We start from the raw sequence: 72,089 nt of genomic DNA, 5'->3' as shown, positions 1-72,089 counted from the left end.
AGCTAACTGAAAAGTGATGTTCTCATCAGGAATACATTATTCCAGAACAGTATGCACTAAGAACATGCTGTCATTTCTTTTAAAAGGAAGAAATTACAGCAAAGAAATTTAGCAAGATAAGAGTTCCTAAATAAATAACAGGCAGAAATTAAACAATGCATTAGCTTGCCATGACATCATAAAAAGTATTCCTTCTACTGATTAGCTTTGGGCTCCACAAGGGCAGGGACCATATCCATCTTATTCACTACTGCACCTCAGTGTGCACCTGGGACATAGCAGGCATTTGACAAACACCTGCACGATGGATGAGAAAATGAAAAGATGAACTTGCCTCTGGATCACCTCTAGGGAAGAAGGAAACATCAAATATTCCAGATAGGTTTGGAAGCTCTGAGCACAGGGCTGACCCATGCTTGGGGAAGCACCCAGACCTCAGCTAGGTGGCAGAGCTACGTAAGTCAATAAAATGCCAGGCAGCTGTGTAGAGCTGCACTGTTCAAGCATGGCACAGGGCAGAAGAAGGGCCCTGGCATCCAAGAGAAACATCAATGCAGTAAAAAGAGTACAGCTGCAGAACCTTAGGAGGCTTTGCAAAGGGAAACATGAGATAAGGCAGCAGCCACCTACATGTCCAATGACTGAAGACTTAACAGAATGATGTACATTCCAGTAGATGCCAGCTGGACAGATGGCATCTGAGGACTCAATACACCACCTCGCAGATGCCTTGGCCCCAGTCTCCTAGCATTCAGAATGCTGCCTGGGGCCAAGGGAAGTATAATGGAGAGTGGAGATGGTATATGGGGAGCAAGCAGATGGGGAGCTCAGAATGGAAAGTGAGTTAAAGAGAGTTGTGTTAAACTGATATGGTGGCACTGGGAGTTATACCTGCCCTACAGGCTTGAAGAGTTAAGATCAGTGCTAATATAGCCATGCTAAAAGGCAGAGGACATCACAGTCGGTAGAAACTAAGGAGAGCTATGGAGCTGGGGAACCATGGGACACTTTAGGAAGAAGGTGAAAGGTGAGCAGGGGTCTTAAACTGGAAGAATTTTGAGTGGTGGGGATGTGAAATCATGAGCTGTAGAGAAACGCATCTCAGAAATGGGAACACAAAAGAAAGACTCGGAGGCAGGGAAAGCTTCATATAAAATGATGACTTGTACAACTAGTCTACAGCTCAGAGGATAATACAGGTGAGAGGCTGATGTCAGTAACATAATGGACAGCCTTAAAGACAGATCAAGGAGTCTGACTGCTTCATGGTAGGTAACAGGGAAACATACACGGTGACTGAAGAATGGATGATATGATCACACTTGTGCCTTAAGGACACAGAACTTGCAAGGATCCCCTGGAGGAAAGAGAGTCCAGGGAGGAGGCAACAGCCAGCATTCAGATGAGGGGCCTGCAGTGCTGGGGGAGCTATTGAATCAAGAAGATCTTAATGGAGATAAGAGTTGGGTCTATTTTGCAGAACTGAAGCAGGGGAGAGGTAGGAAGCCATTAAAGATGGTTACAAAGTCTGTCTGCGGGAACAGAGCACTCAGGAGAGGCCAAGCAGCACTTTAGAGAGGCCAGGGTTTAGGCAGAGAATAGAACACTTAGGTTGGAAATACGGACTTGGATCTCAGAAGGAGAGAGAAATACCAATATGTGGCATTAGTTGTCAGAGCTGGAAGGAACTTTATAGATCCCCTTGTTCAATGCCTAATTTGTGTCCAACTGTAACCCCACGGACTGCAGCACACCAGGCTTCTCTGCCCTTCACTGTCTCCCAGTTTGTTCAAATTCATGTTCATTGAGTCAATGATACCATCCAACCATCTCTTCCTCTGCCACCCCCCTTCTCCTCCTGGCCTCAATCTTTCCCAGCACCCCAGGGTCTCTTCCAGTGGGTTGGCTCTTTGCATCAGGTGGCCAAAGTACTGGAGCTTCAGATCCCCTAGACCACTGTTTCTTAAACCTTAAAAGTATGTGAATTTCACCTCAGTTAAAAAAATAAATGACCCTCAAAGTATATCAGTAATTGAGGATCCTCTTTAAATGTAAATTCTGAGTCAGAAGGTCTGGGGTCAGGCCTGAGATTCTGCATTTCTAACAAGCTCTCAGGGAACACTGATACTGCTGGTCCAGGGACCACACTTTGAATAGCGAAGGATCAGACCAGTATTTACCCAAGTATGATATGTACATGTCTGACGGCACATACAGAGATTTTAGCTGAGTCATAAACATTCTATTTTAAGAGCTACACAGATTTTCACTTACCTTCATGATGTGAAGCTTCCCTTAAATGCATTTCAGGATTAAAAAGTTGACTTGAAGAAAACAGTAATAAATAACAAGAGAGGAGGCATGCATTAAGTGGTAAAAATTGGGCAGGGGGCCTGCAGTTACTGAAGTCTTGAGGAATGCTTGTAGGAAGCATCTGAGGGTGCTTGAACTTGAAGGAAGAGAAAGAAATTCCAGTTTAGAATAAACAGTGGCAATGCAAGAGGGAGAAATGTTGCTTGATGGAGCAAGGTGGCTAACAGTGAAGGTGACTGAGCCCACGAGCCTAGCACTGACCTGGAGCATGTCACATACGCCTCACAACAGCCCAGTGAGGTAACTGTCAGTGTCATCCCTGGTGTCCAGATGAGGACACCATGGCTCAGGGAGGTTGCCCAATGTCAAACAGCTAGTAAGTTCTAGAGCCAGGACTTGAATCCAGGGCTGGAGGACTCCTTTCTCTCCATCACACCACACCCCAATCCAGCAGGCTGGCTGCTTCTACAACCTGTTCCTCCTTCCAATGCTGCTGCTACTCAATTTCTTTTTTAAAAAAATGTCTGGCCATGCTACATGGCATGCAGGATCTTAGTTTCTGGACCAGGGATCAAACCTGTGTTTCCTGCAGTGGGAGTACTAGACATGCAAGAGTCTTAACCACTGGGCCGCCAAGAAGTCCCACTGCTCATTCTCTACTGATGCAGCTCAATGTAACTTTGTTGCATTAATGCCAGCAAGAATGATGTGATTTCCAATTCACTGAATTCTTTTTAGAAATCAGGGATTATCATTTCCATTTGCAAGACGACAGACTGAGGCTAACAAGGGTCACACTGACAGAAGTCAGAACTTAGGTCTCCCTGACTCTAGATTCAAAGCTCTTCCAACAAACCTACCCCAAAACTCCACTTCTGGGTGTAACTGTTGTTAAAAAGAAGGCTTCCTTCCCCTGACTGGAGTGGCTCCCTAGCATTTGCCAAACACATGTCCCCCCACCTTACTCTCTGTCCTGGTGGACACATGACACCATTTAAACCAATTCAAACTTTAACCTATAATCTTGGTGTCAGTTGGTGGCTAATAGCTGCCTTGTAACTTTAATCGGTGCACCAGATCTCCGGCAGGTGCAGACAAGCCACAAAGAAACCCACTTTGGATCTTTGCATGCTGGAACCATCCCTAGATTATAAACCAAACCACATGCAGTGTCAGGCCCTTAGTTCTACCGGGAATGCTACAAAGTTTTTTTTTTTAAACCAACCTTTGTTTTAGATGTTACAGAAAGGAAAGATACTATAAATAGCTCTTATAGAGTGGCTAGTAAATAATTATTCTAACCCAAGATTTATTCATACAGCATCACAACCCAAACCTGGAATACTGTTAGTTTTCGAGGAGAAGGCATTCTAAAAGCAAAGATATAAGTGTGAGACAAATAACATCTACTCTAGATTCTGGCCTTAATTCCCTCTAATTTATGTTAAATATGGTATTTTAAACAATCACTAGTTTTCTCTTCAAAGGACTTCCATCTAGAAGCCAGACTTTCTGACTTTGCTTTCTTATAATTCCTACAACTGCCCGTTCCCACCCTCCTTTCCTTTGCCTGTTGTCTGGTTCTGTGCTGCTTTATGCAAATGCTTTCATCTCTTGCGTTCTGTTCAGGGCACCATGATGCAAGCACAAACTCTTCCCGTCTTCTTCAATCCAGACCCCAGACTGACGCATCTTAGTTGGCAACTGTCTGTCCAGTGCCCACGGGCAAGTACAGGGTGTGTGCACATGGAGTCTGAAGCAGTGAGAGTAACACGGCATCATGATGGGATTGGCAGGGACACAGCAAAACCCAAGCCCTGCCACAAACCAGCCACTGTCCCCACAAGGCTCCTGGGGGGAAAGGGCACACAGAGAACAAAGCAAGGCCAAGCAACACTTTATTATTGGCTGGGGTTGGCCTTAGGCTCTGAGCAGAACTCCAGTAAGAACAGCTGGGCTCTGCCCTCCCAACTAGAGCAAGCTGAGCATGAGGGATCATCCTGAACACTCACTGCCAGATCCAGTTCTTGCCTCTGACAAGAGCCAGCCACCACCATGACACATGAGGCAGAAAGCAAGCAGGGAATTGGGGTGACGGACCCCATGCTCAGGTGGAGTAAGCCCAGGCCACCTCCCCAGATTCCCTCTAGCCAAGGGAGAGGGAGTGAATGCTCTGGAGGGAAGGACCAAGAAAATGAAAGGGCAGAGAGAGAAAAGAACAAGAAGATGGAAAAAGACAGCCAAGCCTTCTCCCAGTGAGCACAAGCCTCAAGCCAAATGACTGTGCACAACTTCAGCTGACTTCCATCTGAAGGAGCCAACAGGGCAGGAGCAGAGCTGTCTCCTAGCCCCCAGGTAGCAGAGTGACAGCACAGGAAGCAAAGTCTCTTGCAGCGACAGTGCCCGGACCCTTAGGGTTCCAGCCACACGAAGCAACAGAGAGGCCCTTCTGAGGTTAGGTGGGCCTTCCCGGGCCTGAAACGCTCCAGACTCTTCCCTCTACTCCTTCCACACATGTCTTCACCTGCTCCTATGGGTGTGGTGCCAGTGGGTATCAACATTTCTCCTCACCTCCACACTGGAGAGCCTGGTGTGAAAACACAGGAGCTGAGACAGACCTTGTCTGACCTTCCTTCTTCCAGAAGATGTTCTTCAAGCAAATCGAGGCCCTTGGTAATGCAGGGTAGGAGGGAGCAAGCCTGGTGGTTGACAGCCCAGAATTTGGAGTCATACCACTCGGGTTCAAATCCCAGCTCTGCTACTTACTAGCTGGTGACCTCAAGTAAGCCATCAGAGTCTTAAGATACCTCACCTAGGAAACAGGGGTGCTATGGGAGCAACATCATAGACAGTGTTTAGATCACCATCCAAAGAAGATGCTGAGTGCAGGGCCAAGCACATAGTGAGCATGGAGTACACACTGTCTACCCTGCTGCTACTACAGTAATACTTGTTATCATCATTATCACTGCATTATTGCTTCTCTCTACTCTGCATGGCTTCCAGAGGGCAAGGAGACCTCTGCCTCCCTCCTTCTTGTTCCCTTGGCTTCTCCACAGTTGATGACCCCTGTCCACCAAGGTGAAGTCCAAGTCGCTCCTCCCATGGAGACAGACTCACTCACGTGGCACTCTGGGGTACATGGTGCTCTTCAAAGACCACACAGCTAATAAGCTGATCTCCCTATGGTTTCTGTGTGAGTGGACATGACCATGAAGTTCCTACCCAGCTACCTAAACTGAATGCCCAGCTCACCTCTTTGCCTCCCCATTCCCACTGAATTCTATGAATTTCTTTGAAGGGAGAAACATAGGTCTGCTAATAAGCCTTCTCCTAGTTCACATACGCACAGTCCTACCTCCTATGAATACTCTGGTAGTCATTATACGGTTTGGAGAAACATTGTAAGCAGAATTGTTAAAAATAGTAACAGAACAGAAATTTCTACCTTAAACAAATCATTCCAACAGATGGGACTTAAAGCATTTATTATCCTTTTCTGGTCTGGGACTTTTCAAATACCGCATTTTCAGCTGGCCAGACTGGGAGCGTTTTGACAGTACCTCTCTGACCAATTACATACTAATTAAAAGCCCTCAGTGTGCGCTGGGGGGAGCAGTTTTGCATATGGACTTTAATTACTGGGCCCTAGTTTTGCCAAGAAAAAACAAAGGGCTTTTCTGGCTGGATGCTGAGGCTTAGAATGAACATATGGCCTGCGTGGGAGGGGAGGGTGAAGAGTGTAATCCTAAACAGGAAGTGGAGGATCCCCACCCCCCCAACACACACACTGCCCCGTAATCTCCTGAAACTATGTACCAGGGTTACACAAAAACCCTGGTCAGCCCATGGAATAAACAGCATGCCGAGTGGGTGGTGAACTGCCACCCTTGACACGTCATTCCATCCTGGAGCTGCTTCTAGACTGGAAGTCCTTCTTGCCACTCTGACCTCTTCCTATTTTTTTGGATCAGAACCTCAGGTCTCTCCCCAGGTTTTACTGAGCCTGGGGTAGACAAGTATTAATTTTTGCTCACCAGAATCCATTCTGTCATATCCTGGTTATGCTGTCCCAAGCTCCCCATATGACATAAGGAACATATGGCCCAGTCCTGACCAATCACCACAATGTAATCCCTCTGATCGCAGCGTTTGACTCAAGGATGGGCATCTGACCCAAACCAGTACAATCGGTATGACTTACAGGATGTGCGTGGGAGCTCTTTCTTGGGTAGCCATACTCCATAGCCAAACTGGAGGTGGATATGTGATGAGTGTGAAGCTGTGGCAGTCACCTTGTGGCCACAGGGAAGAGGAGCTCTGAAAACGGAAACAAACCATAGGAAGCACACTAAGAGAAAGACGAACTCAGAACACTATGATAGCACCTGAGGTTCTGGATACACCCATTCCTGAATGAATCCCCTCACAACTTTTTGGTACTGGGAGCTAATAAATTACTCATGGTTAAGCTAGCTTTGGTTAGGCTTCCTATCAACTTGCAAAAAAAAATAATGACCTATCTGATAGAAATAAGATTGGGAGGCAAGACGTTAAAAGAACCACCACCACCATCCAATCCTATAGGGATCCAGCCCGCAAAAAATATACTTGCTACAGCCTCAGTGAAACTGCATGGATCTTGGTACCCTGATTCCAGAAGAGACCTTGTGGACAAAGCATCTTTTTAAGCCATCTTTTCTGTCTTTCTCTAAACAGGTATGTAGTACCTGATGGTACAGAGAGGAAATACGAGACTCAGGAAGCAAGAGACAAACTCTTCTTCTCATTGCTATCTCAGTACTGTATATGTACCGTTGCTCAGTGAAACTTTGAATGAGCGTTACAGAGCCAGTTCCCAATAACCCCTCCTTAAAACATGCAGCTCATGAGTCTTCTTTCTGTATGGCCAATATCTCTTGCAACAAATGCTTTAGTGGATTACTTTTAGTTCCTACAATCATCTCTTTCCCCATCCTTTTCTCTTTCTTTACATGACATTAGCCTGGCATTTCTTTCTATCCCCCATTTTGCCCGTTTAGTTGCTTAAAACCTTTACTTCTTAATTGAAAGTAATGACATTACCTATAGGTGAGGTGAATAGGCACTTAATAATCCATCCTCTATGCACTTATCTATACTTTTAACTCCCACCTCAAATCATGAGTTATCTAATAATCCTCACCCATCGTTTACCTCTACTCACAAGCACAGGATTGCTTTAGAGTTGCAAGTGCTCTTCACAATAGCCAAGGCATGGAAATAATCTAAATGGCCATTGACAGATGAATGGATAAAAAATTGTACATATAGACGATGGAATATTATCCAGTCATTAAAAAAAATAATATAATCATGCCATTTGCAGCAACATGGATGGACCCAGAAGTTATCATACTAAGTGAAGTCAGAGAGAGAAAGACAAATACCATATGATATCACTTGTACATGGAAACTAAAATATGACACACACGAACCTATCTACAAAACAGACTTACAGAGAGCAGACTTGTGCTGTCAAGAGGGAGAGGCGGAGAGGGAGAGGGACTGAGAGTCTGGGATCAGCAGATGCAAACTACCATATACAGAGAAAATGGATAAACAACAAGGTCCTACTGTACTGCACAGGGAATTATATTTAATATCCCAAAGAAGCCATAAAGGAAAAGAAAAAGAATGTGTGTGTGTGTGTGTGTGTGTGTGTGTGTGTAATTGAATCACCTTGCTGTAGAGCAGAAATGAACACAACACTATACATCAACTATACTTCAACAAGATAAATAAATTTACAAAACAGTTGCAAATTTCTACCCTCTGCCCCCAAAAAACACACATGTACAAACTAAAATCAACTTCTCACCACTGAGTTATCAACATCTGTCAAGAGGTATTTCTTCCTAGGATCTTATCTCAAAGCCATCTGAAATATTTTTATTCAGGATGATAAATGATAATAGCAGAAGATAAATCTAAGCATCTATTCATTGTCAGCTCCTTATACAACATGATCAGTCACTTAAACTTCCTGAGACTAACTTCCCCCTGTTTCTATAACAGATTAATGAATCTGCCAGTGTGTAATGTTAGCCAAGTTCTGGTAACATACAGATGGAAAGCTTCATGTAAACATTAAGTGAGGTTACTACTCTCTGGAACCTGGTATGCCACTGGCAGCCCATAAGAATTATAATTATTATTTTTATTTTCCTTTCAGAGCATCTTAGGAACTATAGATCTTCAGAGGGGGAAAAAAAAAAGGCTTTGGAATTTCTAATGAGATTCACAAATTCACTTGTTCTTTTTTTTCTATTTGTTCTTTCATCCAAGTAGAACCTTTTACTAGAACTTTCAGCTAACAAGGGAGGAAGTCAATTCAGGATATTAAAAAAACAGGTGATACCTTGAATTTCTGTCGCCTCCCTTTTGCCAAAACCAGCCACTGCTCACACATGTTATTTGATTACCAGTGTCCTCTTTTACTGGAAGCTTTTCTGGGGCAAGAAATACAAATTAAATAAAAATTTAAAGACATTTGGTATGAATACAAATTCTTCCTTTCTTATTATCACTGATTATGTAATTCCATTTAGATCATTTCCCTAGAAATCTTTTTTCTTACTATCCAGCTTCAAAACTTGAATTCATTATAGGAACTGACAATTCACCCTTTCCAACCTGACTTCCTTCCTCTATTAGGGGACAAAGCTGGGCCTCTTCTCACTGCAGCTTTTTTCCTTTCTCTCTAGGCCAGCATCCCGCCCACCCTGGATCCCAAGGGTATGGGATCTGGCTTCGTAAGGCCACCAAGGGGACAGAAGACACATCCTGAAAGGTAGGGGGTGGAGCTGCCAGTAGGGTGACTCACCAATGGGAAACAGAGGTCAGGCAGGGCAGGGAAAGAGCCAGTCTCCCCAGTATCCACTGCCCTGCAACTACGTTGAGGTGCCATTTCTCCCCAAAAACTGCAGGCAGCAGCCTCCATGCTGAGTCACCTGCTGATTCTCCTACTGCATCTCCTCCACTTCTCCTCCCACTCTTGGGAGTCTGATACAGCCTGAGTGCCTCAGCCCCTAACTCAAGACTCTGCTTTCAATAGGGCCAGGCTAAGACGTTTATCGTCTCTAATTCAGCATTTCTCAAGGCGTGATATGCAAACTGGGCTTCCCAGGTGGCTCAGTGGTAAAGAATCCACCTGCCAATGCAGGAGACGCAGGTTCAATCCCTGTATTGGGGATCCCCTCAAGGAAGAAACAGCAACTCACTCTAGTATTACTGTCTGGGAAATTCCATAGACAGAGGAGCCTGGTGGGCTACAGTCCATGGGATCCCAGAGAGTCAGACACAATTGAGCATGCACGCATGAGGTGCAGACCACCTACATGAGAATCCTCTAGGGTACTTGCTGAAAAGGCAGATTCCAAGCCCACTGCAAAAATCCAGACTTAGCAGGTCTGGGACGGCGCTAGAAATCTATAGTATTAAGCCCCACCAGTGACTCAAACACCCTGAAATATGAAAACCAGTGGACCAAGTTTCTCCAGTGTCCCCAGCTCTGCTAACAGGATGTTCTGGTCACCCAAGGCAGATTCCTGGACTTCTTCCCTTTCTCCCATATTCTCACTGAGTCCTGCTGATTTCTGCCAACACTGGCCCCCACATCTGGCCTCTCTTTTGCAATCCCGCTGGCCCCTCATTTGGGGTTCATCTCCTTGTGCCCAAAATTTCATCAAAGACTCCTGAATGTTCTCTCCGAGTACTTTCTTCTGAACTTGGACTGAAACCGGAACTCAGGCTGTATGCTTCCAGAGCACCTGGAGAAATTCAGTATAGAAACAGGCACTCTAATTCTGTCCTGGACACACGGAGTCCCTGGGGGCATGGGCCTTCACTCAGGCGGAAGCAGGCCTCCGCTAGACTAGTGCTCCTGCCCACATGCAGGACTTCATTCTTCTGTCAACGCTACACTCAGTCCGCAGATCCTGATAGGTGGGCTGTGAGGACAGGTGACAGCACCAGCCCGTGTATCCCCAGGTAACCCCCTATCTAACAGGGCACACTACACAGAGTGGCTGCCCTACCCAGGCTGCTGACAGCCCGGGTAACAGGGATAAAATTCCCTCCTTTTTCTCCTTTCTCTCCCTTTCACCTCCCATTCCTGTGTTACCCAATTCCCTCTTCTTACTGATAAACACTCAACCACAGCTTGAGCCCTCTCCTCGGCTCCCTTTGGCTTGACTTTGGCTAAAATCCATTTGATTGCACCTGTGCTCTGTTTATTTCCTTCTCCACGTGCCTATTCTTTGTGAGTTAAGAAAGTTGAGTAAAAATGTCCTTCTTTATCACAAGGGCACAAAGTGAAATTGTATTGCTTAACTGTGATATTATAGCTAACACTTGTTAAGCATTTACCAGGTATTTCCTAGTTTAGTCCTCTCGACAGTCCTAATAGGTAGGTACCATTTTTACCCATCTGTACCAATGAGGAAACAGAGGCTTACAGAGATGATGACTTGCCCATGGGAAGTGCTAGAGTTTGTTTGATCTTAACCATCCTGGTAAGATCTTTCTGTACCACCTGATGATGCATGATGGTTTTCCCCACTGCAGGTACCCAGAAGGGATGCCGCACGCTGAACAACCATCCCCAAGTCCAAGTTCAAGACTGATATAAGTTGACCCACCCAGATAGTAGGTTACCAGCTTCATAGTCCTATTACTTGGTCAACGCTTTGGTTTTTGCTGATCTAACTTTCAGTCTCATTTACCACATGTTTCAGCCACATCAAGCAGACATTTCTGAATAATATACAGTCTTTGTGTTTGGCTTGCCTTATAAGAATTCTTGCCACATCAAGCCAGCAGCTCTTTTCCCCCCAATATTCTTCCACAAATGTTATGTACTCCATCCCCTTAAAACCCTGCATTCACCCTCTTTCATCCTAGCATCTGAACCACTACAGAAATGTGTCTCAGAGCCAACTCCAGTGACTCACAGTCCCCATGACAGGATCTCTGTGAGGACTTGACAGTTTCTGCTTTGAAATCGCCTTCTGAAAACTAATTAGCCCTCAGTCTCCCAGTGAACTCCTCTCTCTTCTTTGCAACTCTGTGTGGACTCTCTATTTCCTTCTCTTGCCTCTGTCTTTGTCCTTCTGAGCCTTTACAACCAACCGAGATCTGAGCCAAGCGATGAGGTTAATTACTTGGCTTTCACATGACACTTGCTTCACCAGGCGTGGGGCAAGCCCCTACTTTCAAAAGGCCCAAGGCATCTCAGGATGCTCCTGCTTCCCTTTCTTGGATCCGAAGGAGATAGTGGTTGTCTACCAACCCAAGCTTAATTGAACTTTTAATTCAAGCTTGGCTTTCCAGCTGCCTCCCTCTCCCCAAGCCTGCACATCTGGAATCATTCACAAAGTGGTGGTTGAAATTTCCACTAATTCACATGGAATGCTAGGGAAGGAGGCCACTGGGAGGCCCTCGGCTTTCCCGAGGTCCCAGGCAAGTTGTTCTATCCTGAGAAATGCGTGCTTCCACAAACATCCAAGAGCATGCTCACTGCAGGCAGAGCATGAACGAGGGCACCGCCCAGGAGCAGCCCAGCTCTATATGTGGTGGCCCTGACACAGGTGCAGACATCACAGATCCTGGACTGACTTGCGGCACCCCTAAATCCTTATGCTAAAACCCTAAAGCCGGATGTGACTGTATCTGACGATAAGATCCTTAGGAGGCAATGGAGGTTAAATGAAACCATAGAGTGGGGCCCTAATCCAACAGGACTGCAGCTTTCTAAGAGGAAGAGAGCTCTCAATCTCTCTGTCTCCCCCAGCCATGTGAGAACATAACCAGAAGGCAGCCATCTACAAGCCAGGAAGAGTTCTCTCTGGAAATCAACCACGCTGGAACCTTGGTCTTGGACTTCCTAGCATTCAGAGATGTGAGAAATAAATGTTTTTTGTTGTTTAAGTCACCCAGCCTGTGATATTTAATTAGGCAGCCTGAGCTAATTAACAAAGACAGCAAGTTCTCCTGTACATATGGAGTCACTGTGGTTCACGAGAAAAACCAGGAATCCAGGGCCCTTACCCTCCTCATCTGACCGGAGAGGGTGAAAAATCAGGGATTACAGCAAGGAAACTGGGGGAAACACATGTGAAAACTGACCATTCATTCACCAATAAGCACTTATGGAATGACTACTGTGTGCAATTATAAACACTTTCAAATACAATATATTCATATTTGTTTATAAACACATGAAAGATCTGGCAAGACAGGCATTAAATAGTGTCATCATCCTTGGGGTGGTGGTGGGGGGAAGGGACACAGAGGATGTAGAGGGACTCTTAACAATGTAAAACTGTTTTAATTGTTCATCTTATAAAAGAGAATCACAAGAAGTTGCAAATATCTGCTGAATGAGGAAGAAAGGTAGTATGCAAGGCCTAGTGGGTCCATTTTTCCTGTTGGATAGGCAGTCCTACTCTCCAGGCCTTTTCTCTGGGACCTGGGGGTGTAATGGCTTTGATAGTTCTCAGGGCTTGTCTGTTGTATTGATGGCTGCATCCTTAGAACCCAGCGAGCTGTTTCTGGCACATAAATAAAGGACCCCGCACTAGCTACTTGGATGCATCAGCAGCCAGAGTCCCACAGGAAAGCTCTGTGGAAGTTCTAACCCTAGCCAGGAGATTGAGTTGAAGCCCCAGAAATATCTAGGATGGTGTCTGTGGAATAAGGCCAGGGTGTGGAGCAAATGGAGATTCTGCAAAACAGAAGCTGAGATGGTTCAAGGGACTCTGGGTGGCGCATGCTCCAGGAGAAAAGTCAGAGAGACCAGAGTTCTGGAAGTAGAGTTTAACAGCCCAGCCCTTTCATGGGACACTAATGTTCCTGACAAGCAAGCACTCCCCCTGTGCCATCAGACCACCAAGGCCCACAGGTTCCCATGTGGTCCTGTAGAGACCCTGCCCTCCCAAACATGTTGGAGTCTAGAACAGAAATGGCTTGTTGCGATGCCACAGTGGGACTCAAGCCAGCCTGAAGGAGCAGAACACAGTCTCTGGCTCTGCGCTGCCTGGAGTCAGATCCCAGCTCCATCAACTAAGTGAAGTCAGCTGACTGACTGATTTCTGTGCTCAAGTATCCCCACACGTAAAACGAGAATGTTGTCCAAGTAAGTACCTTTCTCTATGGAAAACACTTAGAATGGTGCCTGGTCTTGGGAGAGAGGCAGGGGGTGAATAAAACTCAGATTGGTCTGAAGGTAGCCAAGTGAAGTCATGTAACTTCACTCATACAGAACCCATCATCCCAACTCTGAAAAATCAGCTGCATTAAAATCTACATTTGATGCATCACTTTGCTTTAGAGGTGTTAACTTGGTTAGACTCGATGACAAGGATAGAAAAGGGCAGAGGCCAGTGTGTGGTGCACACACACCCCCTCCCAACAATTCAGTCACTAAGGTAAGTAATTTTTGTGAAGGCATTTTACAAATATGATCAAAGGCTCCATTCAGTTGACATCAAGGAGGGATGATTATTCCCAAAGGGTCTGGCCTAATCAGGTGATCCTTTAAAAGGGACTGAGCTTTTCGTGGAGAAAAAGACTTCAACAGCAGCTGGATCTACAGCTGCTTTGCTGGGTTTTCCCTTTCCAGCTGCCTGTGGGCCACAGCTTCCACCCTGCCCACGGGGGTCCAGCTGACTTCTCATCTTGCCTTCTTGATGGCTTTCCCTATAAGTTTGGGGCTCACACAGCCAACCAACACAATTACATAAGCCTTGTAATATATCTATTAGAACTGATATCTCCTATTGGTTTATGCTTCTCTGGCTGATATATTCACTTCCCAGAGGGTAAACCTGGGGATGTAATGAGCCACTTCCCATTTTCCATATCAAGCACTGTTAAGAATCAAGAGACTGAATGTGAGCACCAACATGCAGCTGGTTCTTTTCATTCATAGGAGTTCTGTTCCAGACAGTGACCGTGAACACTGAATTAGGAAAGCAAGCCATGGTTCCTAAGGGAAGGAGACGGTTAGGTTCCTGTGAGCCTCTCTTCACATTTCATCAACTGATCAATATGTTCTTTGTTTTATGTGTGCTTCTCTTTAAAACCTTATTTAATATGTACAGTTGACTAACACTGAACTCATGGCCAACAGCACTGCAGCTCATGCCTGAAGGAAGTTCATCTGACATACCTATTTTCTCCATAAGGCATGCTGCAGTCTTGCACTTAGCAACACTAGCTGGCACTTCCACAGTGTCCTGGGGGTCTATTTTACACAGCATAATCACCAAGGAAAAAACACCAAAGATGTGAAAAATGTGGCACAAAACAGAATGTGAAAAGGACATGTCTACCGCACAAGCGCTGAAAAGAAGGCAAAGCGTCATCTTGTTCCACCTCCACTGGGAACATTCACGTCAAGGGACTCTCTGTTCTCCACACTGAGCATGTCCAAAATAACCACAAAAGATCACCAGCATTGATTTGGGGGTGCAAATTCTAGTGAGTAGGTGAAACTGAAACTACCATATCTGTGAATAATAAGAATCAATTGTTTTACTTTCTCTCCTTTCAAACCCTTAAGTTTGTTGTTTTCTCTTCCACTCCAGGCATGAATTTCTCAGGTTTGAATCCACCTTCATCCTCACACAGTCTTGTATTTTGTCCTCATTTTCTGCCCTTGCAAGCCATGCTGAACGTTCTCTTCTTCCTGCCCTAAGAATGGCAGAAAGACCAGACCTGAGGCTGTACCATGATCAAGGCAAGAGGTGGCCGACAAGATCTGGGTGAAGACAGAGACAGTGAAGACAGAGAAAGTCAGGGGAGGTGGACTTTCCCTGGTAAATACTGAGGGGCCTGGGGCTTAGGAAGAAGGAGTTGAAGGTGACTGTGGTTTCTAATTTCATAAATCCAGCATGTACTGAGAAGCTGTGCTTGAGATTCAGAGTGAAATGCTGTAGGTCTCTAAGGGAAGGGAATGAGTTGTTTTGGACCCCATTAAGTTTGAAGTGCCCACAACATCCGGACAGTGCGTGTTATCAATCAGCACTCTCAGCTGCAGAGACAAGAAAGCAACTCTGCCTAATTCAAGCAGATAAGGGAATTACTAAAGGATACCTGGCTAGTCACAGAATTACCAGACAAGCAAGGGAACAGACTGGCGCCTCTACAGCCAGGAGCAGGCATTAAACTCATTCCTGACCTACTCTAGTGAGAAACCCCTTGCTGAAACCACTGGAAAGAGATTATGGTTCACAGCTCTGACTCAGGACTGCTTTCAGGGCACTGCTGAATTCTGAGCATGGCTGCCACTGCCAACTTCAAAAGGCTAGATTCTGGACAGACTCTGTTTCTGATCAGGGTCGAGGCACATACATCTCTCAAGTGGGGCCTAGATCACCTGCCTGTAGTTTAGCTACCAGGCTGGGGACAGGGGATGGTGGTTAGTCTCTGGAGGAGGAAATGGGTCCTGCCTCATAAGGTGGGAAATTCCCTACACGAAGAATGATGCTCAGATGGTGGGCAGCCAATTAGAATAACAAATGCTTGCTGCAAGAGAGTCAGAAAGGATCAAAATGCAAACAGTAATAACAGCTCCCACTTTTAAGCCCTTACTGTATGTCAGGCACTACATAAAATGGTTCACATGCATTTACAGAGTTTTAAACTACTCCAAGTTTTAAGTGGGTATAGAGAAGAGAGTCAGGGAGGGCAGAGAAATTTACTAGGGTAGCCAAACATATCAGGTATGCCCAGGATTGAGGGGTTTCCTAGCGAGGAATTTCAGTGCTATCACGAGGGAGATCTCAGCAAAACCCAAGCAGGACGTCAGTCTAGTCTGGTCAGACAGACATGGTTTCACATTCTGGCTTGTGCGCCCAGGAAGTGATTTAACTTCTTGGAACCTTGGTTTCCACATTTACAAATGGGTATAACAAAAGTATCTACCTCATAGAACTATTGTGAAGGACTGGAGATATGCAGTCTCCAGTGAAGGACTACTTATATGCAGAGTACATCATGCAAAATTCCAGGCTGGATGAAGCACAAGCTGAAATCAAGACTGCCGGGAGAAATATCAATAACCTCAGATACACAGATGACACCACCCTTATGGCAGAAAGCGAAGAACTAAAGAGTCTCTTGATGAAAGTGAAAGAGAGTGAAAAATCTGGCTTAAAATTCAACATTCAAAACACTAAGGTCACGGCATCTGGTCCCTCACTTCAAATAGGTGCGGAATAGATGGGGAAACAATGGAAACAGTGACAGACTTTATTTTGAGGGGGCTCGAAAATCACTGCAGATGGTGACTGCAGCCTTAAAATTAAGATGCTTGCTCCTCGGAAGAAAAGCTATGACCAACCTAGACAGCATACAAAAACCAGAGACATTACTTTGCTAACAAAGATCCATCTAGTCAAGGCTATGGTTTTTCCAGTCGTCATGTATGGATATGAGAGTGGACCATAAAGAAAGCTGAGTGCCGAAAAATTGATGCTTTTGAACTGTGGTGTTGGAGAAGACTCTTGAGAGTCCCTTGGACTGCAAGGAGATCCATCCAGTCCATCCTCAAGGAAATCAGTCCTGAATATTCATTGGAAGGACTGATGTTGAAGCTGAAACTCCAATACTTGGCCACCTGATGTGAAGAACTGACTCACTGGAAAAGACCCTGATGACGGAAAAGACTGAAGGCACGAGGAGAAGGGGAAACAGAGGATGAGATGGTTGGATGGCATCACCGACTTAATGGACATGAGTTTGAGTAAGCTCCGGGAGCTGGTGATATACATGGAAGCCTGGCATGCTGCGGTCCATGGGGTTGCAAAAAAGTCGGAAATGACTGAGTGACTGAACTGACTGAACTGAAAAACTGGAGATGATATGAACAAAATACTTAGTGCATCACCAAGTATATATTAAGGTCACCAAAAACAAAATAGACATTATTCTTAATAACTCCTAGAGAATCTGACTTTGTCTACATCACAAGAACCAACATTCCATTCCAGGACTGAACATCTCCAAGCCGTGTAGTATTTTAAATTCCTAAGCATTCATTGCATCCCCATACAGATGGTGTTTGAAGCTATTGGAGAACAAAGGAAGGCAGGCAGACCAGTGTTAGCACTATCAGCTATCCTAACATTTAATGCAGACAGAAGAGGCAAAGAGGAGGAAAAACAGATTACAGATGGGGGATATGCTTTTGTGAAAGTGGAATAATTATGAAAGTCAGCAGTGGTAAATCTGGTCCAATACTGTTGAGAAATCAGTAGGTTAGAAACACATTACTCTTCCAATCAGGCAAAAAAGGTTAAAAAGAGAAAGTTGAGGGAGGTTGACTTTCAGCCACGATGGGGCAACAGAGATTGACTTATTCTACTTTCAATCACCAGAAAAACACACAAAATTTATCCGACAGTTTTCAGGCACTAAACAACAAAAAGCACAAAATAATGATCCCCTGAGAAAAGGGAAACAGAGAGTTAATCCTAAGGGTGTCCCACTCACTGTCTGGAGAGCATTTCCAGGCTGCAAGGCAGGAAGGGCTAATGAAGCAGGTGGAACAACCCCCAGAGGCCCAAACTAGGGCCAGGAGAAGTTCATGTTACAAATGACAAGAATGGAAAGAACTCCTAATACTAAAAGCATCAGGTATGTCCTCAGAAGGGTACTGCTTCAATACTGAGCCCCAGTGACCTTCAGCAAGATGTTGGTAAACTTCTTAAAGGATCAGATACTAAATATTTTAGGCTATGGGCCATAGAGCCTCTCCTACAACCACCCAGTTCTGCTGCTGGAGCATAAAGTATGTCAACATAAAACATGCTACAGGTAATATGTCAACAAATGGGTGTGGCTGCGTTCCCAAAGAATTTTATTTCCCCAAAGAGGCAACTGGCTTGTGAGCCACAGTTTGCCAACCCCTGGCTGACACCAACAGTTGTTCTGGAGTCACCCTAGCAAAACTGAAAAACACAGCTCAGAAATATCAAATTGATCCGAAGGACCTTAATAGTACCCCAGAACAACAAAGACCAACAATATTTATATGAGTGCAAAAAATTTCAACACTGAAGATTATTCACAATATCTAGAATCCAATAAAAAGAGGACTAGTTATGCAAAAAAGTTAAAATAAAGCCCATAATGAGAATTAAAAAATAAACAGACATATGATAGAAATAGCACACAAAAACATTAAGACAATATTATAACTATACAAGTTCAAGAAAGTTAAACAGAAGCAAGTTAAGGAGAGACATGAAAGATATAAAGATAGCAAAAAGGTTTCAAGTTAAATTTCTATAGATGAAAAATACAATGTAATATGTAAGATACACTGGATGGTATTAACACCAGATTATACATCGCATGGGAGAAAAAAAGATTAATGAATTTAAAGAGATAGCAATAAAAGTCATCCAAGATGAAATACTGACAGGGGAAAAAAAAAAAAACACTGAGAAAAAGAAAACAAAGAGAGTCATCACTGAGCTGTTGAGTACAGGAAGTCGACTATTATACTTGTTAATGGAGTCCAAGAACATAGAGGACACAGTGGGGGGATAAAAATGTATTTGGAAAAAATAATGGCTCAAAATTTTCCAAACTTACTGAAACCTATAAAATGCAGTAAGCTCAACACATCTCAAATATAAGAAACATAAAGATGACCACACCAAGGTATAGCATAATCACACTGCTTATAACTAGTGATGAATTTTTCGGAAAAGTGAAAAGACAAAGGAGTCTAAAGATTGACAGCACACTTCAGAAACAATGCAGTCCAGGAAACAGTAATATCTTTTAAAGACTAAAGAAAACCAAGCGTTAACCTAGAATGCTACACTCAGCAAAACTATTTCTCAAAAACAAAGGTCAAATAAAGATATTTTAAGACAAAGAAAGAATTCATCATGAACAGACTACCACTATGAGAAAAGTTAAAGCAAATTTTTCAGACAGAAGATTAATGACAGGGAATGCAAAATCGGGTTTACACAAAGGAATGGCGGGCACCAGAAGTGAAAAACGTAGGAAAATGTAAAATACTTCTTTCTTACTTTAAAAAGACTCCTTATAGGAGAAACAACTGTTTAAAGGAAATATATTTAGCAACGATGCTTTGATGGGTTCACAGGACATGTAGAAACAAAATGAATGATAACAATAGCACAGTGGGAAGAAGAGGAAAAAAGCGGAAATGAACCATTTAAGATCCTTATACTAAACCTGAAGTGGTAGGATATTCCTTCAAAGACTATGGTTAAAGATATATACTGTAAACGCTATAGGAACCTCTAAAAATAAAAACAGGTATAGTCAACTAAACCAATAAAGGAGATAAAATGGAATCATATCAACTCCCAACTGGCACAAGGGATCTTTTTAAGGTGTCAGAAATATTCTAAAAATAGACTGTGATGATAGTTGCACAACTCTGTAAATTTACTAAAAATCACTCAGCTGTATATCTAATATGGGTAAATTTATGGCATATAAATTGCTAAAGTAAGTTGCTAAAAAATTAAGAACTTACTCAAAAAAAAAAAAAGAAAAATCAAAACAAAAATCAGATGGCACCAATAAAAAACAAATAGCAATATGATAGATTTTAAAACATGGTAAAAAGTAGAGCCATCTAAACAATTCTGTCATCCCTGGTGTCTCAGACGCAATGTGGGAGACCTAGGTTCGATCCCTGGGTTGGGAAGATCCTCTGGAGAAGGTAACAGCTATCCATTCCAGTATTCTCGCCTGGAGAATTCCATGGACAGAAGAGCCTGGCAGGCTAGTCCATGGGGTCACAAAGGGTCGGACACAACTGAGCAACCTTCATGTAAAGCTACAGAAATTATGAGAGTGTGTTATGGGCATAAAGACAGCCACACAAATAAATGAAACAGAATAGAATCCAGACATACATACATGTATTTATACTGATTTTCAACTAAGTTGTCAAACCAATGCAGTGAGGAAAAAAAAACCCTTCACCAAATAGTACTGAAGCCAGTAGATACTCTTACACAAGTAACAAATAAATAAATAAATAAGCAAACATTAAAAAAACCTTGCTTCACAGCACAAAAAAAGTTTAATTCAAAACTAATCAAAGCCTTTAATGTAAAAGCTAGAATTATTAAACCTCTAGAATAAAAGCGTCAGGTAAAATCTAAGTGAACTTGGGTGAGGCAAAAAATTTTTAAATATGGTATGAACTATAAAAGAAAAAGATTATAATTTGTATTTCATCAAAATTAAACATTTTTACTCTTCAAATTACACTGTTAGCAAAAAGCTACATAGTGGTAAAAAAAATATTTGCAAACCACATATCTGATAAAAGACATGTACCGAGAGTATATGACAAACGCTTACAACACAGAAAGGAGAAATAACCTGATAAAAATAAAATGGCATAAGACATATTTCACCAAAGAGCAGATACTGGTGGCCAATCAACACAGTAGCTACCACTACATACTCATTTGAATAAAACTTAAAAGACTGGCAATATCAAATGTTGACAAGGATGTAGGAGCAATTGGATGTCCCACACATTGCTGATGCGGACAGAATGGCATGGCCACTTTACTACACAGTCTGGTAGTTTCTTATAAACTAAACATACACTCAGTATATGACCCCAAAATCCATCTCCTACGTATTTACCCAAGAGAAACCAAAACATATATCTGCAAAAAAGACTTGCATGTCAATTCTCAAAGCAACTTTAGGCCTAACAGCCAAACACTAGAGAGCACTTAAGTGTCCATCAGTAGTAACTACTTAGCCGTTAAAATGAATGAACCACCAAAGCATAAATGAATCAAAGTATCATGGTAAGTGAAAGAAGCCAGACACACAGAGACCATATACTATGTGATTTCATTTACGTGACAGTCTAGAAAAGGCAAAACTACAGTGATAAAAAGCAAGTCAGTAGTTGCGAGGGGCTGGAGGAGAGGTCAGGGATTAACTGCAAACAGGAATGAGAGATCTTTCTGGGGTGACAGAAATGCTTTACATCATGGTTAGGGCAGTGGTTCTGAGTGTACAGGTGTGTGCTAAGTCGCTTCAGTCATGCCTGACCCTTTGTGATTCTATGGACTGTAGCCCACCAGGCTCCTCTGTCGATGGGATTCTCCAGGCAAGAACACTGCAGTGGGTTGCCATGCCCTGCTCTAGGGGATCTTCCCAGCCCCAGGATCAAACCCACATCTCTTATGTCTCCTGCACAGTCAGGCAGGTTCCTTACCACCAGTGTCACCTGGGAAATCCAGGGTAGCAGTTACAAGATTTTATGTACTCATCTAAACTCATTGACTTATACACTTAAAATTGGTTTTATTGTATTAAATTATATCTCAAAGACGAAACAAAATACACTGAAATCAGTATTTAGACTCAAGCATTGTAAAGACCACCCACTAGGGTAAATATTCAATCTTCTATATTAACACCATCCTTTAAAGTATTTATTTTGGTTTCTGTTTTATAGTATAGCATGTGTACACTAGCATATGTATACACAGTTGACCCTTGAACAAGGCAAAGGTTAGGGGTTCCAACTCCTATGTAGTAGAAAATCCTTGTATACTTTATAGTTGGCCCTCCATATCTGTGGGGCTTCCCAGGTGCCACTAGTGGTAAAGAACCTGCCTGGCAATGCTGGAGACCCAAGAGATATGAGTTTGGTTCCTGGGCCAGGAATATCCCCAGACGAGGACACAGCAACTCACTTTAGTATCCTTACCTGGAGAATTCCATGAAGAGAGAAACTTGGTGGACTGTAGTCCATAGGGTCACACAGAGTCAGACACGCCTAACACAGCTCAGCATGCACATATCCGTAGATTCAACCAGCCACAGACCAGGCAGTATGTGGTTTATGTTTATTGAAAAATATCTGCAAATAAGGAGACCTGCACAGTTCAAATCCATGCTGTTCAAAAGCCAACTGTAATTTACAAGTGAATATTCATACACTGAGGCACACATTCCATTTTTTTTTTTTTTCACTGATAGGGACGAACCATTTAAAACATGCAGAGATCTCCCAACTGGTTGTTGTTGCAAGCCTGGAAGGGCAGCTTCAATGGGGTGGAGAGAAGTGGAAACTACATTGTAATAGTTACTGAGAAGTGAGGATAATAAGCAAACTTCTCTTTCAAGACAGAGTGGGAGAAAGGATACATACAGCTCAAAGTAGAGAGGAGAGTTGAAGAAAGGTGACGACTTGTAGGATCGCTCATTTTAACATAGGTTTGAAGGGAAGAGTCAAGAAAGAGAAATCATTAATAAAGCGGGGGAGAAGAAAACATTTATTGTAGATAAAATACCCAGTTTGCAGTAGGAGATGGTTCTGGAGCCTCAGTAAAGAGCCGTGAGAAAGTTGTGGAGGCTGTCTTTCTGTAATAATTTATTAAACAAGGTCTTCAGTGCAAGAAAAAGAGAAGGTAGAAGAGGAGTCTGGAGTAATCAGCATGGGCAATGGTGTCAGAACTGACCAGATGCAGACACACACAAAAATAAGCAGCTGGGAGAAGGTAGCTGAGTGACTCTCATCGAGCTATTTTTATAGTGGTGGTAGCCACCACACACTCACATTTCCAACATAACCTTGAGATGGCTGACAGGAGTCAGCTGCCCAGACTCAGCCACTGAAGGCAATGTCTCTCTATGCCTCCTCCAGCAAACACAGCCCAGGAAGTGGAAGCTGGTAGGGACTTAAGCAGAAGCTGGTAAACTGATATTTTACCTCTGGGCCCCTTTGTAATTCATCCACCACCCACAAGACCTTGGGCCAAGATTCCCACTTTGGCCTCAGATACTAATTTTGGACCAAATGGTCAGTGCTTGGCTGGGCGTGGCGGCTGTGTGGGTGGGGACCACCGGGCAGCGGAGGAAGTGGGACTGGTGAGCCAGGCGGGGGCCCGGCTTCGGCACGGCCTGCCCCGCCCCAGACCATGGGAATGGGCACCCGGGGCCAGTGGCGCCATCTCTGAGCAGCGCCGGGGCTGTCAGTGCATCATTAGTGGTTGCGAGTGCTTGCCCAGCACTTCTCCCAAGGTGGCCTCAGGGCCTGCCCACATGCCATCTGGGTAATTACGTCCTATTTACCTTCCTGCAGATCCGGATGAACAAGCGCTTCACTTCCTGGCTTAACCTCTGTGTGCCGCCCTGAGTGACATGGTGAGTTGAGCCTTAAAAATCGTCCTTCTTTTCAACCTGATCAGCCCTCTCCCCTCACACGCCATGCTGAAGGATCCAGAAGACTTCGATACAGGGTCTCTGACCACCTTGTCTTTGTTTGTCAGTTGCAAACTGATTTCCCAGAGAAATCCAGACAGCCCCTACTGCCAGAGTGGACACTTGATTCAGGAGGGTTCCTCACGGTTCCCTCCCTTCTGACCTCTAGTTAAGTCGGCTTCTTCACTCTGATGAAACAATCCTCCTTCACTTTTCAACTGATGTGGTTCAGCTGGTGTCAGTTCTATCCCCAGTACCAGGCTGGCTTACCAGAACACTGTAATCTCTTGGCCATAGTGATTGGTTCTGAGAGTTTTGTGGAACACTTAGAAGAGAATCATTCCCTGCTGCGGTTACTGAGAGCATAAAATATAGGCCAAAAGTTACTGGCAGCGTTTTTTTCTTTTTTAAGATGACCCTTATGTGCCAAGAACTGCCTTAAGTGTCTTTATGTGTACCATCTCACTGACTTCCCACATCAACCCCATAAACTATAAGTTCTATTATATGAGGCAGCATAGTTTGGGAATCAATAGTACTAATTCTGGAACCAGACTGCCTGGATTTAACTTCTGGTTCCATCGTTTGCTAGTTGTGTAACAGGTAAGTTATTTAAACTTTCTGTGCCTCAGTTTCCTCATCTGTAAAATGGGGCTACTAATGGCACCTACCTTACAGGTTGTTGTGAAAATCAGTGAATTTATTTACACAGAGTACTGGGAAGAACACAAGGCAGAGGAAGAGCAAGTGCTCAAAATTTCAGCCATCCCTGTCACTATCACCATCATCCTTGTGTCCCATTTAAAGACAAGGAGACTAGGCACAGAGATGTTAAGAAATATGTCTACAGTTGTGCAACTAGTCAGTGATGGCCTGGGGATTTGAATCAAGACTGCTTCTGGCTCTAGAGATGGTGTTCTATTGATTTATTTAGACAGGCCAGGCAGCCTGTGGGATCTTAGTTCCCTAAGCAGGGATCAAACCCACGCCCCTGCAGTGGAAGAGTGGAGTCCTAACAACTGGACGGCCAGGGAATTCCTGATGTGTTCTTAACCATGAAACAGTACCTCCTGTGCCCAAGGGCATCACCTTGGTCTGCAGAAAACAGAAAGTAACACACATAAAGCACAGCTGAGCGGAAGAGAAGGCAAAGCAAGAGTCCTGAGGACATTTCCAGGGCCCCTGGAACCAGCTGCCTTAGACTGTATGGCTGCTGTAACAAAAACGCCATAGACTAGGCAGCATATAAACAACAAGTCTGCCACAGCTCTAAGAAGCTGGCACAGCCAAGATCAAGGTGCTGGCAAAATCAGTATCTGGTGAAAGTCACCTCACCGTGTCCTCACACGGGGGAAGGAATGCAAGAGCTCTCCGGAGTCTCTATAAAGGCACGAGTATCATGCATGAGGGCTGCACTAGTCTCATTCACAAGGGCTCCACTCTAAGGACCAAATCATCTCCCAAAGGCCCCCACCTCTTCTTAATACCATCATCGCCTTGGGGCATGGGGTGTTGTAACATACAACTCTTTCAGGGACACAAACATTCAGTCTGGTGCTCGTCAGCACCAGACAAGCCAGGAATCCAGCCTCCTTTGGAGTTTTCAATACACAACAAAATCCCTCTACCTCAGCCCAGTTTGTCCCTTGCAGTTGAAATCCCTTGTAAACTTCACTGAAATAGCAATTCAAAGCTCACCCTCAAGACTGTCTTCATGTTCTGAGCCTGAATGACCCCAAAAGAAGAGAAAACACTGCCTTGATAGAAGCTGCTCTAGGGTTACCACATCAGAGCTGTCTATTTGTTAGGTCATTCATTCATTTCATTCACGCATCCTCTATGGATGGAATGACGTTAGTTGCCAAGACATTCTGAGTGGACTAGGCATAATGGATTTCCGCATCAAAATATCAACGGTGTTCCCACAAGTTTATTAATTAGGTCCAGCTCCAGCCTCAAGTACAGTCTCAGTTCCCCTTCTGTCTGTCAGAACAGAAGTCTCTAGAATCTTTCAATCTATGCCAGATCTTTTCTGAGCTCTGCACATCTACTGCTATAGCTGGACTCTGGCCTGTCTTTAAATGCAAAAGGTAATGAGGAGTTTCTACACAGACTTAATTATTCATCTCCATCGAACAACATAAGCATCATTCAATCTCCATCTCTGGACACAGTCTTTCCAGATCAAAATATTCGCTCAAGGTCCAAAGAGGAAATGCAGATGCCAAACGGGTGACTTAGAAGGTAGGAGTCAAAGCCTTCCAGCCAGCAAGGTTGAGTTGTGTCCTTCTGTGCATCAGAGCTGCACAGAGAACCCTTGAGGGCTGGGATTACTTTTGATTTTTAAATCACAAGCATCATAGAAAATATACAATGAAAAACCCAATGATTCCTTGGAGAGTTCATTGCTCTCCCTGTCTCCTTTGATTCCCCTGCCTCCTCTCCACATCCTTTGAACTCCTAAAAGGACACTTTGAAGGCATGTCATAAAGCAGTTTTTCATTCATGCTTTGCTCTTTGATGATCTTGCTGTTTGTCTGAATTGCAGCGTCCACAGGATGTCGGCCGGGCGAGCTGAAAGCCAGTACTGATGAGGAAGGGCCAAGCGTGGATGAGCCTGAGTGGTGCTCATCAATAAGAAACAGGAAAGGAGGAAAGAGCCAGACAGGAAGGACCCAGGCAGGATTTCTGGTCTCTCTTGCAGGTCTTACCCTTCAGAGCGGCCTCCTATGAGAGAGGCCTAGAGCACTGGAGCCTAGCGACAGCTCCCAGCCTGCAGGTTTTGTACAAGTGTTTCCCTCCTGCTCCGGCCTCAAACGTGAGAGCTCGCTGCTCACCCCAGACTGCACTAAGCCAGCTCCCACTTGATGAGAAGGACGATGGGCTTTGATTTTTCCCAACCTCTTCCAATGTCCCTAGTGCAAGATTCTTTTTATTTCAAGGCTAGCAAGACACCATGAGGTGGGAAAAGAAGAGAGACAGATAGCCAGACAGGTCTGCAGACACCTTCTTTCACCTTGCCTACTGACTCAGCGGTTGAGAACTAAGACTCATACATGACTCTTAAGAATCCTAAAATACTCAAGTAATAACCAGTGGCCCTCAAAGCAGAAGCCCTGGCCTGGGGATGGTAACTATGATGAGGGCAGACAGAGCCTTCTGTGAACCTAAGCGTTCTGAGGTCCAAAGGGAAAAGAAACCACTCCCTTCCAAGATGCAGGGAGTCTGATTCATGGGATGGAAGTGGCTGGGGATGGTGGGGAGGGTGGCAGGTGTGGAGGTAAAACTCTTCATTCAGCTTTAAACAGTCAAAACATTAGAACCCACCACTCCAGAGGCAGATGTGTAGTGTCAGAAGGGAGGGTAAAGACCTCACTCGCTCTCAAGTGTTTAGTGAGTGCCTACCACATCCCAGGACAAGAGTGAGCCAAACAGACCGATCTCTGCTCTTGCGGAGCTAACAATTCACTGAAAGGCCAGATGTTCAACACTGCCACTCATACATACATCATTATAAACTGGGTCACATACCTTACAGTATAGGGTGTTATGAGAGCATTAACACAGAGACACCATTTAGACATGGGGGCCAGCCTCCAGGGAGACCTGGGAAGGCCCAATCTAAAAAGGCGACATTTAAGCTGAAGGGGAGAGGGATGATGTTGCATCACCACAGAACAGCATGATATGCAGAGCAAACAGCATTTTATGCAAAAGGAACAGCATATGAGGAAGTCTGGCTGAAGGGGAGTCAGATTGGAGGAGTCAACAGTCAGCAAAAGACCTGCGATGAGTAAAGATGCAACCACTGCGTACTAAGCCCCACAACACACCAGGTGATACACCCAAGACTAGCCACACAGCAGTGAACATATTTCACAAAAGCCCTGTCCTCCTGCAGTTTACTTCCCAGATGCTACCTCATCAGAAATCAGACTCCAGCAGAGCGACCAGTAATTCAGGCTGCCTGGATGAAGCAATCCATGATGAAGCGATGGGCAGGGCCACTTCTTACATGAGGGTTTTCTCGCCCAAAGACTCAGTGTGGGCCACCAACGCCGAGTGAGCAGCTACTCTCACTCACTTTCCCCTGCATGGATGGACGCCAGGCTGAAATCACCCGTGGGGATGCGGCAGGGGACAGGCCAAGCCAGTCAGACAAGGGGAGCACCCCTCCCTCCCCTGTGCTGGCAGTTCTGGCCCACGGTGGCCAGGGGTATGGAATGATCTCCAGGCCCTCCATCAACCAGTTCTAAGTTCTGAACACAGTTCTGGCACAGAGTGCAGTAAATTTGCAGCATGGGATTTTTGAATCAAACAGAACTGGCTTCTTGTCCCAGCTCTGCCACAGGCCAAGTGGGCCCAGAACTTTACCCTCTCTGAGCCTCTGTCTTAGTCTATAAAAGAGGGTTAAGGGTTACTGGGACCTTGCAGTTGTGAGGACTGCAAGAGTTAGAGCATACAGAGTGCTGAGCACCCTTCATGGCACTAGGCACTAGCTACTGGGGTATGAAGACTGGGAAGTGATAGATCCCACTTCCCTGCCTGGAGACGCCAAACTTAATGTAATTTTTGTAAAGCCCAGAGTCACAGGCAAGCAACGAAGCACGCTACACAGCCCTCTCCCTTTTATTCACGCATTGCCTGGGAAACCAAGGCAGAGTTCAGCATCTCGCCTGGCGTAACCCCAGGACTTCAAAGTCAGGAATGTTCATTTCTGAGAACAGTGAAGCAACCACAGGAAGCGTGCAGCAGAAGCAACAACTGGCCGAATTAGTCCCATGGGAATTACTCGGAAATATCTTCCATTCAAAAAGACTTTGTGAATTTTCCATTGCAAATATTTAATATCGAATTGGGTTCTCTCTTCCGCCTTTGTCAGTGGAGTGCTCAAAATAATTTCAATATTAGCAGAAGCCAAGGAAAATTACAAAGATAAATCTGCAACATTTCCTTCCCCTTCTCTCCCCATCTCTCCCTGCCCATGACACATCCCACAGCCAAACTTCAGTGATCTGAAGTCTTCCACAGTTCAGCAGTTGCTTCTAAGACAAATGACATGGTTTAAACATTGGCCCTGCTACTGATAAATTTTATGATTTTAGGCTAGTAACTTATGCTCTTTAAGCCTCTGTTTCTTCCTCCATAAAATGGAGACAATAAAAGTCTCATTAAGTTACTAAAAATGGAGGGAAAGTTCCAGAGGTGAATGTTACTTGCTATTATTACTACTATCTGTTCTCTTTCCACAATGACCTAGGTCATCCAGAGATGGTCCAGAAACAGCAGCTGGTCCAGCAGGCCAGCAACAAGCACTAACTGACCAAGGAGAAAACATCTTTGGCTGGAATGGGGTGAAGAGGCTGTGCGTTCTCCTTGGAAACTGACAGGCTCTGCAGAAGGAAGATCCGTGTGACGTTGAGAGACTCCACCAGCAGCCAAGTCCCCCTGCACTGATGCAGAGAACGCTGCCTTCCTGTTTCCTATCATTCCCAGTCCCCAGATCAGAGCTGACACCAGATCAAAATCCTAGACCTTGGGTTTATCCAAGGACCTCTATAGGTCCTTTCTTTTCTTCTGTCCCTCATACCTCCCTTCCTACAGTGAGCAATCCAGTCTGACTTCATGGAATTTACAGTCTAGGAAGGAAGATGATAGAACATAAAGTCATCAATAGGAAAAGTCCTCTGAAGGAAATGAACTTCCTTCCACGTAGGAGGTGGAGAGCGACTGAGGACAGGGTCTGAGGCGGGGTGTATGGGAAGGCTGCTCCGATATAGGTCCTGAGGCTGCACCAGTGGCAAAATAAAGAAAAATGAAACTATCTTGCTAATTCTTTATTTTTGAGGCAATTAACAGGTCCAAGGTATAAGTGCTTGAGAATAAGTCAAAAGAGAAGTACTAGACTGAGGGTTGTTCCATATAATCCTCTCTTCCCCCACCAACAAACCATGAAAAGGTTAGTACAAGATGGACCCCAGAACAACTGAATTTACCTCCCACAGATGACCCTGAAGCATTAGCAGAAACACGGGTCTCTAATTTGTGTCAGAACCATTGCTAGACTAATAACAATCGGAACAGCAAGAGTCACTTACTACGTGGGGCATGTGCCAGGCAGCAGTCAGGCACTGCCTTGTGTTCCCTGGTTTACTCCTCCCAACTTGGGGACGATGATACTGTCACCCCACCGGCATCTCACTCGTGGGGAAACCCAAGCACGGGGAGGTAAAGCAACCTAGGAGAACACAGCTATCCAGAGGTGGGGCAGGGATGCTGCCAAGTAGGTACTATCATCAGCTCCATTTTACAGTTGAAGAAACGAAGACAGAGAGCTCAAGCGACCTGTCCAACGTGGTACAGCCCATGGTGGGTAGGAGGAGGACTAAGCTAGGCACATGATGCCAGAGTCCTGGCACAGAATGACCTGAAGTGCATGCAGGGAACAGCAAGTCCTTCCATTTCTCTGCAGGGGCAGGTGAACAAGGAGATACAAAGAGACATCTATTAATACATTCATTCAATGAACACGAAAGATGCACAGGACAGCCAAGCCTGGTACTGCTTTCTGGAGCTTCAGTCTGGTAAGAAAGCCAGAGATGGATGAGTTAATGCACGTTACTGTATACTCATGACCACTGGGACATGCAGCAAGGAAAAGTTTACAATGTGATGGGTATAGATAAGGAGCGGTGACGAGAAATCTGAGGCAGGTCCTTTCAAGGGTTCACTGAGTGAAGGGTGACCTTTCTTGGAAAGAACATGGCCAGTCTGAGGAAATGACGGAAAGTGGAGGACTGGGGTGCACATGGGAGGTGAGGGAGGTGGGGGACAGGAGAGGAGTCTGGGGAGGTTGGCAGCAGAGAAGACTGAGAAAGTGGTGGGAAGCCAGGCCGCAGGGAGCACACAGGCCAGGCCAGGAAGCCTCCGCCCACAGGTCTGGGGGAAGCAGACACTGAGGCAGACACAGCTCTGTGTAGGGAAGCTCATTTGGAAATAGGAATCGGGAGATTTAGGAGGAAGCAGGGCTAGAGGCACTGAAACAACACAATCCAGGGAAAAGGTAGTATATACCTGGAAGAGTACTATTGAGTACTTTTTGACGCTTTGGAGCTGTGGTTTGGAGAAGACCCTTGAGAGTCCCTTGGACTGCAAGCAGATCAAACCAGTCAATCCTAAAGGAAAACAATCCTGAATATTCATTGGAAAGACTGATGCTGAAGTTGAAGCTCTAATGCTTTGGTCACCTGATGCGACGAGCCGACTCATTGGAAAAGACCCTGATGCTGGGAAAAATTCAGGGCAGGAGGAGAAGGGGATGACAGAGGACGAGATGGTTGGACGGCATCACTGACTCAATGGACATTAGTTTCAGCAAACACCGGGAGACAGTGAAGGACACGGAAGCCTGGTGCACTGCAGTCCATGAGGTCACAACGTCAGACACAACTGAGCGACTGAACAACAACAACAACCTGGAGAGGATGGCGGCAGGAGAGGAGGGAAGGGATTCAAGAGAACCAGCAGAAACAGAAGGGACAGGAGCCTGTGATGCCTCGGGGTCACAGGGGAAAGATGAGCCCATGTGGGGACTGGGAGCATGGGGCTCTTTAAAAACCAGCAGGAAGACCCAGGGGCCATGCCAAGTGCAGTGTGAGCAAGCGCACTGAAGGCTTGCTAGAGTGACAGCTACGGAGCTCTGGGCAGGACACCCAGAAATGCTCTAAGAAACAAATGCCACTGGCCCCATTTCATTCACCAGCAAGCTGAGGCTCAGCGAGGCGGGCTGATGGTGTCTCCCTGGGCCAAAGCCATCTCCCCCCACCTCCCCAGGCAGCTTCCCTGCAGCTCTTCTTTGGGTTTAAATCCTTCTCTCATCTATACTCATTTGCTTGTGTTCTGCCAATCAAAGCAACAGAGCCTTCCTGATGACCCACCTTGTGCTAGTCTGGGGACTGCCAGTCTTCAGGGAAAAGGTAACTCACAGGGAAGCTGTGTTTGACACACACACAATTTTCTGAAACTTGGGTCTGTTGTCAACATTTAAAAATCAGGTAATTCTACATACAAATCCAGATCTCAAAAGTCTCTCAGAAACCCAGATTATCTGGTGACACTGGGTCCACATCCTCACAAGCCAACAACTGCCGTGAGTGGAGGCCACTGACCTCGTGAGTAAGCACAGGACTTCTGGTTTACCACAGTCCTCACCCTAAACAACCAACACCCACAAAAGAAATGCAACTATGTGCCCACTGAAGAAGCCTGCTCCTTTAAAATCATCAGTCTTTTTTATCTTCAGGGCAAAAGGGAGCGGTGAAGACTGGGGCTAACCAGAGAATACAGCCTTCAAGTGTAGGAGAGCTCCCCACCTGCCTTGTCTTCAAAGACATTTGAGCCTCTGACCTCTGACTGTTAATATTTTATTCTTATCGGGGGGTCAAGGAGCAAGGCTGCTTGCTACATGCTTGCATCCCTCTCTAGGATCACCCAGGAAGAGTCCCTCCTCCGTCTCGCTGCTACCTCTCTCCACCCACTGCCACACGGATTCCAAGTTTCCATTCAAAAGGCTGTCCAGCAGACATCCCAGGGGAGTGAGCACACAGAAGGGTATCTGCCCAGAACCAGTGTATCTATTCCCACTGGGGAATAAATACAATCCAAGTGAAATAAGGGCTCCTGCTGAGGCTGGCTCAGGTCTTCCATAAAACAGGACATTCACTCAGAGCAGTGTCCTCACGAAGGAGCTGAGAAGGGAAAACACTTCTGATTGCACAGCATCCTCTCCCTCGTGGAGACTTGGCATAGAACAGAAAAATGAAACACACCCCAGTTCCTCTCTAGAAAATATCAACATGGGGACAGGAGATGTAAAAGGGGAGAGGCGGGAGAGAGATCAGGGAAACAAAGAGGGAGGTGCCCGATGGCCTGCTCTGAAGGTAAAAGGTTGACTATTATTTCAGGGGTCCTGAGCTCCTGGGGCTAAGGACAGGACATGCCCGGTATCTCCCAACACTCTCTTAACACTTAGCATTCCTACACTCTCTCATTTCCATCTTACTGCATTCTCTGAAGTCTGGAGAGGATTTGCCAACAACTGACTGGTTCAGGCCCCTGGGAGAAAGAGCCATGCCCTCCAGCTTTGGGAGCCACCCACGAGCACACACTGGGCAAGCTTCCATCTGTGTCTAGCGGTGCCCTGGAGAACCCGGCCACCAAAGGGTTAAGCAGGGGAGTACACTGGGGTGATGTGATGAGCAACCACAGACATGTTCCCGCCCCTCACAGAGTTTACAGCCAAGTAGGGGAGACAAACAGTAATTGAATGTTCACAGACATTCATGCATGCATTATTCAAAACAGAACCATACACTCTGAAGACACGGGATCACCCTGTGCATGCATGTAATAAAGTGATCAGGCATAGTGAGGGTGGTCAGGGGAGGAAGGATTCCCTGGGCAGCAGCTGCTCAAGAGAATGGGACAGGAAAAGCATTCCAGCAGAGGGAACAGCCGGTGCCCAGGAGGCAGCCACATCACTGTGCCTCCTGTCCTGTTTCTCTTAATAAGCTCTGGTTTGGTTCCAGTGTGGTCCACTGGAAGGAGCTGAAGCAAAGCTGAGTGGGCTCTTGGGAAGAAGCTGGAACAAGGACACAGGGGAGAGAGCTCCACAGCCAGCAGGGGCAAGATTCCCCAGAGACGCCAGCCTCCCACCAAGGTACAAGCTGCCTGGGAGGCAATGGGACCACTGGGTCATTTCTAGAGTGCAAGGATGTCAGCTCCCATCAGTGACAAACCAAACACAAGATGAGGACGTAAGATATGACCCCACCGCGCTCTCTGGAAGGCGGAGTCAGAAGTTACTCAAGTCTAATTTCGAATACAAAAATAACTCAGAATTTTTAAAATCATCTTTTGTGGTACCTCTGATTCTTGCAAACAATACCTTCAATGTACAATCATTTTCAATCTGCGGAAGAGACTTCATTTCAACCTAGCAACTACCTTCAGAGGTGCTTCAAATAGCAGCCAGTGATCTTTATAAAACATGCCTCAGCTCATGAGGTGCCCCAGTTTTCAACTTTCCAATGGCTCCCACTGTATCTAAAATGAGGTCGAAAAGCCACTCCTTGATCTGACCCTTACCCACGGCATCAAGCTCACCTCATCCCCCCTGCTCCCCACCCATCATTCTGCAATCAAAATGCCCTTTTGCTCAGTTCCTCAACCAAGCCAAACATGCCCCAGCCTCCGGGCCTTTGCATATGCAATTCCCTCTGCCAGGATTGCAGTCAACACCTGCTCCCTTTCTCTTCCCTTGGCACTTTCTCTTTCCTTGGATCTCAACTTAAATACCACCACCTAAGAGGCAGGCCTTCCTTAGTCACATCATCAGAAGTTAATGCTCTTCCCACTCAGTCTCATCTCAAGCCTATTTTCTTTCTTTTCCAGATGTGTGTCCAACCAGGAATTCTCTCCAGTCCCTCCCAGCACTTTTCCTTTTCCACAATTTGCTTATTTCTCGTTAGGCTCTCCCACTAGACAAGCTCCAAAAGGAAAAAGATCACACTGGCCCTGGCAGTGATGTTCTCCTACCACCAGCACAGTGCCTGGCACATAGGAGCTGTCCAATCAGCGAGAACTGCTGAGTGAATATGTTGTGGGCTCTGCAAAATGCCTGTTGCGAATGCCTCCAAAACGTCCACTTGGCAAAGAAACAAGGCTGGGGAACCACATTCTTGATCAGAGGACACCAGAAAGATTGAATATCATTTGTCCTTGATTAGACCGAATCAGAAACAGAGCTTATAATCATAAAGGACATAGTTGAGACCATAATGGAGCTTCTAACATGGGCTGAACATCAGACAAGAGTATTGCATCAATATAAAAGTTTCTGATAATTTGATAATTCCACCATTCTAAACTAGGAAAAGACAGTTATTTTAGGAGGGAAGTGCCATGAAGTCTGCAACTTACTTTCAAAAGTTCAGCAAAAATAAATATATTTGTGTATGTCTACAGACACTCACACACTGCCTTTATTCTCTTCATGCAATTTTTCTGTAGGCTTTTCAAAGGAAAAGGCGGGGAGGGTCAGGGGGGAATAAACTGATGGACAAATAAGCAAATAAAAAGAGTTTAATTTCTCATTTTGGTTGAAGTGATGTGATTTACCCAAGTTCATAGGTATAGCCTCTGGCAGGGTTGAGATTTTGACTGAAATATCCAAACTCTCAGACTTTTTACATTTCCACTGCAAGTGACTCACCTGGACTTGTGACAGTTTCAAACAGGTAAATTTCAGGGCCCTGAACTGAATTACTGGTTGGATATGCACCAGCTTAAAGAAATCAGAACAATGTTGGGTGACTTTAATCTAGGACTCAGGCTTCCAGACATTTTACCTTATAAAATAAAAGCCTTCTTATTTGCATATATCTAGCCCAGAAACAATCATTCAAACATAAACCCTTTCTGCCTGCCCCCATATGCTATGTGGATCATATCTCTAATAAGAGTGAGTTTCAGAAGTGGTAGAAAGACTAGCAATGAAGTTTTAATTTTCTATTTTTACTATAATTATTAAAACAATCTTTGTTTCTTTTCCACCTATGACCATTAAAGCCTGTGCAACCCTGCATGGTCAAACTCCTATTCACCCTTCAACTCCCAGCCTAGACTCCTCTTCCTCCCGGAAGACGTCCTTGATTTCTCCAGGATAATTTAGGAACCCTCCTTCTGGGTTCCCACAAGCCCTCTCCTTTCTGAATAAAAAATTAAATCTCATCATAATAATTTTTATTGCCTGGTTGCTTGCTGCTCCCCATCACAGAACTGCACCCCTCACGAGGGCAGAAGCTGGGATGTCAGCGGTAAACCTGTGCCAAGCCCACAGAGCACATGTTGTAATCCACTGAGTGAGCTGGCCCAATCCCACTCCTCACCAGATCTTAGATGACCTGCGGAGGGCAGGCTGGGGCTGGCTCTCCCCAAGCAGCTCTAGTGAAGCTTTTCTTCTGCCTGTTGTTTCAGGTGTCCTGTATCACATCCCCTTTGGGACAGGAAGTGTCCTATGTCACTGTTTTCTCCTCTTGTTCTGTTATCAAAGGCTGGACCAGGGAGTTCCTGAGCCAGAATCAGGGGGCTTGGGTCCAGTTACCCACCACCTGCTAGAACAGTGACTTGGCCGCAGTGCCAAATAGGGAACAACACATGCTTTATTAAATAATAATAACATACTGCTCACTCCATCTGGTCATTTCAGCTGAGGGATCAGCTTTCAACTCTTGCCAGGGTGGGATAAGCAGAATCGCCTTCACGGGTGGCAGAAGGGGCAGATATGCATGGATAGAAGTTTTGGGGGCTGTGTGGACTTGACTGTGGGGCTGTTTTTCACTTGTTCATTCCTTCCCAGGAAGATTCCAAACAGAAACTGTACACTACTGGTGTCCATTTCAGTAAATGCAACTCAACATGGTGGAAAAAACAGTCCAATAATGCAGGTTTGATTCCCAGCTCCCTCCCTATCTGGGCACGTTATTTAACCTCTTGGAAACACAGTTTCAGTTGCCATGAGTGATGGCCAACACCTTCCTCATGAGACTGTGAACAGAAATGAAGACAATAAGCAGATAACCCAGCATGTTGTAAATGATACACACTGCCCAGAGTACTATAAAACCGTGACAGGATTCAGGAAAACCAGTCCCTTGAACAGATGACCTGCAGGAATTGGGAGAGTATGAAAGAGCAGGCGTGTTGGGGGCTACAGACTCGCTTAGGAGAGACAGCACACAGATACCTGCTAGAAATTCATCATGTACTCAGTCAGTCGCGGTTATAAAACTTGCGGGGGCCACGTGGGTACACAGAGGAGGCACACATGCTGCGTACCTTTTCTCATTCCTTAGCCCCGCTTGCCTCTCCTAGGCCCAGGATGTTCACAAGCCTAACACATGACATGACGACACTCTTCGCCTAAGGGTCCTACGAGGGTTGAGAAGACTGAATCTTTGTACATTACTGTCTTTTCTATTTTATACACACACATCACCAACTGAGAATTTAACTCAAAACTCTTTGTGTTTCTGTTTAGGGAAGTGTTTGCCCACATGGGGATCTTCTGGTCCTTGAACAGAACTCAGCATTCAGGAGACATCATCACCCTGGGGGGGAAGCAGGAAGCAGAATCAGTGCCCGCGTCCATGAACAGGATCTTTGTCCTATGTCCCAACATCCTTGAAAGCCACCTTCTGTGGGATCTGTCCCCCACGGAGCCTTTCTCCACCAAAGCCTGCCCATATCTCCTGACTTCCGTCTAGTTCACCCCCCACACACCAGCGACCAGAGCCCTACCTTTGTCCTTGTTACCTCTCAACTGGACTAGAGCCACGGCCTCCCGCAGTCTTCCTGGCTATGCATGCTGATACCCCTCCCCTCCCCCCACATCCACCCTCCACTCTGCCATCAGAAAGGTCTGACTATAATGCTCGGAGCACAGAAGCCCCTTCCTGGGATCCCCCAGGGGCCCCATGGCCTGCGGGCTCCATCCCACAGTCCTTAGGAAAGCACACAAGCTTCATTTTGTTCTGCAGCTTCAGCCTCCATGCTGTCCTTTCCTCCTCCATCTTATCAAAATGTTTGCAGCTTTCCCTCCCCCTCCCCCCTGCCCCCCACCCCCACCCCGGGCTTTTGCTATCTCTTTCTACCTCCCGGAAAGCCTCTCCCATCTCTGCCTTACTCTTATCACTCTTGATGACTCACTGGGCACTTCTCTAGGATGTGCTCTTGAAAGCCACAGCTGGGGCCAAAGACCCTTCCTCTGGTCCCACAGGCTCCCATTTAACTAGTTTAAACTGGAATTACAGGTCCATGAGCCCGACTCCCCAACTAGGTATTACCTTCCTCCAGGTAGGGAGTGGGCTGGATTCCCAGTATTCCCCAGCACCTAGCACCTCAGCTTAACACTGCCAATGCCCAACAAATGTTTGCCGAGCTGAAATGAACCTCCAGTCCCCAAAGAGAATCACAATGAGCACTTCAACCAAGAGTCCCCTCCATCTGAGGAAGGGAAGAAACAAAAGGCTCCAGGTTGATGAAGCCCACACTGCCCTGGAAGACCTGGGACCTGGATGCTCAGTGCAACAGGAAGACATCCAAGCACCACCCAAGGAGAGAATAGGCATTACCATGAAACTGCCTCAGGCCAAGGACACCGTATCAGCCCAGCCTACCTTGGGAGTGTCCATCTCAAAATCAGATGTGTACATCTGCGGGCACGTCCTTATGTCAAGGACTGCACAAAGCCACAGGACAAGAAGGGACACCCTCCTGGACAGCCAATCTAATACTCTTCAGCTTTTTTATAACAGGCTTTCCTGGTGGCTCAGTGGTAAAGAATTTACTTGCCAACGCAGAAGATGTGTGTTCAATCCCTGGGTCAGGAAGACATCCTGGAGGAGGGCATGGCAACCCACTCCAGTATTCTTGCCTGGAGAATCCTATGGACAGAGGAGCCTGGCGGGCTACAGTGCATGGGGTCACAAAAGAGTCGGGCACGACTTAGTGACTAAACAACAACATATATGGAGTTCTTGCTATGTCTTAGGCACCTATGTCAGTTCGTTTAATCTTCAAATTGGTCCCACAAAGTGGGTACTATGAGTTGCCCCCATTTTATGATGTAGAAACTGAGGCCCAGGAAGGTTAGATGAGCTGCCTGAGGTTATAAAGACAGCAAGCAGCAGCAGTGGGGTTCAGACATGGGCACAGATCTCAAGTCCACTGCTAACCACTACACTACACTGCTTTTCTTCAAACCACTTTACAGAAACAGAAAGCAACGTCATGGAATGAGTCGCACATCTCATGAGTTCTGTTTTTTTTGTTTTTAAGATAACATACAGGACTTTGGCACCCAGGCCTTGCTCACCCACCCCCCCAAGCTCCTCTCCAACTCCCTCTCTCTGCTTCGGCTTCTTCTCAGTTTCCAGTAGGTGCCAAGTTCATTTCTAACAAGGAACTTTCACACATAGCGACCCTCTGCTGGGACTGTTCCACAGACCTTGCCAGGTCTCCAGCCAGCTGACCCCCGGCTCAGGTTTCACCATCTCAGATGGGCCTTGCCTGACGACCCTGCCCGGGTCTCCGCTGCGTCTCCCTCCCAACACCATGGTCATCCTCTCCACAGCAGGGTTCCCGGTGGCTGGCCACATGGTTGCCTTCTACAGCTGGACACTGTTTTCCCCATTGCCCCACAAAGCTCATGAGGACAGGAACCTTTCTGTTTTGCTCACCTGGCACCCAGCAGTGAAGCAGTCAAACGTTTACTAGATGTACAAACAACTGGGTGAACTGAGTGAACTCATTAATCAAAGGAAGGAAGAGCTGCAGGAGAGGAGGAACTGCCCCCTTAGGCTTTCAACTCTGGGAGATAAGCCTTCATTGAGAGCAACGGTATTTTGGTGGAAAAAACTAAGAGGAGACTTCAAGATTATGAGCCCATGCTTTTGGAGACAGTGACCTACAGAAAACTCCAAGTGGCTCATCTGTTCTGATTCCTGTGAACATGAACTTTGCCCTCTAAAGAGGCAGTCCTTGGACAGGACCATGGAACTGCCCAGGATGACTTGCTTCAGGCAAGACTGGGCAGGCAAGCATCCTCAATGCTGTTTGAAATTTACTCCAACTTCACTGAGCTAGAAGCACCTTGAATCCCTAGAGGAACTTTCCTGGGAATGACCCTCAAATATAAGAGCCAAACCTCCAAGTCTGTACCATCCAAACTTAAGGCAGCAGTTCACCTTGCAAAGGGGTGGGTTCAGGCTGCTGCAGCCCCAGAAGTGGGGGGAAATCAAGCCTCAAACACAGCTAGCCTTTGGGGCACATAAGCATACCCCTGAAGGTTTTCTACCCATGCCCCTGAGAACATGTTTATGAAAGGCAGCAGAGGGGTAGGGGTAAGGAGGGGATCATCATTAAAAAGACAACTAGAACCACAGGAGAGGAAATGTCTCTGTTATTACTCCCAGCAGGTCACTATTGTGGAAGAGAAGTAATACCATTTAAAAAGTGCCAAACAGGAAGGGAGGGCAAGGTGGGGGATAAAGGAGGTCAGAGTGCGACAAAAAAAATAAAAAAATTTTAATGTCCTTCTTAAAGCAGAATTGTTCTGCAGGGAGACACCTTCAGAAATTTCCCTCCCTCCATTCTAATGAGATTTTTTCCCCCCTAGCGTACAAATTTTTTTTTCCAGGAAAGGGCAGGTCTTCTCTGCTTTTCTCTCCCTTTCTTTTTGGCTCCCTTACCAGGCCTCTTACACCTTCTGGCTTCCAAGAGCATCCTGAGGATACTTACTAACAGGAAGCCAGGCAAGAAGGGAACTGACACAGTCATGAGGTGACATAAGCCCACTGACAAGCAGCCAATTCAGCCTATTGAAGATGTAACTGAAAAGCCAGCATTTCACTCAAACTAGGTCACCTCCAAGTGCTGTGGGTGTCAGCTGTTCATCACCGACAGAGAACGGAGAAGCCAAGAGGTTAGTGGTTTCCCTGGGGACACACAGAGGCCAAGAGGATAAGGGAGAGACAGAGACCAAGCAGGGCATTTGTGAAAACAGCTAGAGCAGAAGAATGGGAGGGAGACATGCGCAGGCAAGTGGGTCTCTGAAAGCAAGCTGTGGAGATGTCACCTGTGTGGTATCCAGCTTTCATGTTTCATGCATTCCCTTCTTTTTGCTTGCTAATAAGCACTGTCTTCATTCAACAACAAAAGTTCCCCCAGATGAAGTTGTCAGTACCTTAAGGCAAGGACTGTTGCTCTGTTGGTGCCCTCAATTTCACCAAATAACGAGCCATACCCAAAGCCAACATCTAACAGATGCCTGATGACTAGGTGATTGTCAGAAAAAAAAAATATACAGTGAACTGATGCACATATGGGCTCTAGGGTCAGTCAAACTTGGGTCTGACACCTGGCCCCTTTTCTCATTAGCTGTGTCCCCGTGAGTAACTTTTCCAAGCTCTTGATGCTTCCAGCTCCTCATTCGTAAAATAAGGACCACAGTATTGCCCAACTCCTACAGTTCCTGGAGATACTACATATGAAGCCCTGAGTGATGTGCCTGGCATAAAGTAAACATTCAGTAACTGAGTTATCCATGACTATTATTACTACTGCAAATGATGACAAGCACGCCCTGGCTCTGGGTTTCCCTAAGAGTCTCCTCATATGTCTGCCTTCTGCCCTTAAAACCTAAGAAAACACCCATCTATTGGGCACTCAAGCTTCACTGGGCAGACTGAGGATGAGAGTAGCACCAGGTTTTAAATAATTTCCTTTCTGAATAGGTGAAAGACTGGCAAAATAAACTGGTTTTCAGCAAGGCATTTTACATTATCTCTCATCTTACCCTTGTGGGTAAAAACAGAACGTGGACCAGATGATAAGATAATTAAACAATTGCTAACTGGTTGAACATCTACGTGAGCCATTTCTCCCTCAGACTGTGCTCTCTAGAATATGTTTACAGATCATTATTAGGTGTTATCATTATTAGCAGGACAGGGGAGGAGAATTTATGGTCAAAAATATTTAGAAAACTGTGTTTAACAATTCCTTTTATTAGATTTTTTAAATGTACTCATAAGCATCATGAATCTTCAAGAATGGGTCATGGTCTGTAGCCCGATCCCTATGTATTTGATTATAGGGTTCCATTTTTGAGAATCATCCTGTAGTCTAGAATCCTTCAGAATACCCTCTGAGAACTGTTCATTCAAAGGGTACATGACACCAATCAGCAGGAGTGTCCAGGCAGCAAGCTATGGCTCTGTTCTTGAACCTATCTGGTTCAACATCACTAATCTATTGGCATGCTGATCAGATCTGAAGATGACCCTAAGCTGAATAGGGAAGCTGATAGGAGAGATGGTATCATCTGGGTTATGGGCTAACAAGACATGTCAAAGCAATAAATATCAGGTCTGGCATATGTGGTCCAAAAACAATACAAAGCATTCAGGATGGTGGAAAACGGGGCTCAATGTAGTACACGTGTAAATGACTGGGAACTGTTCTGACTATGTAGAGGGAAAACAAGAAGCTAGGTCCTTGGTGAATGTGTCTGAGCTGCTAGATCAAACTTCACCTGAAAGCAGAGCCAACCCCTGGCCCAGCTCTGTTACATTTATCAACAAACTCTAAATAATGAATTTTCTTTTAAAAAATCTGCAACATAAACATTCCAAATGGACTGCACTGTCAAGTACACTGAGGTTTCCAAAGAAGACATACTTTAAAGAAGAAATGAAGTTTAAGTTTCAGGTCAAACCAAGGGGATATGTCTTACCTTTCTGGCTTGTCAGATGACTCCTGGAGCTTAGCTTGTGCATGATACTGGGGGGCCAACCCTAGAAGGACACAGACAAACTAGGAAAATTTGGTAGGATGAACTGGGTGCCTCAAACCATGTTACACAAAGAATTACAGGAAAAAAAAATTTTTTTTAAGAGAGACACACAGAAAAGAGACACAGAGATTTGGGAGGGTCTAGCCTTCCAAACAGAAGATGTGTGAGAGACACAGCATTCCATGAAGTAGGAAGCCAATGCTCCTTAATCTTCTAGAGGGAATAGACACACTTGAAAACCTACTGAAAGCTATGGAAACTCTCTCTAGGAAAATGTACATGCTAACAAAACTCTGTAAATATTTTCAGGGGATTGCTGCTTCCCCACCCACAACTTCCATTACTACCATAGCAGCCCATCCATGGACTTCCTCCATAGAAGACCAAAACCAAGTTAAATCCTCACCAGGATTTGGCATTTCCTATATGATGTCCCCACACCCACCCCTGCCACAAAATGAGAGAGGAGCCTGTGTGCACGCAAAGTCACCTCAGTCATGCGGAACTCTTTGCAGCCTGTGGACTACAGCCCTCCAGGCTCCTCTGTCCTTGTAACTGTCCAGGTCAGAATACTGGAGTGGGTTTCCATGCCCTCCTCCTGGGGCTCGTCCCAATTCTGGGGTCAATCCCACATCTCTTGCATCTCCTGCACTGGCAGATGGGTTCTTTACCACTAGTGCCACCTGAGAAGCCCCAGCGAATGCTATTATAAGGAGGCAAGCATCAGCTCAGTAAAAGATACACAGTCCCCCTCCTGCACTGTTAGTGGGAACGTAAACTGGTACAGCCACTATAGAAAACAGTACGGAGGTTCCTTAAAAAACAAAAATATTGTGCATTTCTCTAATAATGAGCAATGGTGAGCACCTTCCACGTTCATGTTGATATATGGCAGACACCAACACAATATTGTAAAGCAATTATCCTCTAATAAATAATAAGGAAATCCAAACAGTTCATCCTAAAGGAGATCAGTCCTGGGTGTTCATTGAAAGAACTAATGTTGAAGCTGAAACTCTAATACTTTGGCACCTGATGCGAAGAGCTGACTCATTTGAAAAGACCCTGATGCTGAGAAAGATTGAGGGCAGGAGGAGAAGGGGACGACAGAGGATGAGATGGTTGGATGGCATCACGGACTCAATGGACATGGGTTTGGGTGGACTTCGGGAGTTGGTGATGGACAGGGAGGCCTGGTGTGCTTCGGTTCATGGGGTTGCAAAGAGTCGGACACAACTGAGCGACTGAACTGAACTGAAACAATAAATAAATTTAAATAAGAAATTTAAAGAGTTGTCACATGATCCAGAAATCCCACTCCTGGGCATATGTCCAGGGAAAATTCTAATTCAAAAAGATACATGCTACCCCATGTTCACAGCAGCATTATTTACAATAGCCAAGACATGGAAGCAACCTAAATGCCCATCGACAGAGGAATGTAGAAAGACGATGAACCATTACATGAACTATTACTCAGCCATTAAAAAAATGAAATAATGCCATTACGGATGGCATTGAGATTATCATACTAAGTGAAAGAAGTCAGAAAGAGAAACACAAATACTATATGATATCACTTATGTGTGGAATCTAAACTATGACACAAAAGAACTTATTTACAAAACAGAAATGTAGTCACAGGCATAGAAAACAAATTATGGTTACCAAAGGGAAGAGTGGGGGGACAAGCGAGGGAGGAGGGATAAATTAGGAGTTTGGGACTAACAGATAAACACTACTACATATAAAACAGATAAAACAACAAGGCCCTACTGCATAGCTCAGAGAACTATATTTGATATCCTATAATAAACCATAACGGAAAAGAATACAAAAAAGCATAAGTATATGTATGTATAACTGAATCACTTCGCTATATACCAGAAAATAATACTACATTGTAAATCAACTATATTTCAATAAAAAACAAAAACACACAAGCATGGAAACACACAGTCTAAGTTGAGAATCACTGTTTAGAAAAATTAAGCTTTCTTTAAAAAAAAAAAAAGACACAGACTTCTATCATGTCCTGTCATCTAGAAACAGGAAGGGCTGCCTAGCAGGTGGGGGGAGCTTATCTTCACTGGAGAAATGCAAGCAAAACTGGAAGAGCATTTTCAGGGAGGTAGTAAAGAGATTCAATCATCCTGGACTCAGTGAGCCAAAGCCTTTCAGGTGTTTGCTACTTTAAAGGTGGTTTGAGGACCAGGAGCATCACCTGGGAGCTTGTTAGAAATGCAGAATCTCAGGTGACTTGTATGCATGCTGGTGTTTAAGAAGCACTGCTCTAAGGTATCTCAGATTCTCTAAGAGGAGAGAAATAATACTGCAGTCCCTCAGCAGCCTATGCCTCCAGAGATCTGTCCTTCTAGCTTTAAGTAAGTTTGGGTTTTCAGGCTATGAAGCAGGAACCGTTCTCTAAATCTTTTTCCTGTCCTCAACCCACCATCCTCAATCCATTGCTTGAATTATTTCTTTGTCGTCTCAAAAGCTACAGATGGAAAACTAAGGGGAAGAATGGAATCATATCCACTTTGCCTCTAATCCAGGTCCAGAACCTAAAGAATGAAAAAGCAATTTATAACAGGCATTTCAAGATCATCTCCTTTACTAAAAATAAAGGTAGGATTTATTATGTTCTCATATGGGCCATAAGACCTATACAGGTTTTTTAATCCCTTATCGTACTTAGTCTTCATAATTACCAGGTAATGATTATCATTTTTTTCTTTCATTTTACAGATGATGAGTCTGAAGCTCAGAAAGGGTAAGTGACTCGCTCAGCCACACATAGCCAGAAAGAGGGGGAGACAGATCTTGATGCCAGTGTTCAAGTTCTTAACCACGAAGTCACGTACTTTTCGCCTTTAGAGAAAACCTCTGGTCTTCTGTTCTCTTCAACAAGCAGTAAAAGTAGTCCGAGTCTGTCAAGTTCCCATAAAGCTCACCCAAGTTCTCCAGGGATGCAGCCGGGCCACTGGCTGGGCAGCTTCAAACACAGGTGCACCAGGGTCTCAGATCTCAGCCCTCCATTATATTCTGTTCATTACACAGGAAGACTTAGAGGTCATGCTTTCAAATCCTGGCCCCTTCCTCATTATCTGCTCCAGCATCAGAGTCCTCCCAGTCCTGTACTGACTTGCTTTATCTCCTGGCTGATGTCCCATCGCCATTAGATCCCAGGCATTTGAGCAAAGTACACAGCTATCCAGTTCTGGCTGAACAGAACTGACTCGCCGTTTCTCCTCTGTAATTTTGGGCATAGTCTGAGAGGATTTAGAAGGTGTCATTGACTTGGAATTACAGTTCTTTGTTACAGAATGAATTTCCGGACCACGCTGAGGAGGCCAGCATTCCCCCTGGCTCCCACACAAGCAGCTTTGTTCCCCTTCAAAGTGTCCCTCTAATTGCACTGTGAACATTCACTCTGGACTCTGCTGCGTCTCAAGGAGGAACCTTATCAAAGAGAACTCAGACTTCCTCTAGTTCTTAACATCTGTGGCCTTCATTTGGAAATTCATCATGGGCTGCGTATTCTCCCTTTTGCTTATTAAATTTTTTATTTCCTATAGCTACTATACTCTTTCATGCTTTTGCCTTATATGCCCCAACTGGGTCCCTTAACGCAGGGACCACCTTTTAGTTAACTTTGTTCCCATCGCACCAGTCTGGCACACCACCTTGCCTGTGTTAGATAGTCAATGACAGCAGAATTGATTAAAAACTAACTGACTGAATTTTACATATTACCAAGCATATCTGTTGCTATGTTCAAAGTGAATTCACTCTTCCAGATACAGAACTTATTTGGAAGAGGGGGGTCACAACGGGGAGAAAACTAAGCATATTGAGTGCCTGAAGCAGATGGGGCCGTGTAAAAAACCCTAACATTATAGTTTCAGCCCTAAAAGAGGTAACAATAAAACTTGCTCCCATGAGGTAAGACTAAGCTACTAATCCCCCTGGTACAGCTGGAAACACAAAAGTTTCTTGAAGTTCAAGGATCCCAGCCCACCTGGTTAGACAATACCCAAGCCAAAACCTTCTTCCTCAGCTGCTCTTGTTAGCACATACTCTGATTTTCAAACTGCTTCAAGAGGATTCTAGGAATTTTAAAATAAAGCAGCCTGAGAAATGGGCCACATAGTATTTTTTTTTTCTTTCTAAAAATAAACAAAAATCCCGCTAGAAAAAGCAGGGTATTTCCTCTAGTAATAAGGGGCGGAGGGGGGTTAAGTAAAGTATTTTAAAACTTATATACGAGGTACTGATTCACGTTTTGAAATATCGTCAGGTTTCTCTCCTGTCTTCAAGAATAACTCTTTCTGGTCTATTTTTCACTCAATGAATAGTTCTGGAGAGCCGACTATGCCCTGTAGCAGTCTACTCTATGCACGGACAAAAACAGACGTGGGCTGCTGGCTATTTTACACTGGGTTCCTTCAGTATTGCAATTCTTCTGCTCTAATTATCAGCCTTTACCCTAGAATCTCTAATCGGGTCAGAGAAACCCCCAGCCCCCAAGGCAAGGCAGAATAATACAGTAACCAAAGCACAGGCCTGGAAAAAAGTTCATGTCTGTGTGACTCTACATGACAACCTCACAGGGAAAATAGGGCTGAAAACACTCCTCATCTTGGAGTACCTGACACTTTTATAAACACTCATTTATATCTACAAATATTTTTTAATTTATAATTTATGTGAACAAATGAGAAACTTCTCTCAAGAAATTCCCATAAGAGCCAACACTTTGAGACATTAGTCCTGATACCTTCATGGGGCACACACCCCAGCCTCGCACAGTTGCACAGGCTGAGTGAGAAGACACCCTGCTTCTACTGCCAGCCATCCCAAGGCTCGGGGACGCCACGTAGCTAGACTGTGGAGGATTCTGGGCACTACGCGTCAATGCGTATCAGTTACCTCTCCTTACTGGTCCCCTCACTCCCCAGGGGTGAGAGTGAACTAAGGACCTCTCTGCCAGGCAGCTAAGGATGCCTCCTCAGGCAGCACCTTTAGCCACAGAGATGTTCTGGGCACAAAGAGCCCACTGGAAATCATGGTCCTGCTCAGGAATTCATGGAGCTTTTAGCCCAGGGCTACTGCACTGTTCCTTCCACAGTATTTTCAGGACCAGCCATCACCCTGGGGGCTATGAGGCATGGCAGGCCTGGCTTCCTGGATCACTACAGAATTGCAAAGAGGCTTTCCAAGTCCCTTGCCTATATGTTTTGCATCAGCCCATGCAATTCTCTCACATCTCACACTGCGAAGTGTTTTCTCCAGTTCTTCTTACACTTCCTACTAAGCTAACAGTGATGTATCTGCTAGCACTTAACAAGAAGGCTTAGTTTTGTTGGTGGTTAGAATAGGAATAAGGAGTCCAGAATGCTGGTGGCTAAAAGACAAGGGAAAAGCCTGTGAAAATAGGACAAAGGAAGGACCCAGGACCAGAGTGAGGACCTCAGGTAGAACAAACAGCACTCCTGGCTAGCCCAGGCCCGGGGGGAGGAGAAAAAACAAAAAGAGGAGCCAAAGGGCCAGGGGCCTCCCTCCCTCCCTCCCTCCCTGTCGCACGCGTGCACTCTCTCTCCCCTCTTCGAGTTTTTTGGGTCGACATGCCCTCATGCTTCGAGGATGTATTTTCCTTTTATTTTCTAAATAAAACTGAGCTGTAACTTGGAGCTGTAACACTGGTCTGTCCAAGAGCTGAGACACGGCCTGTCCAAGGGCTTTAACGTCCATCGCTTCAAATTTTTTTTGTGACCAGGGACAGAACTGAGGAAATTACACACTCCCACGACAGCTAAAAAGCCTCTTGATGAGAGTGAAAAAGTTGGCTTAAAGCTCAACATTCAGTAAACTAACATCATGGCATCTGGTCCCATCACTTCATGGGAAATAGATGGGAAACAGTGGAAACAGTGGCAGACTTTATTTTGGGGGGCTCCAAAATCACTGCAGATGATGATTGCAGCCATGAAATTAAAAGACGCTTACTCCTTAGAAGGAAAGTTATGACCAACCTAGATAGCATATTCAAAAGCAGAGACATTACTTTGCCAACAAAGGTCCATCTAGTCAAGGCTATGGTTTTTCCAGTGGTCATGTATGGATGTGAGAGTTGGACTGTGAAGAAAGATGAGCGCCGAAGAATTAGTGCTTTAAAACTGTGGTGGTGGAGAAGACTCTTGAGAGTCCCTTGGACTGCAAGGAGATCCAACCAGTCCATTCTAGAGGAGATCAGTCCTGGGTGTTCATTGGAAGGACTGATGCTGAGGCTGAAACTCCAATACTTTGGTCACCTCACGTGAAGAGTTGACTCACTAGGAAAAACCCTGATCCTGAGAGGGATTGGGAGCAGAAGGAGAAGGGGACGACAGAGGATGAGATGGTTGGATGGCATCACCGACTCGATGGACATGAGTTTGAGTGAACTCCGGGAGTTGGTGATGGACAGGGAGGCCTGGCGTGCTGCGATTCATGGGGTCGCAGAGAGTCGGACACAACTGAGAGACTGAACTGAACTGAACGACAGTTTAAAAAAAAAGGAGGGGTTTGAGGGGAGATAGTAACTAGAAGTCATATCTTCAGCCCCTATAAAAAATTGTCCTTTTCTTCCTTTGATTTCCTGTCATATGGTCTCATTTCTTTCTACTGCTATGTTTTCCTTCATAATAATAACAAGAGCTAACATTTATCAAGCACCTCACTGATTTCAGATCCTTACATCCAAGCCTCACAACCACCCCTGGACATATATACTACCAGGATCCTAATGTTCTAGATGAGGAAACCTAGCTCACAGCCTTTAAGAATTTTGGCCAAGGTCACACAGCTGCTGCTGCTACTGCTGCTAAGTCGCTTCAGTCGTGTCCGACTCTGTGCAACCCCATAAACAGCAGCTCACCAGGCTCCCTCATCCCTGGGATTCTCCAGGCAATAACACTGGAGTGGGTTGCCATTTCCTTCTCCAATGCATGAAAGTGAAAAGTGAAAGTGAAGTCGCTCAGTCATGTCCGACTCCTAGCAACCCCATGGACTGCAGCCTACCAGGCTCTTCCGTCCATGGAATTTTCCAGGCAAGAGTACTAGAGTGGGGTGCCATTGCCTTCTCCAGGTCACATAGCTAGTAGGTGGTAAAGCCAGAGTTCAAAAACAGATATGTGAATGCAAAGCCCATGTGCTTACCCACCTGAAGAAATGAGAACATCCTATTTCTGTTAAGTGATAGCTGAGCTTTCCTAGGAGCAGGAGAACAAAGCAGCAGTCCACACTCAGACACTAACTCAGATACAGCATCCACCTTTCCTGGACTTCACGTCCCCCTTCACTGCCCCAAAAAGTTATCTGAAGGTGCAAATCAGATCATAAGGTAAAAGCGGCTTGCATTTTAGGAAAATGCTACATAAACCTAAAATGTTAAAATTAACCTAAGAATTAATTTTGGGGAGTATCTGAAATAAGTTTACAATAGTAAGTCTTACTGGTCAGGCATCTATTTTAAATCTCTGCAGGGTTTTTTCAAAATTTTTATTTATTCATTTATTTTTGGCTGCACTGGGTCTTTGTTGCTGTGGACTTATCTCTAGTTGCTGCGAGGAGGGGCTACTTTCTAGCTGTGGTGCAGGCTTCTCACTGCAACAACTTCTCTTGTTGCGGAGCACAAGCTCTAGGGCTTCAGTCATTGGGGCCTGTTAGCTCAGTAGTTGCAGCTCCCAAGCTCTACAGCACAGGCGCAATAGTTATGGCACACGGGCATAGTTGCTCAACAGTATGTGCGATCTTCGTGGATCAGGAATGGAACCCATGTCTCCTTCACTGGCAGGCGGATTCTTTACCACTGAGCCACCAGGAAAGCCCTGTGTGGGTGTTTTAACTACTGAAGCAAAACATGCTCATAACAAGATCAAACGATGCTGAAGCATATAAAGTGATTTTTTTTAAGGGAGAAAATGAGAAAGAAAAGAAGTTTTCCCCATTGGGTTCAGCCTAAGTATTTTTCAAGATTTTTCCAAGAACGTACTAATACAGTATACATACAGATTTATATGCATATACTATTTTGTTTCTCAAAAATCAGGATCATATTCTATATTTTTGAAACTTCTTACTCAATACTGTATTTTTTACATATCTCCACATCAGAAATATTTGTACAGAATTACCTCAGTTTTTTAAATCAACACAACAACATTATACGCATCAACTACAATTTAATCAGTTACTTGAAAAACACTTGGATTATTAGTATTTTAGCCATATACATAAGAACCTTTAGTTGACAGTATGTGTCCCAGTGATCCATCATCTGATTAAGGTTGTGATGTTTGGTATCAGTGCTGAAAGAGAGCATATCTTCAGTCGAATAAAAGATCTAACTTATATATAAAACCATCCCAGCTGCCGAGATCACTAGTTTTTCAACAAACATACAACTAAACACCAAATCATTCATTCCTTCACTCATTTATAAGTACTTCTGGTCTACCAAACTCTATTCTAACCCCAAAAGGTTAAACTAAACAAAAGACCAAGCCTCACTTCCTACACTTGAGGAACTGAGGATTCAGGGGGCAGACACAGTCATCAGTGCATTCTGAATCTTGTTTAAGAGCTAGTCTAGATTAAAGTGAAGGAGCATGTCAGTCTGGAGGAGAGGCAGGTGCCTGAGAACAAACAGCTAAGAGGTGCCTGCAGTAGGAGTTTGCTGCAATTAAGAAAACCACAGTAAGAGATAGGGCAATCTGATTTTACAAGATCTTATAAAAGCACTCAGGGTGTTCAGAGAACTTAGATCATTCAATACAGAGAGCTTCTAGAAGGGAAATGCCAGGAAAGAATGATGGAAAGAGAAATTGAAATTGAGGTTGAAGGGCTTTGACTATAAAGTTAAGAAATTTGGATTGGAGGTTGCCAGAGGGTAAATACCTTTCTAGGGGCATTTTGGATATACCACAATTTCTTTATCCATTCATCTGTAAATGGACTTTTGTGTTGTTTCTGGGTTTTGACCACTACAAATAAAGCTGCTATGAATATTCATATATGAGTCAGCTTGCATCCTTTCTTTTCTCTTGGGTAAATAACTAGGAGCAGAATAGCTAGTTAACAAAGGAGGTGTGTGCTTAACTTTTTCAGAAATTTGCCAAACTATTTTCCAAAGTGGCCATACTATTTAACTTTCCCACCAGGAGTGTAGCAGAGTAGAGTATCCATATCCTTGCCAACACTTAGTATGGTCAGTCTTTCAATTTCCAGCAATTCTAACAGGTACTAGTGTTATCTCATAGCATGCATCAATCAACATATAAATTGTTTTAATTTGTATTTTCCGAATTGATGCTTTTGAACTGTGGCGTTGGAGAAGACTCTTGAGAGTCCCTTGGACTGCAAGGAGATCCAACCAGTCCATTGTAAAGGAGATCAGTCCTGGGTGTTCTTTGGAAGGAATGATGCTAAGGCTGAAACTCCAGGACTTTGGCCACCTCATTCGAAGAGTTGACTCATTGGAAAAGACTTTGATGCTGGGAGGGATTGGGGGCAGGAGGAGAAGGGGACGACCGAAGATGAGATGGCTGGATGGCATCACCGACTCGATGGACGTGAGTTTGAGTGAACTCCGGAAGTTGGTGATGGACAGGGAGGCCTGGCGTGCTGCAGTTCATGGGATGGCAGAGTCATACACAACTGAGCGACTGAACTGAACTGAAGTGAATGACTAATGATGCCAAACATCTTTCCATATGTTTGTTATCCATATTCCTTCTTTGATGGAGTGTCTTTTCATACTATTTCCTCATTTTTCTTTAATTGGGTGGTTTTATTATTCAATTTTAAGAGATCTTTATAAACTCCTTATCAGAATTACACTGTGCAAATATTTTCTCCCAGTCTGTGGCTTTTCATTCTTTTCATTCTCGTAACAGTTTCTTTTGAAGAGCAAAAGTTTTCAGCTTTGATATAGTACAATTTATCCATTTTTTGTTTGATGCATCAGGCTTTTAGTGTCATATCTAAGAAATTTTTGCCTAAGCAAAGATCACAAAGATTTTTCTCCTATGTTTTCTTCTACAAGTATTAGAGTTTAGGCTTTAGATTTGGGCTTATGAGCCATCTCCAGAGGGCATTTTAGACACTTGTGGGGGCATTTTTGCCACATTTCCTTGAAGAAAGGAGCTCAACCAGCAACTGGTGGGCAGGGACGCTCGAGGACTTATAATACACAGGGAACACATACCCCATGCACCATAGGACTCTCCTGCCAAACATTCATGTGGGTAAACTGCTTATAGTCACATGGATATCTATTTAGTTCTTGCCTCAAAATACCAAAAACTTTAAGTAGTTGACTCTCCTTAACTTCTCTTAAATCTAAAGCTTTTCCTTAAAAGTAGCAATTTCATGTCTTCTAGTACATTTGTGCCTGTGTATTTATATATCAAATTATATATTTTATTATAAACTAACTTCCTTTCATCTTTCCTTTTAAATTCAATTATGGCATTAATCTTTTATCTTGTGTGTGCAGCTGGTTATGTTATCATACATTAGCAACACAAAGATATTAAAGACACTGAACTAAGAATCAAAATGACTTCTGTAACAATATCACTTAGATATTAAAATATCACAATTATATAATTAAAGGTTTTAGAAACTTCAACATAAACTAACTATACAAACTTTCTAAAAATGCATTTAAAAAAAGGCTACCTCTTCTACACATAGAGCCTAAGGAAAGGAGGAAATGGAAGCAGGGGAGGAGGAGGAATGGGAACCAACAGCATCACAGGATGGGTAGGAGCCTTGCACAGACAATGACAAGACTGTGCTACACACAGAGAGATAAACTTCATTCAGTGTCCTACCCTTGAGGACCAGCCAAAACACAAAGTAACATTTAAAAACATTAAGTTGCCCAGGGAACCCTGCCTATCCTAAGACTCATTCATAGTTACACACCTAAGAAGATGAAAGATGCAGATGGCCTGATAGTTGGCAAAGGAGAGCTGGGTATTGCTCCTGCCACATTTCCAGTATCACCACAAAGGGCAGGGTCCCAAACCACTAACATGGGCCCTGATTCTGGAGTGAAGGTCCTCAGACACAGTGTATAGAGGACTATAAAACTGCTAAAGAGATACAGATATGCGCCAGGAGGTAGGTAGAAAGGAAAGAAACTTGCTCAAGTACAGGATAAAGCAAAAGTGTCCATTCAGCACTTCAACACTGGACTAGAATCCTAGCCAGGGGCATAAAGCCAGAAAAATAAATAAAAAGCATTAAATTGGAAAAGAACAAATAAACTGTAACTTGTAAGCAACCTGACTGTATATGTAGAAAATCCTAAGGAACCTACCAAAGAATTACTAATCAGTTCAGTTCAGTCGCTCAGTCGTGTCCGACTCTTTGCGACCCCATGAATCACAGCACGCCAGGCCTCCCTGTCTATCACCAACTCCTGGAGTTCACTCAGATTCCTGTCCATCGAGTCAGTGATGCCATCCACCCATCTCATCCTGTCGTCCCCTTCTCCTCCTGCCCCCAATCCCTCCCAGCATCAAAGTCTTTTCCAATGAGTCAACTATTCGAATGAGGTGGCCAAAGTACTGAAGTTTCAGCTTTAGCATCATTCCTTCCAAAGAACACCCAGGGCTGATCTCCTTTAGAATGGACTGGTTGGATCTCCTTGCAGTCCAAGGGACCCTCAAGAGTCTTCTCCAACACCACAGTTCAAAAGCATCAATTCTTCAGTGCTCAGCTTTCTTCACAGTCCAACTCTCACATCCATACATGACTACTGGAAAAACCATAGCCAATTAGTACTAATAAGTAAATATAGCAAAATTACAGGATAGAAAATCAAAATAGTTAATATATAGTAATCAACTGTATTTCTATATACCAGGAATAAGCACTGGAATATTTATTTTAAAATAGTGCCATTTACAACAGCACTTTAAAAACTTAAAACGCAGATAAATTTAACATAAGACATGCACAGCCTATACACTGAAAACTACAAACCACTGCCAGGGGGAAAAAAGACCAAACCAAACAGAAAGGTCTCTCTTGTGCATAGATTTGAAGATTCACTATTTTTAAGCTGAATCTATAAATAATTTATCAGTATGAATTAATTCATTTGAATATGTTTTAACATCTTCTATGTACTGGATGGTTAGATAGCATCATCGATTAAATGGACTCAAGTGAATCTGAGCAAACTTTGGGACACAGTAGAGGAGAGAGGAGCCTGGCATGCTGCAGTCCATGGGGTCAGCAACAGTAGGACAAAACTTAGTGTCTGAACAACAAAATGTACTGGACACTGTTCTAATTGCCAAAGACATAGCAGTGTAAAACATAAATAAAAATCCCTGCCTCTGCAGGGCTTACATTTTAATCAGGAAAGACAAAATACACAAAATATGTACTTTAAACACAAAGTTTAAGTGCTAGGGAAGAAAACAATGCAGGAGAAGGGGATAAGGAATGACCCAGGAGAAAGGAATGAAAACTCAGAGGGGGTGGAGTCACTTAAAGATCAGATAAAAGAGTGGCAGTGAGGCTTATCAATACTTGGAGGGATAGTACTCCAGGCAGAGGAAATAACAAAAATTCTGTTAGATGGGAGCAAGCCTAGAATATTCTAAGAACAACAAGAAAGGCAGTGCAGCTGGGGCAGAGTAAGCAAGGGGAGGGTAACAGTAGATGACATCAGAGAACAGCAGATGGCCAGTTCCAGTATGGCTTTGTAGGTCACTGTCATTTTAAAAGACTGGCTTTTATTTCAGGTGACATGTGCAGCCATTGAAGGATTTTGAACAGAGTGACATAACCATGACCCGATTATACTTCAGAAGGATTCTTCTGGCTGCATGTTGAGAATGGCAGGGTCAGGAACAGAAGGAACAGTTAGGGTCTGATCACTATATTCTAGGCAAAAGACACTGCTATCTTAGAGCAAAGCTGGTGATCGAGGTGCAAAGAAGGGAGTGGCCTCTAGATAAACTCTGAATAGAGTACACAGGGTCCACTGAAGCACTGAGTGCAAGCGGATGGGGGTGGGGCAGGGGTCCAGGCTGACTCCAAGGTTTGTGGCTTGAGTACACCTTGGAATAATTACTTCCAGGGTCAGGGAGGACTGCAGGAGAATAAAGCTGTAGAGAGAAGCAGACAAACTGATTTGGGCCTTGTTAATTTTAAGATGACTGATGGTTCGAGTAGGGAGGCTGAATTGTTGGATATATGAGTCTGACACTGAGGAGTCAGGTCATTTGAAGCTAGAGTTGAAGGTCACCAAGAGAGTGAGGGTAGGCAGAAGAGATCCAAGGACAAAACCCTAGGGACCTCAACAGGTAAGGCCTGAAGGAAGAGGAGGATCAAGAAGGGAGTCTGAGGAGGAGCTGCTAGGCAGCAGGAAGAACACCAGCAGAGTGTGGTATCCTGGGAGCCACATGGAAAATTGTTCCAAAGGGAAGGGAGTGATCGATCGTGCCCAACAGTGCTCACAAGTCAATTAAGACAAGGCTGGTGAAATGACCACTGGATTGGACAAGAAGGGCTAGAAGGGCAGGCAGCCAGGCTATTTGGGGTGCTATTTGGCACAGACAAGGGAGGCAAGGCTCTCTCATTGACCCTAGGAGGCTTCTGCCCTCCCCTCCCAGCTTCTCTCTCTCACCACCCTGTCTTTGAATAGCTGTGCCCTTGACCTCAGCTCTCCGGGAAGTCTTCCCTATCAGGCCAGATCCTCCACCGTAGACTCTCATGGTAGCAGGCACCCATCTCACTGCCAGTCTGGGTCCCAGAGGATTTTCCTTTGGTAGGTTGGACAGTGGGAGCAGTGTTTTAGTCTACATGCCTGTACTCCAGGGGTAGGGACCAGGCCTCTTAACTCAGAAACTTACTCCCTGCACCAAGCACAGAACTGGGCACAGAATAAGCACTCAACCAACAAGGAGGAGACTGAGGAAGGGGAGACTTATAGGCATTAGTGTGATCAGGCAGAAGCGGGAAGGTGACGAGGTGAGATGTGTGGCCAACTCACAGTGGGGAAGGGGATCTGGCTTCCAAGGGAGGGCAAGAGAAGGCAGTGTATGAACAGAAAAAGCCTCCCTCCAACATGCAGAGCTAGACCAGGTCAGAAATCAGAAGCCACTGGAAGAGAACTGACTACCAAGACTGGAGGAGACAGTAGAAGGCTCTCTCCCATTTTAGACCCTTGTTTTTGACAGAGAAGCCAGCAGAGGTGGACTTTGTGATCACAGACTGAGAAGCCCATTTGGCCACCATGGCAGGGAGACAAGGCTGCTCCCAACAGCGAGAAAACAGAGGTTTTGTTTGAGGGTGGAAATCCATCATCTACTGCTGCAAATTAAAAACCCCAAAGAGAGTCAGTAGATAAAATGTTCATCCTTGAAGCAAGGGTAATAACCATATCTAGCACCTATCACATGCTATAGGGAGTTATCTCATTCAATCCTCAACTCCCTGACTAACCCATTGGAGATCACGCTCTCCTATCACCTGGTTATTCCCTTCAAAGAATTTTATCACCATCCACAGTTATCTTGTTTGCATGTTTCTTTCCTGCTTACCATCTGCCCTCCATGTGCAACTTAAGCTCTTCTAGGCAAGAAGCTTGTCTGATCTTAAGCTACATCCCTCTGCTATCACAGCACCAGGCACAGAGTACACCACAAACATTCAGCAAGAGAACTGAAGAGCTTCATGGAAATCCTACTACCTACCTGTCCTACAAATGAAGATTCTTGCTCCTCTTTCCTTTTTTTACTACCTAAATGTTTAAAGTATTTATATGTTCACACCGAGGCAGACCTACACAACCTCGCTGCTTTTCTACTAGCAATGAGGCTGGTCTCAGCCCCCGCTTGTCTCTCCAAACAGCAAGAGTTGTCCCTTTCCAAGGTTTAAAGTCCCAGCACCCACCCCTTGACTATCTGAACAAGTCCCTGCTCCCTCTCCCTTACCTGCCTCTGCCTCCCTTGGGTGTGCCCAGCAAATCCACTCAGCTGCCCTTGTTTGTTCTCTTCCACACCCCTGTGTTTGTTTCCTAGGGCTGCCATAACCAAGTACTGTCAACTGTGGGGCTTAAAGCAACAAATGTATTCTTCCAGTTCTGGAGGTTAGAGGTCCAAGTCAAGGTGTCAACATAGCCATGTGCTCCCTAAAAGATCTATGGAAGAAACTTTTCTCTCCACTTTCTCTCTGCTTCAGGCATCTATCAAAAACAAGCCTTGACGCTTTTTGGCTTGCAGCTACATAACTCCAATCTCTGTCCCATCTTCATGTGGCCTTCTCACTTCCTCTTCATCTCTTCTTTTAAGGACACCAGTCACATGGGATTAGGGGCCCAGCCTGCTCCAGTAAGAGCTCATCTTCACCAGTTACATTTGCAATGACTCTACTTCCAGGTGAGGTCACGTTCTGAGGTACTGGGGGTTGAGATCCCCTCATCTTTTGAGAGGACATAATACAACATATAACTCCTCACAGAAAGCGCTGGTCTCCCCTTTAGGTGTCCACAGCCTGTACCTTACTGCAATGATCATGCTGCATTCTAGTTACTTTCTAATGAATTCTCTTCTATTCCAACAAGGATGACAAAGAGATTTTACCACATGTACCAACTCAAACATATAATTAGTGAAAAAATTCTTCAATGGACAAGTGTTGTCACAGATGAAGAAATAAGGCAGGGGCAAACATGGATGGGCTTGAATGGAGATGTGAAGCATGGCGGGGAGGGGGGTACTCCTGGACAATATAGGTTTGTGATAACGCAAATTCTAATAAAGCTGGGATGAGACTTGGGATTCTGCATTTCTAACAGGTTTCCTGGGGCTGTTGATGCTATTGGACTATGGTCCATCCCTGAGGGCAGAGACCAAGTCTTCTTTATGTTCGTATTACACATTGCATGGTCCAAGGCTGGAAGAATGAGTGAATATTAAACTGCTGCAATCTACTTTAAAAACGAGGGCAACTCAACTCCTGCTATTCCTCTCATTTAGTTGCCCTTCAGAAGGACCCTCTGGCAGGCATGCGTCAACTGCTGGCCTGGAATGTTCTCCTGGTAGCCCACCACCTTGTTTAGGGAGGGCAGCTCTTCACACCTGCAGACCAGAGGTCTCAGCTCCACAGATTCAACTTTGCGGAGCCAGGGAAGTACAGTTTCAAGGCCAGACCAAGTTCATCTCCTCTCACTTGCATCAGCTTGGAGAGGCTTCACGTGAAGCAATTCCATCTTTCTGCGTGTCTCAGAGGATGGTGGGGAACAGGACTCAGCATGTAATGAGTTTAGGGTGGTGATGCCCTTTAGCAACCCTAGCTTACCTGGCAGACCAGCTCTCATTGCTATTTCAGATGATGCTCCTCTAAGTTACCATCCTCCACCTTGACCCTGCCAGGCCCTGGTCTGGGATCCCGTCTCCACCAAGAGTGGCCAGAAGCTTCAACAAGCAAGAGCTTGGTCCCCAGTGCTCAGGAGGTCCATGCAGACCACCAGATGCTCTTCTACACCTACAGAAGCGCACGTGCGTGTGCACACACACACACTGCACGGGTCAACTATCTGGGATTTCTGGAGCAGGGTGGGTGGGGGTCTAGAACAACCCTGCTTTGCACTCCCACGGCTCCATGCGCAAAATCCAGCAACAGTTTGGTCAGAGCTCCTTCGGGGTCAACTAGAGGGGGCCCGATTTCGCCAAGAAACATGTGTTCAATTCCACATGCAAGCCTTGCTTTTGCTGAGAGGCCATGACTGTGGCTGGGAAGGCAGGGGAAGCGGGTGGATTCTGTCTGTTTCAGGGGTGACGAAAGTGGAGTGGACTGGCAGGTAAAGCTCAGAATGAAGGTGGAAGAGAGAGCAGCAAAAGAAGGGGTCAGGTGACAATGGCTTCTTACTTAGACACTGTATATTTAACAAAGAACTACTGAACTAGGTTATCAGGTATGATGCATTTTAAGTTATCTATTTTTTAAAAAGAATTCAACATTAATAACAAACATAGGACTTAACCTAATAGGAAAGTCAATTTTCTGGTTCTGACAGTCTGCTACAATTATAGAAGGTATTACAGGGGAAAGCAAGGTGAAGGCTACACAGCAATTCTCTATACTATTTTTGCAATTTCCTCTGAGTCAAACTATTTCAAAACAAGTTTTTTTAAAAATTAACAAACACACAAAGATATTACTGCATCTAAAATGTTATTAAAAAATAAGGTCAAAAATCTAAGAGATTTTATGTAAACCCTCAGCTTTCTCAAAATTTGAAGTTTTGTGTAAATCCTCAGCTTTCTCATCAAATAAGATGTTTAATAATAAAACTATGACTGTCTAGTCATAACAAAAGAGTCCGAAATGCAGTACTTAAGTGCAGTCTCAAAAATGACAGAATGATATCTGTTCATTTCCAAAACAAACCATTCAGTATCACAGTAATCCAAGTCTATGTCCCAACCACTAATGCCAAAGAAGGTTCTATGGTGACCTACCAGACTTTCTACAACTCACACCAAAAAAAGATGTCCTTTTCATCACAGGGGACTGGAATGCAAAAGTAAGAAGTCAAGAGATACCTGGAGTAACAGGCAAGTTTGGCCCTGGAGTACAAAATGAAGCAGGGTAAAGGCTAACAGTTTTGCCAAGAGAACGCACTGGTCATAGCAAACACCCTCTTCCAACAACACAAATGGAGACTCTACATATGGAAATCACCAGGTAGTCAATACCAAAATCAGATTCATTATATTCCTTGCAGCCAAAGATGGAGAAGCTCTATACTGTCAGCAAAAACAAGACCAGGAGCTGAGTATGGCTCAAATCATTAACTCCTTATTTCAAAATTCAGACTTAAATTGAAGAAAGTAGGGAAAAAGGCTAGACCATTCAGGTATGACAGAAATCAAATCCATTACAGTTATATAGTGGAAGTGACAGATTCACACGATTAGATCTGATAGATTGCCTGAAGAACAATGGATGGAGGTTTGTGACACTGTACAGGAGGCAGTAATCAAGACCATCCCCAAGAAAAAGAAATGCATAAAGGCAAAACGGTTGTCTGAAGATGCCTTACAAATAGCTGAGAAAAGAAGAGAATGGAAAGGCAAAGGAAAAAAGGAAAGATATACCCATATTAACGCAGAGTTCCAAAGAATAGCAAGGAGAGATGAGCAAACCTTCCTCAGTGATCATGCAAAGAAACAGAGGAAAACGATAGAATGGGAAAGACTAGAGATCTCTTCAAGAAAATTAGAGATACCAAGGGAACATTTCATGCAAAGATGGGCACAATAAAGGATAGAAACAGCATGAACCCAAGAGAAGCAGAAGATATTAGGAGGTGGCAAGAATACACAGAAGAACTATTTAAAAAAAACTTAATGACCCATATAACCACAAAGGTGTGATCACTCACTGAGAGTCAGACAGCCAAGAATGTGAAGTCAAGTGGACCTTAGAAAGCATCACTATGAACAAAGCTAGTGGAGGTGATGGAATTCCAGCTGAGCTATTTCAAATCCTAAAAGATGCTGCTGTGAAAGTGCTGCATTCAATATGCCAACAAATTTGGAAAACTCAGCAGTGGTCACAGGATTGGAAAAGGTCAGTTTTCATCCCAAACGTAAAGAAAGGCAATGCCAAAGAATGTTCAAACTACTGCACAATTGCACTCATCTCACAGGCTAATAAAGTAATGATCAAACTTCTCCAAGCCAGGCTTCAACAGTATGTGAACCATGAACTTCCAGATGTTCAAGCTGGATTTTAAAAAGGCAGAGGAACCAGAGATCAAATTGCCAACATCCACTGGATCATAGAAAAAGCAAGAGAATGTCAGAAAAATATCTACTTTATTGACTACGCTAAAGTCTTTGACTATATGGATCACAACAAACTGTGGAAAATTCTTAAAGAGATGGGAAGAGCAGACCACCTTCCCTGCCTCCTGAGAAATCTGTATGCAGGTGAAGAAGCAACAGTTAGAACTGGACATAGAACAACAGACTGGTTCCAAATTTGAAAGGAGTACATCAAGGCTGTATACTGTCATCCTGCATATTTAACTTATATGCAGAGAAGGCAATGGCACCCCACTCCAGTACTCTTGCCTGGAAAAATCCCATGGGTGGAGGAGCCTGGTGGGCTGCAGTCCATGGGGTCGCGAAGAGTTGGACATGACTGAGCAACTTCACTTTCACTTTTCACTTTAATGCATTGGAGAAGGAAATGGCAACCCACTCCAGTGTTCTTGCCTGGAGAATCCTAGGGACAGGGGAGCCTGGAGGGCTGCCGTCTATGGGATCGCACAGAGTCGGACACAACTGAAGTGACTTAGCAGTAGCAGCAGCAGAGTACATCAGGCAAAATGCCAAACTAGATGAAGCACAAGCTAGAATCAAGATTTCCAGAAGAAATATCAATAACCTCAGACATGCAGATGACACCACCCTTATGGAAGAAAGTGAAGAGGAACTAAAGACCCTCTTGATGTAAGTGAAAGAGAACAGTAAAAATGCTGGCTTAAAATGCAACATTAAAAAAACCTAAGATCATGGCATCCGGTCCCATCACTTCCTGGCAAATAGATGGGGAAACAATGGAAACAGCGACAGATTTTATTTTCTTGGGCTCTAAAATCACTGTAGATGGTGACTGCAGCCATGAAATTTAAAAATGCCTGCTCCTTGGAAGAAAAGCTAGGACAAACTTAGACAGCATATTAAAAAGCAGAGACATTACTTTGCCAGCAAAGGTCCATATTGTCAAAGCTATGGTTTTCCAGTAGTCATGTATGGATGTGAGAGTTGGACCATAAAGAAAGCCGAGTGCCAAAGAATTGATGCTTTTGAAGTGTGGTGTTGGAGAAGACTCTTGAGAGTCCCTTGGACTGCAAGGAGATCCAACCAGTCCATCCTAAAGGAGATCAGTCCTGAATATTCATTGGAATATTGAAGTATTGAATATTGGAAGTATGGGAATATTGAAGCTCCAATACTTTGGCCACCTGATGTGAAGAACTGACTCATTCGAAAAATCCCTGATGCTGGGTAAGACTGAAGGCAGGAGGAGAACGGCATTACAGAGGATGAGATGGTTGGATGGCATCACCGACTCAATGGACATGAGTTTGAGCAAGCTCCGAGAGTTGGTGACTAACAGGGAAGCCTGGTGTGCTGCGTGTGCTGCAATCCATGGGGTCACAAAGAGTCAGACAGGACTGATTTACGGAACTGTACTGATGACTGTTTAAGAAAAGCTGTACTATCACAACAACATCTAGGTTGATAGCAATACTCTTTCTTGATTCAGGTGTTAACTACAAAATTGTTTGCATTATAAATATTATTAACATTCTGTATTCTTTTTTGCTTTTGCACTTCTCAGTATGTGAGATATAATTTTATAATAAAATGATAAAATTAGTAATAATAATAAAACCACTCATTTGATTGTTGAGTGATTAAATCAGTGCATACATGTAAAGTTCTGGCAAATAATAACATTCATATATTAGCCATCAATTAGATTTTATTTGACATTAATTCATAATCATTAGGAAAGAGTCTGGAAGAATATAGAAACAACAAAACCATCAGTAGCCACTATCCTGAATGATGGTTGTTTTTTTTTTTAATAAAAGTATGGTTGATTTACAGTGTTTCAGGTATATAGCAAAATGATTTAGTTACATATACATCTATTCTTTTTCAGATTTGTTTCCATTATAGGTTGTTACAAGATACTGACTTTATTTCCCAGTGCTTCTTGTTCTGTTGTTTAGCTCTGTTATATGTAATATTGAATGATAAGGTTGCAAAGGACTTTTATTTTTGCTGATATTCTAATTTTTCCACAATCAATACAAGTTAAAAACAAACCTACAGTTCTTAGGATAAAAAAATGCTTAAAAATGTTTTTAACGTGCATACTGTTTCCATTTAACACATGGAAGAAAACTGGGGGAAAGAGTTTATAACAAAAACAAAATAGCAGATCCTACCGGAAGTCTGACTTTTGTTAGTGTCTCATAGTAGTTAGTCGAGTGTGTCCCACAGCCATGGTTCTCAAAAAATATGGAGAGAGCATGGGGTGGAACACACCCATGCAGGTCAAAAAATGTAACGGAGATATATTTTTAACCACACATGTAATCCCGTGTCCAAGTATACCTCATACATGTAGGTACATATTACCAAAGAGAGGCGATATTAAATGTAGGTTAAATCTAGTTACGGAAAGAGCCTTGGCAGGCGGTAACCAAAAGCACAGAGACCATTCTGTAAGTTCCCCACAATATGGCTCCCATGGAGGTCCCAACCCCAGCTCTTCTTGCGGACCTATGGCTGCCTGCCTTCTCCCACTGCCACCACCTCCCTCCCTGACACCAACCATAGGGAACGCTGAAGAACCACGACAAGCCAGGCCAGCATCTAGAGGCGCCGGGCATCCTGCCCCTGCTTCCCTGAGGCTCACCTGCCAGCAGTCTGTTGCAGGGGGGGGGTGGGCGGGTTCCTGCTGCCCTGGACCCAAGGGCCCCCGCCTCCCTCCACAGGCAGGGTCCCAGGCAAGCTGCTGCTGGAGAGCTGCCCCTGATCCACTGGGCTCCATTACGTGAAAATAAAACACCAGCCTGTTCTGGGCCTACCCAGCACATTACTGGGAGGAAGCTATAAAAGCTGCCAACACGGGTTACCTCAAGCATGTTCCTTCTCAAATATGCCGGGAGCGAGGCATGGCCTTTCCTCTCCTCCCTGCCTTCCATCTTTCAGGCAAAGGCTTTCTGTGTCCTGTTTATTGACATCCTCGCCTCTTGGCTGGTCCAGCTGCGCCAGAGCCAGTCGCCCTCCTGGCCATTCAAAGTGCCCCCGTTCCGACCCACTGCCTGTAATGCGCACTTCCAGACCGCACGGCCCACTGGCTGCTCAAAGTCTGGCTCTGAAACCAAATAAAAAGCTTTTCATTTACACTCCAGTTTATGTGCAGCAGCTCAAAAGCCTTATTTTCATGTCTTAGGGAGCTCCCACCTGAATAAATTCGCTCTAAGTGCCACTTTTCCTTTTGTGGATTATAAAGCAGTGAGGAGGGCTGAGGGATGACCCTGCAGGATGCCACAGGCAGGCAGGGATGCAAAGTGACCCCTCGGGGACCGAGACAACTGAGCGATGCCAGGACCCTTGACAGTGCACACCACAGCCCTGGGAAGGGCAGAAACCACAGCTACTCTCAGCTTTGTCATAGGTGAAAGCACAGCCCTGCCAGTCCTGGTTTCAAATCCCAGCTCTGCAGATTTCTTGGTGTGTATCCTTGGGACACAGGCCTGCCTTAGAGCTTATTTCTTTACATAAAAATAGGGACAGCACCTCAGGGAGGGGCTGCTCTAATGACTGAACAAGACGATAAAATACATAAAGTTCTTACCACAGTAACTGGCACATAGAAACCCCCTGAGAGATAGCACCCATTTATCACTCAAATTCCATTTTTAAGTGTGTGAGGGATGTACTTGATGCTAGGTGCCAGGTAAAAGCAAAATCAACAGGGTCCCTGGCTTCAAGGACTCAGAGGGCAAAGGGCAATAATCCTAACCCTTTGGGACCTCTGCTACAACGGCTGTGCACACACAAGACACAGACCAGGGAAGGAGAGCTAAACCTGCCTGGGAAGATCTGGAAATAATGTCTAAAACATTCAACTCATTTAAGGCTGATGTTATCTGGTGGCTTCCAGCCTGGTCTCATTTCCCACCTATCTCTGCCCGCCTCCCCCTCTCCTGGGGGCCTTCCCACTATACCAGCCCCACCCCGGGGCCTCTGCCTGGGATGTGCCCCCCTCCCCCAACATTCCCATGATTGGCACCCTTGCTTCACTAGGGTTTCTGCTCACATGTCACCTTCCTGGTCACTCCAAAAAGACTTCTGTCCCCTTCTGCTGCTGTGTCATTCCGCACTCACCAATACTGCATTCAAATCTATCTGCCTGCTTTTTTATTGTGCATATTCTCCACTAGAATGGGATCTCCGTGGGGATGGGGACTTGGTTCATCGCTGCGAACTCTGAATCTAAAACAGTGCAGAATCAAATTAATGAGCCACAGTTAGAAACTGGGGACTCCTCACCCGTAAAGCACGAGGCTAACAGTGTCATGTACATGGGCATTTAACCCTTACCACATCCTACTGGCCACTTCTGCTGGGCCATCACCAAGAAGAGTGGAGGTGGATTACTCTAGCAGTGCCATTTCCAGCCCCAGTCTTCCCCATCATCCTTCCAAACTTCAGTGGCTGTATTTCTGATAAACAGCTCCCAGGGAAACATCCCAAGAAGTAAGTTAAGCCCAAGGTCTCTCCTGTATCTGAGAGGCTTGCCCTCCAGAGTCTGCCCTTCCTAAAGATCAGAAAGGGCTCCACAAGTCCTACACAACCACAGCAGCCACCATGTATTAGATGCTTCTTGTTGTGGTTTCGTCACTAAGTCGTGTCCAACTCTTTGCAACCCCATGGACTATATAGCCCACCAGGCTTTTCTCTCCATGGGATTCTCCAGGCAAGAATACTAGACGGGGTTGCTATTTCCTTCTCCAGGGGACCTTCCCAGATCAGGGATGGAACCTGCATCTCCTGCACTGATAGGTGGTTTCTTTACCCCTGAGCCACCAGGTAAGTCCGCAGTGGATGCTCATGTACAGACTTGGTCTCACATCTTCCCCACACTCTCCTTCTCAGTCGTGACCCCTCAATCTAGAGGGGAAACTAAGGGTCAGAAAGGTTAACTCACTTTTAACAAACACACAGTTAAGAAGTGTCAGAGCTAGGAATTTGAACCCTGGTCTGATTTCGAAGGCCACGCCATTACCCACTATTCTGCCAGTGCCTCTGAAACAGACAACTAGGAAGGCAACCAACTTGCCTGACATCTCTCATCTGGTTCAGGGATTTGACCCCAGCCTGCCTAACCCCAGGGCACTTCGAGGTTGACATTAACACCCTCACCCAGTGACCAGAGACACAGAAGAGAGAAATGTTATGTTTCAATAAAAAACTGCAGCACACCCTTAGTGAAGTCACTCAGTCGTGTCCGACTCTTTGCGACCCTGTGGACTGTAGCCCATAGGGCTCCTCCATCCATGGGATTCTCCAGGCAACAATACTGGAGTGGGTTGCCACACGGGTTCTCCCCTAGCTTGAGTCAGCCTCCTTGGTCACTGAGGATGCACAGCAGATCACAGAGCATGAGCTCTGGGCCAGACAGACACACTTTCCCCACTTCCACCAGCTGGGCCCTGCCCAGGGGCCACTGAAGGCTGGGTCAGAGGCTCCCTCTGCTTCACAGGAGAGCTGCTCAGGAAGGCAGAAGACAGGGGCTCTGCCAGCACCTAGCAAGTACCCAATCCACTTTAAGTACATGAGCCCCAAACTCTCTGTGCAGGTCAGCATCATCTGTGGACAAGTTATATGATTTATTAAAGTCTCAGTTTACTTTTCTATGGAAGAGATGGTCATTTACCTGTCTTCAGTTATTACTCAAAGAGGTGAAGCATGTCAAATGCTTACAGCAGTACCTCGTGAGAAACACTCAATAAATGTTAGCTCATGATTGCATCCTATTTCGTAACCCAGGAAACAGAAAACTAGGAAGGCAACCAACTTGCCTGACATCTCTCATCTGGTTCAGGGATTTGACCCCAGCCTGCCTAACCCCAGGGCACTTCGAGGTTGACATTAACACACTGACCCAGCGACCAGCGACGCAGAAGAGAGAAATGTTATGTTTCAATAAAAAACTGCAGCACACCCTTAGTGAAGTCACTCAGTCGTGTCCGACTCTTTGCAACCCCGGGGACTGTAGCCCACAGGGCTCCTCCATCCATGGGATTCTCCAGGCAAGAATACTGGAGTGGGTTGCCATTTCCTTCTCCAGGGGATCTTCCCGACCCAGGGATTGAACCCAGGTCTCCCGCATTGCAGGCAGACACTTTAACCTCTGAGCCACCAGGGAAGCCCTCAACACACCCTTACAGGTATCCAGTTCTGGTCCTGCTCTTTGTTATTGACCTACTTTTCACCTCTTGGTAAATTACACTTTTTACTTTGTTACTCTCCTGTAAATTGGATTGGATCCTGCCATCTTAGACATTTCTGTCCTCACCAAATTCTCTGTTCTTCTAGTTTCCCTTTTTTTCCCAGTCTCCTGGCATGGATTCCTTGAGAATTACAACCTGACCACCCAGTTCCTTATTGGAAGTCCAAGCTGGTGGTGGCTGACCTTCCCCTCCAGATCTAAAGAAGTCTCACAAGCTGAAGCCAGACTACAATGTGATAAAAACTTCAAAAGACTTATCACCACAACAGATCATGAACTCTCTCATTTAAATGCCTGATAGTTCACACTATCCAGCAAACATCCTCCACTGCATGAGTCCAACAGATGGTTCAGGTGGTCCTACATGAACAAAAGGTGACTAAACAAGAAATGAACCGTTCAAAAGAAGAATGTCTCCTCTGTCCTTGAACAAGAGGATGAGCGACAAAGACTCTCCCCTTGATCAGACTTTTGCTGGCTTCTCTGAGCCCCAAGCCCTCTTCTCAAAGGGCCTTGATCTTGACCTTCCTAGGCAGGCCTGCATAGCCCAGTCTTCGCAAGAATCCTGCTAAGTCAGTTTAGAGAGAATCTCCCACCTTTGATGTGTCAGTCTTTGGACTGCCTTTAGCAAGAATCCTGTTAGATCAGTTTAGTAAGAATCCCCTGCCCTGGATGCCTCCTCTTAGTAATTTTCCATCCACCAAGGCCTTCATCCTGCTCCTTGGGGCTAAATCCCCACCTGTCCTTGTGTTCAGAGTTCAACCCGATACTGCAGTATCCCTACTGCAATATTCCTGAATAAAACATTCTTTATTATTCTAACAAACATCAAAATAATTTTTTCTTTAACTACCCTAAGGATTAAGTAGGAGGGCATCTCTTCCTGAAAATTCTCCAGTCATGTCCTAGTCAAATCCCATCCCGGATCTCCTGCAAGTAACCTTTCTCTTCTGCTCAGCACGAGCAAACCTCCAACAACCAAGGCACTGCTTCCCTGCCCTGTGGATCTTTGCCTCTCGTAGGCTGGCTGCCAGCCCACCACTTGCCAGCCGTCTATGCACGCAAAGAACACGAAAATAGAGAAATGCATTCCCCATCTGGAAACGCCTCAGAGCTAAACATTATGTAGGATGTGATGGTGTTCGTCTACCCAAAGTGAGGCTAAGAGAAACACCGAGACAGGAGGAGACTGCTGCCGAAGGCCTGTGCGTCAGCAAGAGCTAAATTTAGCAACCAAAGCCTCTAACTTCATTCTTTTAGGAAGAAAGAGCAGCAGAAGAAAAAAATGTATGCACATATTTAAATGAAAAAAACCTCTGAGAGAGGCAGAGAGTCCACATCCTTAGAGACCTGAAGAAATGCATGAGGGACCACTCTCGGGGAGCCTGCCTCAAGCTGGGTGGGGGGTCCTTTGGACCCAGTGAACGCATGATACAAAGGAAGCTGCACACTGAGAAATCCAATCATTACATGCTGACAGCAAGGGCAACAGGTGGATTCTGAAAAGCTACAGATTCTGGAAAAGCCTGTAACACAGGTTTTCAAACAGATTTTGTCTTCTAATAGAGTGGCTAGTAAAAAAACATACATCATCTAGGCCCCAATGCCTCCAGGGAGGGTCTGGAAACCTGCGAGAAGAGATGGAGACATTCCAAGTGATGCAAAGTGGTCATCTGAGCACACATGTGGAGCCTCAGCTCTGTCTCTAGCCAGCTCTGCCGGGTTGAGCCATTTCCCTGTCTCTGGGCTAAGGATAACTGTCTGTGAAATAACGGTAACAGCCTGGCTGCACTGAGACATTATAACATAGTAAGACACACTCTGTTCTGGATTTATGTGTGGGGAAGCTGGTGGACATTACCAGATACTACCCCACTCCCACCAGAATCAAGACTTCTGCCTTGGCCTTGATAAAAGATCCATTATTAAGGTATTTCACCACACTCTTAGAAATGTATCAATTCCCACAAAGGACTAATAATCTCACTGTAAACAAAGTCTTCATAAATCAGTAAGAAAAATATAAGAACCTCAACTGGAAAATGAATGAAGGACATTAGCAATTCACAAAAACATACAAATAACTTAATTCTGGGGCAAAGGGGAGGAATAAGAATCCTTACTGGTAACCAGAAAAAGGACATAATTAAAATTAAAATGAGAGAGCTTTCCCCACATGTCAATTAGCAAGTTCTTAAAACCTCAATGATACCCAGCAAGGGCTGGGACTCAGAGAATTTCAAATCCTAGTGTATCATCAGTAGACAGCAAGGCAGCCTGACTTAACCAGTGGCAACCTGGCCAGATGACAACAAAAATTCTTAAGTGGACATCCCAAGCAACCTAATAATTCTGTTAGGGGAAGCACACTGACTGAAACTGTTACTATGGCCAGGCACCATAGTAACCATTTGCATGAGCTGTTTTACGACAAGAGGTCCTGGTAAGGAACACGGAATAAGCCACCACCAACCGGAAGAGTTCAGGCAAGGTCAAAAGGAGACACCACATGTCTGACCACCTCCCAGAATCCTTCTCTCTGGCATCCGTCTTGGCTGAACAAGGTGTGCGCCACCAGAAAGGACTGAGTCAGAATGATTGGCTAAAGACAACCCGGAAACTAATCCCATCACCATAAAACCTGAGACTGCGAGCCACGTGGCAGAGCTGTTCTTCTGGGTTCCCTTGCCCTACTGCTCTTCACCCAGGTGCCCTTTCCCAATAAAATCTCTTGCTTTGTCAGCAGATTTGTCTCCTCGGACAATTCATTTTCGAGCATTAGACAAGAGCCCAGTTTAGGGTCCTGGAAGGGGTCCCCCTTCCTGCAACAATTCTGCTTCTAAAATTCTGTCCTACAAAATTATTCAAGAATGTGTACCAAATATATATATATACATCTTTAAAGATTTAACCACAGCAAAAATTGGCAACGATCTTCTAATAAGAAGGACACAGCTATATGGTGAAATATAATAAAACTAAAAAAAATCAGGCTGCAAAAAATGCAGAGATAAGGGAAATGTTTATATTTCCTATTAAGTGAAAGACAAATTCTAAAGCTATATAGACAGTAGAATCCAATTTTACATATGAAAGTGAAAGTCACTTAGTAGTGTCCCATTCTTTGTGGCCCCATGGATTATCCAGTCCGTGCAATTCTTCAGGCCAGAATACTGGAGTGGGTAGTCTTTCCCTTCTCCAAGGGATCTTCCCAACCCAGGGATTGAACCCAGGTCTCCTGCAGTGCAGGCAGATTCTTTACCAGCTGAGACAGAAGCTAAGCCCAAATTTTACATATAAGCCATCTCTAATACACATAGGAACACAAATACTTGAAGCACAAACAAAAGTATTACCAGTGTTATCTCTGGAAGTGGCATGATCATGGCTGGTTTTATTTTCTCATATTTACTTTTTTGTATTTTCAAAATCCTTAAACAAATTTAAAAAATCTTTTATAGTCAGAAAAACTCTACATCATTTTTTAAACAACAGAAAAGAAAAAAGATGTCTTCTCTTCTTTCTAATATGTAAAAGGAATTAAACAAACAACTCCAGCCAGGAACCTGCCTCAGGCCCCTTGCCCAGCACCCTCTTCAGAAAACTTCTTCCTCAAGCACACCCCTGACCCCTAAGTCCCTGGGCCCTACTTTCATGTTTCCGCTCATCCTCCTCTCACCTAGGAGCTATCACTCTCCATTCACGCAAAGAAGGTGCATTGAAACTCCAAGTCCCTCAGACACCAAGGGTCTGTCTTGTCCTTGTCTTGTCCAGCCTTCTACCTTTAAGCAAATGAAGCCACAGAGGGCCAGTTTGCATGACTGTTTCAGAGACTGTCAGCTCCTTGGATTCTTTCTTATAAACCCTGAGGTGGGTAGGCAGGCAGCACTCAGGGTTTAGGAGCAAAGTTGAGATTCAGGAATTGAGGGCAGGAGCCCAGAGCTGGCTTACAGTTCAGCTCTCTCCAATCCCACCAACTCCAGGCTCTCCTCAGCCAGCCAGGGACCCCTAGCTGGGAGGGCATGGGGCCCTGGCATCCCCAGCCCTATCTGGCCAGGGGCATACCTGCCTGCTCACCCTTCAACTTCCTTCATTCATCCCCATATCAACCCTGTCCCTGCTCCTGATTCCAAAATGAAAAGGTTCAGAGAAATGAGGAGAACTTCCTCTCACAACTCATTAATACAGTTACCTGTCTAATCTTTTACAATCCTATCACCTCACAGATCAAGAACTTCTTATTTTCAACATATGAGTCAGAAATCACTCAGCCATGATTAACAGAAGCCACCAAAGTTGACATAGGATGGCTTAAGTGGAGAAAAATTGAATTTATCAGCTCACGTTACTGGGTTGTCCGGAGCGCACATATAGCTTCAGGCATGACTGGATCTATGTGCTCAAACATCAGGGCTCTATTTGTCTGACTTTCTCCATTTATTGACCAAGATATTCACCAACAGAACCAATAAATTGCCTTCAGTGGAAGAAATTTTTCAATAAAAAAGATATTCACCAACAGGCTTACATTTATACCCTATCAATCTCAGCAAAAGTACATCATCTTCCCCCAGAGCTCTGGCAGACAAGTGCCGGGAAGGACTCATCTAGCTACATTCAACTGCCCACTCCTAGAGACACAGGGCAAAGGCCAGTGCCTTCCAGTCACAAGGAAAAGGTATTCTCTTCCTAGAAGGGAGTGGGAACTGCTGGAAAGGGAAAAAACAAAAGAGTTCCACCTTAACGAATCTCTCCCACTTTAAGAACACGTTAATTTCTTAGCACAGGCATTCACTGGCAGTGGTAAGCATGAATGACACCATCAAGCTGGGGTTACTTTGCCACCAAGGCAAAATGAATTATTAGTCTACATTCAGACTACAACAATCTAAGTGAGAATGCATTTTTTTTAACTCACGTTTGAGGTATGAGTTACATATAGGAAGATTCACCC

General features: G+C 44.8%; 1 long non-coding RNA gene across 1 annotated transcript; it reads left to right on the top strand.

Moving 5' to 3' along the window:
• Positions 1-22,924: 22,924 nt before the first annotated feature.
• On the top strand, positions 22,925-29,406 carry LOC105608315 (uncharacterized). The gene is made up of 3 exons (XR_001040554.5): positions 22,925-23,087; positions 23,477-23,538; positions 28,856-29,406. It is a non-coding gene; the product is annotated as an uncharacterized LOC105608315 (long non-coding RNA).
• The last annotated feature ends 42,683 nt before the right edge of the window (positions 29,407-72,089 follow it).

The sequence above is a fragment of the Ovis aries genome, chromosome 5, assembly GCF_016772045.2.
Source record: "Ovis aries strain OAR_USU_Benz2616 breed Rambouillet chromosome 5, ARS-UI_Ramb_v3.0, whole genome shotgun sequence".
Taxonomy (NCBI): Eukaryota; Metazoa; Chordata; class Mammalia; order Artiodactyla; family Bovidae; genus Ovis; species Ovis aries.
This window is presented reverse-complemented; position numbering and strand designations above follow the sequence as displayed.